Genomic DNA, 70979 nt, shown 5'->3' with positions numbered 1-70979 from the left:
TCAGAACATGACATAGACAGTGTTGACACTCTGAGAAGTGATTGTCACTTTCTTCTGTTGGCCTATTTCCTCGTCTCTATGGTTCAACGCTCCCACTAACAATTTGAAGTCAGGCGACGGTCCCGACCAGCCTTGATTTAGACTAAACATAGACGTCTATAGGCCATAGGCTATGTTTCACAAGTTTGGACAGCACAATACAGTAGAGCACAGCAGAGTACAGTACACAGTACAGTAAAGAAAAGTAGAGTATAGTACAGAACAATACAGTAGTGCACACTAGAGTACAGTAAAGAAAAGTATAGTGTACTGTATTGTACCCTACTTTACTCTACTGAATTAAACTCTAATGTATTGTACTGTACTGAATTATACTGTACTGTACTTGACTCTATTGTACTCTAATCTACAAAATTGAACTCTACTTTACTGTACTGTACTCTACTGAAGCTAATTAGAGTAGAACCCAGCATTCTTTTTTTTCAACTAAGGTAATCAACAACATGTCACAGTCATAGCATGAAAATAAAAAAATCTGTAACCATTACTCAAAATGTTATTGGTGTTGAAATGGTCTGTTGGTTTATTCTGTACGTTGGTGTAAGGACCGTCGCTAGAGTAGAGAAGCAGGTATGGGGAGTTGAACATTTAATGTGGAACGGACATGTAACAGGACAGGAACAGCGTCAGCACACGGGTAACACAACGACATACGAACATTAATGCAGCAGCGGGGAACAGAGCTGGGGAACTGACAAATATAGGGGAGGTAATAAACAGGTGATTGAGTCCAGGTGAGTCCAATAATTTGCATGACGAGGGAAGGCAGGTGTGCATAATGATGGTGGCAGGAGTGCGCAATGCTGGGGAGGGGGTACGGGAGCAGGCGGGACAGTACCCCCCACCCGGGCGAGCGCGACGGGCCGGTGAGGCCTGGGCGCTGGACCAGCCGGTTGGGGCGTAGGAGCCCAGCAAACCGGCTGAGGTGTGGGAGCATGACGATCCGGTTGAGGTGTGGCAGCCTGACGATCCGGCTTAGGCCTGGCGATCCGGCTGAGGCTTGACTTGGGATGGGTGCCTGCCGAGCCGACCGGTTAACCTCTCGAGCCAGTTAGGGAGGGGGAGCGGGAGCAGGCGTGACAGTTGGACTATTTTGAAAATCAGCGCTGGCAGTTTTAAAGCTCACGTGCTAGATGGGAGCAATAATAAATATTTTGTTGCGATCTTAAGTTGGCTTATCTTTCCTATTAAGAGGTGTGAACAAAATATGATGTCGATATAATGCTTACTTAATTGAGAATGTATAGCAGTGGAAATTTGCCCATATTTGCCCAAAAAATATGTATTTTCAATGTCTGTAAATTACATGTTTTCAACTTCCAGAAGATACACATTTTTTATGTCCGGAAAATAGGTATTTTTACCTTTCATTCATCACCTATAATGCACCTGATTTAAATGTCCGGAAAATAAGTATTTTCAATGTCCGGACAGTTACCAGGCCTCTCTCTCCCACAGAGGTGAGAGGGGGAGCTGCTGGATGGTCGACCGTTCACACATTTCACACTGAAACCCTATCCACAGTCAAATGTGGATAATGGAACAATAATTCTTACATAAAGAATGTTGGGAATGGACGGTGGGGCGATGTAAACAACAAATGTCATATTGTTTAAATACTGTAACTTGGAAAGGATAGCCCCTTTATCTGTAAAGTTTCCATCCAATACGATATTAAAATGATGAAAGTATTTATGTTAAGATATGAATGTCATTTTAGTAGTCATAAGAGAACTTCTAATCATATCCTTTGCACATTAAGTAGCCACGCCCTGATTGAAGTCAGAAGAGCATGTCAGAGTCCTTTTCGAACCAGAGTGCTTAAAAGAACTGGCTAAGAATGAACTTATCAGACCAGAACATTGGCAGGTTGCTGCTGTGTGTGTAAAGTGGTCTGAATCCTGAATAATCAACATGAGGTGTAGGCTAGAAGCTCACTTCCCAGACAATCACTGGTACGGCTGATTAGCTGTCCTAAGTCAGATTTCGAGGAAAGCGAATCGAAGAGGGACCTTCATACTACACTGCAAACCTCCCCATCCTACTACGATTCTCAAATCACTGTATTCTCCGACTATCATCACCCATGGGAATCGTTGACACAGCTGTAGAAGAGCCGTAGAAGAACAACAGCAGAAGAGACGGGTCCTGACCCTTACAAGCGTGCTGCTGAAAGGCCAAACCATCTCCTTCCTAAGAAGGCCTGGTTCTGACAGATATAGACGGCGAACAAGGTCACTCAATGTAAATACATTCATGATTTCTTATTCCAAACAGGCGGCGGTTCGTGTGCAAAGCATATGATTAATGTGAGGAATAGTCCTAAAATGTATCCACGATAAGTGTCCCTTTTCTCTATCTCTCACTTTTTCCCCCTCTCCATCTCTGTGTAATAAGCCGTCATATTGTCAGTCCGCTAGGGACTTTCTTCTCATGTATTAAGTGTGTATGTTATCCTGTTTTCTCATTTTAGTTAGCTAGTAAATAAATAATTAAACCAATTGGTGTAGTCCTGAATCACGAGTAAGGTTTTTGCAGATGCAAGGAGTAGACGACGTTCAGAATTATGATATAAGAGGTAATGATTAATAAGAAGACGGTTTATTGATGAAATGGATATATATCTTATAGAGTTTAATTCGGGAGATGATAACTCTTTAAACAAACTCTTCTGTGGCGCCCAAATTCCTAATGGGTTAATTGTTACATGATTAATTTAATCGGGTAACAATTAAACATAGTTAGTGGATTAAATAAATAACAGTCATCAGATTAATGAAAGTAAAGTCACGACACAGCCTTATTCTAAAATGGTTTAAATTGTTTTTTCCTCCTCGTCAATCTACACACAATACCCCATAATGACAAGTGAAACAGTTTAAAAAAATAAAAAACAGAAATACCTTATTTACATAAGTATTCAGAACCTTTGCAATGAGACTCGAAATTGAGCTCCGGTGCTACCTGTTTCCATTGATCATCCTTGAGATGTTTCTACAACTTCATTGGAGTCCACCTGTGGTAAATTCAATTGATTGGATATGATTTGGAAAGGCACACACCTGTCTATATAAAGATCCCACAGCTGACAGTGCATGTCAGAGCAAAAACCAAGCCATGAGGTTGAAGGAATTGTCCGTAGAGCTCCGATACAGGATTGTGTCAAGGCACAGATCTGGGCAAGGGTACCAAAAATGTCTGCAGCATTGAAGGTCCCCAAGAGCGCAGTGGCCCCCATCATTCTTAAATGGAAGAAGTTTAGAACCACCAAGGCTCTTCCTAGAGCTGGCCGCCCGGCAAAACTGAGCAATCGTGGGAGAAGGGACTTGGTAAGGGTCACTCTGACAGAGCACCAGAGTTCTTCTGTGGAGTTGGGAGAACCTCCATAAGGACAACCACAGCACTCCACCAATCAGGCCTTTATGGTAGAGCAGCCAGACAGAAGCCGCTGCTCAGTAAAAGGCACATGACAGCCTGTTTGGAGTTTGCCAAAAGGCACTTAAACTCTTTGATCTGAATGCCAAGCGAGGAAACCTGGCACCATCCCTACAGTGAAGCATGGTGGTGGCAGCATCATGCTGTGGGGATGTTTTTCAGCGGGAGAAACTGGGAGACGAGTCAGGATCAAGGGAAATATGAACAGAGCAAAGTACAGAGAGATCCTTGATGAAAACCTGCTCCAGAGCGCCCAGGACAACAGACTGGGGTGAAGTTTCACCTTCCAACAGGACAACGACCATAAGCACACAGCCAAGACAACGCAGGAGTGCTTCGGGACAACTCTCTGAATGTCCTTGAGTGGCTCAGCCAGAACCCGGACTTGAACCCGATCGAACATCTCTGGAGAGACCTGAAAATAACTGTGCAGCGACGCTCCCCATCCAACCTGACAGAGCTTGAGAGGATCTGCAAAGAAGAATGGGAGAAACTCCCCAAATACAGGTCTACCAAGTTTGTAGCGTCATACTCAAGAAGATTTGAGGCTGTAATCGCTTCCAAAGGTACTTAAATAAAGTACTGAGTAAAGGGTCTGAACACTTTTGTAAATGTAATATTTCAGTTGTTTCTTTTTAAATAAAATTTCTTAAAACCTGTTTTTGCTTTGTCATTGTGGGGTATTGTGTGTCGATTGTTGAGGGAAAAAACGATTTAATCAATTTTAGAATAAGGCTGTAACGTATCAAAATATGGGAAAAGTCAAGGGGTCGGAATACTTTCCGAATGCACTGTATTTTCAACATAATTTTGCTTACTGGGAAGGCATAACAGAAACATGGACAGAATATTGACAGAATCATAAAATGTCTTGAATAGGCCAGTCAAGGAGATTGACATGAAATTAGTGTAAATTATCTGATGATAGACAGCATAGGCCTATAGAAGTTCAATATCATCAGATACATTTTTTGTCAATCTTCTGTACTGTCATTTAATCCATAGCTTCTAACTGTAACTTAATTTGAGAGTGATTATTCGCCAGCCCCATCCAACCATCAATTCACTACACAAAGTGGCAGGGTCAGTTTGTCGAAATTACAGATTGTGCCATGCCTTCAAAGGGAATATTTTTTTGATTAGCCTGCCCTATGCAAATTCATTAGTCTCAAAAGTGGGCGGGTATTTCTGACGTAGCGAAACAGAAACAACTCGAGCTGACTTCCTGCTTTGAGACTGCTCGATAGTCTTCCACATATTTTCCAAAAATTACTCTGAGGTATGTCTGAAATAATGTTTTTAATGGCAAATAATTTGTTATTCATAAAGGTTAATAACCGATCAAAATACTTGTTGATATTTACACTTTAAAATTAAAGAGGGGACTAGACTATAGCTAACGTTAGCATGGACGGAAACAACAAGAGGACTAACGTTAGCTAGCTAGCTCGAACTAGAGTTGAACGTCGCTACCAAGCTAGCCAGTTAATCGTTCACGTATTGTAGTGTTATAACAAATTTTCGGACCTAGCGAACTGTAGATATAATAACGTTATCTAGTTAATCGAATTCAATAGGGGGGAAAAGTATATTCAAAAACATGTTTTGTCGAATGCAAACACATAGCTAGCTAACTAACATTAGTATTATCATGACTCAATTGGGTTCTCGAGAGCTAACACATAAGTAGCTAGCCATGTTGTTAGCTTAGCATGCTAACTTTATTTAGCGAGCTGACTTGTTTCTGACTGTGTGTACTTGTAACTGCCAGACCTTGCCTGCATTCCAAACACTTAAGACACACCCTATTCCCTCAGCCCTCAAAGTAAGTGGACACTTCTGATGACGTCTGACGAGTATACACTTGCAGGGTGAGGGGGGAAGGAATTATTTTTAAATGGACCGCCCTTGCCCGGAAATTCGTCAGTCATTCATGCCGCGAAGATTGTGTTTTCAGCCACCGGTAGCGTGTGGGTACTTTATATACGCTACGGTAATTTATTATTGCATGTCTATTTACTATATAATTATTATTATACGCCTACTGTATGACAGCTAGCAAATTAATTAGCTATCTAACGTTAGCCTGCCTAGCTACTTCTGAAGAAGGAAAATGTTTATTTCTACAATTTCCTAAAGCTAACCAAACAAAAGCATCGTTACTTTTATGAGACGTGTGGGCATTAGTAGCACAATTTATATCTTATTTACATTCGCTTTTACTTACACTTGTATGTTGTCTCCATATTGACGTTGAGGTTTTAAGGTTTGGCAGACTTTTCTTAGCGGATGTATAATCATTGGACATTTTATTATGGGGCGTGTCAGGCCCCGAAGTGAACATAATTGTACACTCGCAAACTCCATTAAAAACGAGGGCTGAGGGGCTTACGTTGCAAATTTCCCTTGCTAGACCGCGGGGATTCACCCAAGGGTTTAGGGCCGAGGGCTGTCTACTTTGAGTTTGAAACGCAGTCTTTCTTTAGATTTTGCCTTCTAGTAAGCTAACTGTAGCTCGCCTCTTTTTGCTACATAACCTATCGAAGTGGTTTGTTATGATATGTCACATTGAAGGAAGGTCAGTAGTACCAGAAATACATTAAATGTCTTAAAGAAAGTATTTCTGGTAGTACTAGCTAGTTAGCCACTAACTAGTGCATGTTCAAAATACTTCTGCTAGATAATAGTCCAAGGCATTCATCAGCATTATCCTGTGTTCTAAAGCTTTCAGACTGGTCCAAGGTGCTGTGCCGATTATATTGAACTCAACATGTACTACTCCTGCTCCACAAAGATTCTAGATTTTTCCAAATTAAAACATTAGAAGAGGACGGATTTGGATTAGGATACGGATTCTAGAATTTTTTTTATTTATTTAAAGCATTAGAAGAGGATGGACTAGGATTGGGACTAGGATTAGGATACGGATAATCTCCACCATTGTTCTTGGAATCGATCAGTGAGTTTGAAGCCTGCAGGTGCCTTCGGTTTATTTTAGCAGGGCCTAACCAATACCAACAATGACTGATGGAAGGATCTACGTGGGAAATCTTCCAATGGACGTCCAGGAGAAGGACATAGAGGATCTCTTCTTCAAATATGGAAAAATCCGGGATATCGAACTAAAGAATAACAGGGGAACCATCCCTTTTGCTTTTGTTCGCTTCGATGATCCACGGTGAGTTCCAGGGATGATCTAGTGCGTGTACAAGTCCAATCACAATTCCTGGCTGTTTGGCAAGCTGTTCTCCTCTGATTTAGTAACATCACCAGGGACTGACCTCAGGGAACGGATGGAGAAGGCGTTGCCAAGTGTATTTCCCTTAGGCAAGTAAGTAAGGAGTTCTGTGCTCTCTTCTCTTAGGGATGCGGAAGACGCGGTCTATGGAAGGAATGGATATGGATTCGGAGACTCCAAGCTGCGTGTAGAATACCCTCGCTCCTCTGGCGCCAAATTTAGTGGCCCTATGGGAGGAGGAGAAGGAGGGGGTCCTAGGGGGAGGTTTGGGCCCCCAACTCGGAGATCTGAGTTCCGGGTGATAGTGACTGGTAGGTGGACGTTCTGAGTCGTAGGAAGTGTTATTTTTGTCTCTATCTCTTGGCGGACTGGAAGTCAAGGGGACTAAGTGGAGGTCAAGTCAGCTGCCCAAAACAAACACGAGCAAAACAATAAAAACTCAAACTGATCATGTTGACTGCATAAACCCAAACACCCGGCCATAGTGACTGGTAGGTGTATGTTTTATAAATCTTTGTTTTAGCCATTGCTTGGAGGTATTTTGCTATTGTACCTAGGGCCCGGGACGATACCAGTATCGCGGTACTCATTAGTGTCGTGGCAAGGAAACAACACGAAGCGGATCTTCTTTAGGAAAACAGCCCGAATGTTGAAAACAAACATCATCATCTTGTCATCCAGAGTCACATTTATTTTCCTAGCTATGGCACACTATTTTCTATACAGAAGTTTTTGTAAAGGACTAAAGAGTTATCTGGATACTGGTATCGTCCTGGCCCTAACTGTATCAGTGTTGTATATCCTCTAGTATAGCTAGAAGAGCTTATTTCTTAGGTTTCAACACAACTGGCAGTCAGTCAGTACTTTTCTTTCAAATCAAGGGAAAATATTAGTAGTGACTGACTATTTGCATACTTATACTATCCCTCAACTTTGGCTGAAATGTAAATACAAATGTGAATTGGGTACATGCCACCTGAAACAGGTCTATAGAAACTTTACTTGAAAACTCATATTTGATGGCATCAAAAATATCACTCTTCCACTCCAACAAGCAGAGCTTTTGGTAAAATGACAATGTGCTGTATCCCCATCCAGGCTTGCCCCAAACCGGGAGCTGGCAGGATCTGAAAGACCACATGCGTGAGGCGGGGGATGTTTGTTTTGCCGACGTGCAGCGAGAAGGTGAAGGAGTGGTGGAGTTTGTTCGTCGGGAGGACATGGAATACGCCCTGCGCAGACTGGACAGGACTGAGTTCCGTTCCCATCAGGTGAGTACACCTCTCCGCGGTAAAACAAGACAAATGAGTCCATTATCGAGTCAAATCAAGCTTATTCAAGCTCATGAACGAAAACGGGTCGTCTTTCATTTGCTCTCTCAGGGGGAGACGGCGAACATTCGTGTCCACGGAGAACGTGGTGCCAGTTACGGTCGCTCGCGGTCTCGCTCCAGATCCCCCCGAGGGCGTGGCTACTCACCACCTCCTTACCAAAGCAGAGGGTCCACTCCACAGCGCTACCAGTCACCCCCACGCCGCCTTGTGTCCCGCCATAGCCCCCCAGCGAGGCGACACCCAGTACCGTACCATAGCCCGCCCCCACGCCACTATCGATAGACCAGCCGGCCATTGCACAAGAGGGCACTGATGATTAGGGGCAGTTTAATTATTATTTTTATCCCAGATCTCAAATAATTGTCCCCCTTTTGCTTGCTATGTACATTCCTTCATCAGTCACCCCTGCCCTCCTGTTGGCCTTAATATTGTTGATTTCCTTAAGCTTCAGCTCCCCATGTCAGGTCACTAGTCAGCTCAGTTCTGATGTCTGGTGAGACCATTTGTTAACATGCCAATTAACTGGTCTTGCTGCTCAAGTACATGTATGAACATTATCAGTTTGATGAACACTGCCCTGAGAAGTGTGACACCCAACAAAAACTAAATGTGAACATCTGCCTGCATCGTCTATTCCTTTTAAATGAATTGTAAGTGTGTGTGTATGTGTGAACCTCTAAGAATGAATGAATACATTTGGAAATTGATTGTAATCTGGTAAACCTCTGTGAAAATCCCATGTTTTATTTTAAAGAAATATTGAACTTTAGCCAGTTCATTCCTCTGTTTTTGTAACCTGTGGTGTCTATATGCAAGCATTTTGTTTTCAATTAAAACACAAACAAACCCAACACCTGTACTCAATGGTTTGTCACATTGCAGATTAGGTTTCCTGTGACAGTGATGTCCATCCAGAGCTAAAAATATTACTTGGCAGTAATGGAACATGATTCTCCTATTTATTGTTTTGTCAATGTACATGTCAATCACAGCATTACATTGCATCATACACAGAGAGAGAAAAATCATACACTGAAAACTCTGAAGTGCAATGGAGCAAGATAGAAACAACATCTGCTCTTGCACAGTGTAAACCAAATAAATGTCCTTGTTTGAGCTTTCTCTTCTAGCCCAATGCTTCCATATTAATGCCTTCATTTGTCTTGAGGGACATTCTTATAGTAGGTGTCAATAATTCTATAACTGAAAAAAATGAAACTCCCTTTGCAAAGCATCATAGTCCTTTACAATGAATGAGTATCTGATGTGACATTTATTGGCCTGACTCAAATGTCTGGATTCATAGCTTCCACTTGTAATCCATGCCCAACATACAAATTACAAAACCCATCGTCATGTAATTTAGCATGTTGGAGCCTTCATATGAATGCTCATTAGTCTCCACATTAGAAGGACAGTGACCTTAAACAAAACCCAATCCAAGATAAAAGGGTGGAAACCCTGTCCATGGCAAGCCCAGTGAGCATTGCAAGTGAGTCACAGAGCATAACGTTGTTGGGGAGATCATCCATCGCATCTGTCAGCTGTCTGGTTTCTCTTTATTGGGGCCCATGAATTCTACACCATCAATGGGAATGTTCTTTTCTTTGATGGCCTTCTGCAAATACAAGCACAACATATGTAGTTGTATCATTAGATTAGACACTTGCATCCAACATTTAAAAATACTAAATAATAATGGATTCTGAGAAGACAATAGGCCTATATCATGAATTGAGGATATTTATTTCCAATACATAGATGTCCATAAGTCAAAGATGTTTTATAACAAAGTAGCTAAGTTTCCCCTTGCATCTGTGCTTCAGTCCTTTGAATAATATACTGGGGCCTAATATGACAGCTGACACAATGCTGTTGCATCATGGCTGTTTTGGTTACCTAGAAGTAAGGTACAGCATCAATGAGTGGTGATTATGAGCAGACAGCTAGCTAACAACATTTGTCCGTGTTTGATCAAATCTATTTACCTGGACACAGTGCTGATATTTCTTGAACATTTCGGTACAGGGATCACCGCTTCGATCTTCCTTCAAGAATTTCTCAGCAAACCAACGGTTAAAACACTGGTCATATTCCCGTTTTAGATCAGTGCAGCCCTCTCCAACACTATTCATCTTCAAGACAGAATAACCATAGAACATATGAGAATAAGAAATAAAGTTTACGGTCAGTTATTTCAGCTTAAGTGTCTCTTCCGCACAGCTCGCTTGACTTTCCTTGAACCATGTGGTCTGATTGGCCAGACAGCACGGCGTATATTGATGACGCAATTGAATAAGCGACACATCGTAAATCTACACAACACCTTGCGAAGCAAATGCTCCAACTTCAATCTTCGACATACTTATTATTATTATTAATTAGCACGATACTCCTCTTACACAGTTCAAATTAGAAACGCCGTTCAAACTTTCAAACGTGCAGGATGGCCATGCTTGAGTTTCTTGTATACTGTTTTTAAAAATATATTTTTTTAAATGTTAAACATTTGTTTTTTGTTTTTCATCCCCTTGTATGGGTCTTCCTCAAGATTCTAAAAGGCCACATTGTGACATCAATTACAATTTACATTCACTGTAAATGCAATAATGCAACTTTTGACACAAATCAGCTACTTTGACCACTTTGCAACAAAAGTTAGAGCGTTTACAGCTTTGTCTACTTCTCTGCTACTCAAATCTGGCGGTTGAAAGTAAAATGATATTCTGATAAAAAAAAGTTATAGCTGTTTTAGTAACCACATCAACATTATCTCTAACTTTTGTAAACTGCTGTTTCGACCACTACCCCAACAAGTTAACTTTTTGTCTAGAGGGTGTGAAATCTTCGTCTACTTCTGTTGTTCATATCTGTTCTCGGAACCATAATATTCACTACGGACTTATGGTACAGCTGTTTTAGTAACTATATTACCACATTTTCTCCCAAACAACTGCCGTTTTGACCACTCCCCCAACAAGTCAGACAAAAACATTGAGTGTATGAAATCTTCCCCTACTTCTCTGCTTTTCAAATCTGAAAACGGATTAGGAATAGTGTCTACCAATCTGTAGATAGAGCTTTTTTTAAACCCATCAACTGCTCTCTAGGTTTCTTCCTAGGTTCTGGCCTTTCTTGGGAGTTTTTCCTAGCCACCTTGCTTCTACACCTGCATTGGTTGCTGTTGTGATTTTAGGCTGGGTTTCTGTACAGCACTTTGAGATATCAGCTGATGTAAGAAGGGCTTTATAAATAAATTTGATTTGATCACCACTACCTTGGTTTATTGTAGTCCAGTTCTTTCTCTAAGCTCAGGTTTCCATACTAGCTACCTAGCATACTAGTTCAAATAGTTAACAAGTTATTCATATCACGACTCTATTTGTTTTATTGTTATTTTATTTTTTTCAATTTATGCAACATTTTGAATTCAATGCACTAAATATTGTATCCCTAAATGCCAGGGTTTTACGAAACATAACTACAAGAAAAACACTTTCTTTAATGTTGTAAATACTCCAATGCATATCTTATTCTATTCCAGGAAACTCAACAACAAAAAACGAATAGTTTTTGGTAATCACAATGTGGAAATAATGTTAGTTAGTCATGGGTCTAATCACTCAGCTGGTACTATGATATTGCTTCATAAGCTTAGAGGCAATATTTTAGAGTCATGTGTGTCCAAAGATGGGAGATGGGTTATTTTGATCTCCAAACTAGATGCTTGTTTTATTATATGCAATGTGTATGGGTACAATTCTCACACCTCAAATAACAGTTTATTTTTGGATCTTGCTGATAAGCTTACTGAGCTGCAAAACAAGTATACAAATGCATGGCTTATAATAGCTGGAGACTTTAATTAAACTCCTGATAACTTTTTAGATAGATTTCCACCTAGAATAGCTCAAAGATAACAGAATAGTGACATTATCATTTTGCAGTAAACTGACAGTGGTTGATACATGCCATTTCTTTAATTCAAACTTAAACAAATACATCTGGTGTAATAGGTCAATGATGATCAGATCCAAAATTGATCTGTTTCTCATTTCTCCCCTACTTTTACAGTATGTACAGGAAGTAAGTCATAAATATTCTCCTTCGACATAAAAATATATTATTGAAGTTAGAATGTTCTGAAAAATCCAGTGGCATTTGAGCATACTGGAAACTTAATAATTCACTCCTAAATGATCCAGCCTTTAAAAAGAGCATAAATAACTTGATCATAGACTCGTTTAATTCAAATGATTTCGAATCAAAGCATGGAAGTAACTGGGAAATATTTAAATTCAAAGTAAGCTCTATTGCCATTACACACTGTAAGGAACTAAAGAGGCAAAACTGTTTGAAAGAAGATGAGCCTATGAATAAATTGAATGTTCTTTTAGAAAATGATACCCTTAAAGCAGAGAAAGAAACAGATAAGAACTAGTTCAAATGTACATTGATTTAGCTAAAGGGGCCTTTATTAGATCTGGAGCAAAATGGGTTGAGGAGGGTGAGAAAAACACTAGTTATTTTTTTGCACTTGAAAAATGAAACTATAAGAGAAAATATCTTTCTGCCTTAAATATTGACAATAGATTGTGTAAATACCAAGATCATCTCTAGCTATGTGTATTCTTTCTATGAACATCTATATAAATCTAATTTGAATGGGATTGAATATGAACGTTTTATGAAACATGTCCATGGTCATGTTCCAATTATTTCTGATGAGTTCAAGTCCATATGTGAAGATTAGTTTTCTATAGAACAGATTAGAGATGCGCTTCAATCTATGAAGGGCAAAAACCTGGAACAGACGGTCTTTCTGTGGAATTGTATTTACACTTTTGGGAACATTTAGAGGGACCAGTATTCAACATGTTCCAAGAATGTCTAGCTAATGGTGAGATGATTACTTCCATGAAACAAGGGGTTATTTCCTTAATACCAAAACCTGATAAAGATTCCCTTTTCATAGATAATTGGATACCTTTTAAATGATTATATACATTATAAATGTATCACTTTTGCACATTCTAATAAACTTTAAATGGGCCTAAACCACCTTATTAATGAAACCCAAACTGGTTTTGTGAAAAGATCTCCAAATTAGCTGTAACAGGTTAGTTTTAGATTTGATTGATTATGCAGATTCAATTGACCCAGAGGCTATTATTTTATTCCTCGACTTTTGTAAAGCATTTGATACAATTGAACATAAATTCCTAATACATTCGTTGTACACTTTTGGTTTCGGGACTAGCTTTGTCTCGGTTATCAATACTTTTTATAGAGATATTAATAGTTCTATGATTAATCGTAACGCATTTAAAATATGTAATATTCACCGTAGTGTAAACCATGGTTTCCCTATTTCACCTTTCTTATTCCTTTTAGTTGTAGAATTACCATCTATTAGCATTTTAAACAACCCTGAATTAAAAGACAATTCAATATTTTGAAAATCAAAAATCTAAATTAGCAGACGATACAGCTCGGTTTCAAGGATCAAGTTGCTATTGCACTTAATATTATCAAATCATTCTCTTCTGCTTCTGGTCTGGAACTTAACTTCAATAAATGCGAGATATTGTCCATACATAACTCCAATTACCAATCTGTTGAGAATATTCCAGTGTAAAATCATGTGAAATATTTAGGGGTGCACATGGCATAAAAAACATATTGTCCATCAACAGCTCAATATCTCTCAGAGATTAATGAAAACAAAATCCAACTTTAATAACTGGCTCCAGCGTGACCTCTCTCTGAAATGCAATAAAAATAAAAAAATAAAAATAGTAGTGGACACTCCTTGCTTTTAGGGCACATAATGCAATTCTTCAGAAAATGGGCGTGGCTTTAACATTTTCCGATTTGAAGAAAATGGCGGAAAATATGCAGCCGAAGTCCAACAAGAGCGGATACAAATTCATTGCTTTAACTAATTATGACAAATGTTAACAAAATGTTGAGCAATGTAATAAATTAATGACTTTTCAAATAAGTGACATTACACATTATGTTGGCTGACAATTTGTTAGCTATGCTGTCCTTACGAACTGCGTAGCATTACAGCAGTATGTACCGTTATGTTAACTAGTTAACGTTACCTTTATTTTATCATAAGTGCCTGATTGGGGGAGTGCTGCAGAGATTGGTTTCCCTTCTGGAAGGTTCTCCCATCTACACAGAGGAACTCTGAAGCTCTGTCAGAGTGACCATTGGGTTCTTGGTCACCTCTCTGACCAAGGCCCTTCTCCCCCGATTGCTCAGTTTGGCGGCCAGCTCTAGGAAGAGTCATGGTGGTTCCAAACTTTTTCCAATTAAGAATGATGGAGGCCACTGTTCTTGGGGACCTTCAATGCCGCAGAAATGTTTTGGTGCCCTTCCTCAGATATGTGCCTCGACATAATCCTGTCTCGGAGCGTTACGAACAATTATTTCACCTCATGGCTTGGTTTTTGCTCTGACATGCACTGTCAACTGTGTGACCTTTATATAAACAGATGTGTGCCTTTCCAAACCATGTCCAATCTATTGAATTTACCACAGGTGAACTCCAATCAAGTTCTAAAAACATCTCAAGGATGATAAATGGAAACAGGATGCACCTGAATTCAATATCGAGTCTCATAGCAAAGGTTCTGAATACTTATGTAAATAAGGTATTTCTGTTTTTTTATTTTTAATACATTTGCAAACATTTCCAAAAACCTGTTTTCGCTTTGTCATTATGGGGTATTGAGTGTTGATTGATGAAGAACATTTTTTATTTAATCAATTTTAGAATAAGGCTGAAACTTAACAAAATGTGGAAAAAGGGAAGGGGTCTGAATACTTTCCGAATGCACTGTAGTTGAACAGTTTTGAACAAAATAATTTCTTCCAAAATGAAGAAGTAGCAAGAGAGAGATTTCACTTTCATTTTCACTTAGCTAGCAAATGCAGCTAGCTAGTTTTGCCTACTGAAATACCCTGCTCAAACAGAGGGATGCTATGTTAGCTAGCTGGGTATGACTATATCCAAGAAAGATAACACTGGAACTCTTCCAAGTCAAGGTAAGCTTTAGGTTTTACTAATTTATTGCCACCGGGGACCACCGATGTAACTGCTTACTGGCTGTACACCGTAACTTTACTGCATGATTGTAGCGGGTTTAATAACACATTAGTTCTATTAGCTAAGTTGACTATGACTTTACTTTAGCTAATATAGTGACAACATGTAGGCTATGTGTAGCAGTTATGATATGGTTTGGCTTGGAAAGGTTTTTCGCCTGGTCACATACAGCTGATGTGTTGTGCATTGAAGTCCACAAGCGAAGGGACAATGTGAGGGGAGGAGAGTGCATAGATGCAAGAATGAATACAACATGGCTGCAATGAAAGTGAACTGTGTTTACTCGTGATCATGGGTGTATTCATTGCGCCGATTCTGTTGAAAAACATTTCTCAATTTGTCCAATAGAAACTCTCTTTTGCAACTGTTGGACTAATGATTACACCCCGTATCAGCTAGATGCAGGCAAGAGTCTGCAAGGCGGTATTGAATGTGTCAGCGTTTGTCCATGTCTCATTCTGTCACCTCAATTTTTTTCTCTCGACCTGTGTCTACCTACTTTGTAAACTTTCCTTCGTAGGCTAGGTTGTAGCAACCTCATGATGGGTAAATGGAAAATGTGGGTTCCATGTAGTAGCCTAAACCAATAGCTGTTACATTGAACTGGGTGAATGGAATATGAATGACAGTCATCCAACATGCTGTAAAAGGCCATGCTCATGAAGAAAAAAAAATCGCCCTCCCTCTTAAACGGCACTGACCCAGTGTTGCCAACTTAGCGCCTTTGTCACTATATTTAGTGAGTATTCAGACCCCTCTAGCGGCACATTTTCAAAATATCGACTAGCGACAAATCTAGCAACTTTTTATGGTGTTATTGGAGACTTTTGGAGACTGACATGAAAGCACGTATCGTTCTTACTCTTCTCAAGGAGCAGCAGGTGCTGCCGTGGGCCCCACCCGGGCCCCACCCCCGTCCCAAAGCACTCACAGACGGCCCGGGCCTCGCGCAGGAGATGTTCACCCCTCCGTGTCCAGACCTCAGCCGCTAGCTGATTCCGCCCTGGCTTACATTCAGGGCGGGATGTAAATGTAAAATGTTCTTTGTCTGAAATAAATCACTGCACAAAAATAAATCACTGCATTTGACTCACACAGCCTCAGTCACTTACTCACATTGTCCACTGTGTGTGGGCCTCTCTGTGACATAAGCTAAACATCTAGCTGGCTAGCTCATCATGTCTCAGTCTAAACTGTACACTCAAAAATACAGAAAGGAGTGGGAATCAACCCCTGAATTCAAAGGCTGGTTAAAGCCGTTTATTGGAGATGATACACGGGCATACTGCCTGTATTGTAAGGCTGATTTCTACACCAAACTTAGTGATGTAAAAAAACACATGGCAACTCAAAAACATGCTCAAAAGGCAAAGCCTTTCCACTCAAAACAAGCTGCCATTTATGTTTTTTTTTAAATTACTCCGCAAAAAAGGCTGAGGCCACCATGGCATTAGATATCGCTGAACACTGTTCCATGCTGGCATGTGATGTTACGGCTCTCGTCGAAAGGAGTGGACCAAAGCGCAGCGTGGAAAGTGTTCATGATTTTTTATTCAAAACCACTCAAACAAAGTAACGAAAGTCAAAAAACGAAAGCGAACAGTTCTGTCAGGCATCAAAAAACAGAATACAAGATCCCACAAAACCCAAAAGGAAAATGACAACTTATATATGATCCCCAATCAGAGACAACGATAGACAGCTGCCTCTGATTGGGAACCATACTCAGCCAAAAACACAAAGAAATAGAAAACATAGATTTTCCCACCCGAGTCACACCCTGACCTAACCAAACAGAGAATAATAAGGATCTCTAAGGTCAGGGCGTGACATGTGATCACATTGGAGAAGCATGTAGAGCTGCTTTCTCAGACTCCTCTGCTGCTACCCACTTCAAAATGCACAGGACAAAGTGCACAGAAATGATTAATGGTGTTCTAGCACCATACTTTCTGAAAAAGTTGGTTGCAGATGTGGGTGACCAGCGTTTCAGCCTCCTCCTCGATGATTCCACGGATGTAAGTGTTTCTAAGTACCTGGGGGTTGTGATAAGGTACTTTAGTTACACCAAGCAGCCAATTGTATCAACATTTCTGGGGCTTGTTGAGTTGGAGGGAGGAGATGCCAAATCTATAGCCCGTGCTGTTGTGGCTTTCCTCGAGAAGTGTTATCTTCAAAAAGAGAAACTCCTGGGGATAGGGACTGACAATGCCTCTGTTATGACGGGGATTAACAATGGGGTCCATAACGTACTGATGGAGGAGTATGGCCTCAAATATCTGGTTCCAATTCGCTGTGTGTGACACTCTCTGCAGCTTGCTCATTTGTAGTTCTAAACATATTTAGGGTGTTTTTGACTCACTTTTTGTCTCTCCCACGACGTTATTCCTCTCTCCTACAGCATCCATCACAATTACATGCACATGGCCAATTATGCAAATTAGGCGATGATGTCATTTAGCAACTTCTAGTGACTTTTAGGACAGCCAATAGCTACTTTCCTTACTGAGGAGTTGGCAACACTGCACTGGCCTACAAGGCCTATGCTTTTCCATTGCAGAGCGATTAGTCAATGTTGCATTACGCGAGCATCATAAAGTACTATGTTTTTGGTCACTTTACTTTTTCTGCCATGGTATTTTTCTGCCATAGTAGTGCAATGTAAAAACTACCATTTTCCTGCCATGGTAGTGACCAAAAAACATGGTATTTTTTTCATTGTACTACCATGGTACATTTTTGTAAGAGTGAAAAGCGTGACCATAATTACGAACAACAACCTACAAATATTTTGCATTTGTATTTATTAAGGAACCCCAGCAACATTAAGGCAGTTTTATACAATTTAAAATATTACATGACATGATATTTCAAATCACTTTTCACAACACATTAAGTGTGTTCCCTCAGGCCACTACTCTACTATTACATACCTACGATACAAAATCCATGTGTACGTGTGCATAGTGCGTGTCTTATCATGTGTATGTGTGTCTGAGCCTGTGTGTGTGTCTCTTCACAGTCCCTGTTGTTCCATGAGGTGTATTTGTATCTGTTTTTAAAATCTGATTCTACTGCTTGCATCAATTACCTGATGTGAAATAGAGTTCCATATAGCCATGGCTCTATGTAGTACTGTGCGCCTCCTATAGTTTATTCTTGACTTTGATTGTGAAGAGACCTCTGGTGGCATGTCTTGTGGGGAATGCATGGGTGTCTGAGCTGTGTGCTAGTAGTTTAAACAGACACCTCAGTGCATTCAGCATGTTAACACTTCTTACAAAAACAAATAGTGATGAAGTCAATCTCTCCTCCACTTTAAGCCATGAGAGATTGACATATTATTATACATTTTGTATTTGTATTTATTATGGAACCCCATTAGCTGCTGCCAAGGCAGCAACTTCTCTTCCTGGAGTCCAGCAAAATTAAGGCAGTTTATCAATTTTAAAAACATTACAATACATTCACAGACTGTGTGCCCTCAGGCCCCTACTCCACCACTACCACATAGGTATATACAGTACACAATCCATGTGTGTGTGTGTGTGTGTGTGTGTGTGTGTGTGTGTGTGTGTGTGTGTGTGTGTGTGTGTGTGTGTGTGTGTGTGTGTGTGTGTGTGTGTGTGTGTGTGTGTGTGTGTGTGTGTGTGTGTGTGTGTGTATGCATGCGTCTGTGCCTATGTTTGTGTTGCTTCACAGTCCCCGCTGTTCCATAAGGTGTTTTTAAAACTGTTTTTTAAATCTAATTTTACTGCTTGCATGAGTTACTTGATGTGGAATAAAGTTCCATGTAGTCATGGCTCTATTTTAGTACTGTGCGTCTTCCATTCTCTGTTCTGGACTTGGGGACTGTGAAGAGACCTCTTGTGGCATGTCCTGTGGGATATCCATGGGTGTCCGAGCTGTGCGCCAGTAGTTCAAACAGACAGCTCGGTGCATTCAACATGTCAATACCTCTCATAAATACAAGCAGTGATGAAGTCAATCTCTCCTCCACTTTGAGCCAGGAGAGATTGACATGCATATTATTAATATTAGCTCTCTGTGTACATCCAAGGTCCAGCCGTGCTGCCCTGTTCTGAACCAATTGCAATTTTCCTAAGTCCTTTTTTTGTGGCACCTGACCACACGACTGAACAGTAGTGCAGGTGCGACAAAACTAGGGCCTGTAGGACCTGCCTTGTTGACAGTGCTGTCAAGAAGGTAGAGTAGCGCCTTATCATGGACATACTTCTTCCCATCTTAGCTACTGTTGTATCAATATGTTTTGACCATGACAGTTTACAATCCAGGGTAACTCCAAGCAGTTTACTCACCTCAACTTGCTCAATTTCCACATTATTTATTACAAGATTTAATTAAGGTTTAGGGTTTAGTGAATGATTTGACCCAAATACAATGCTTTTAGTTTTGAAATATTTAGGGCTAACTTATTCCTTGCCACCCACTCTGAAACTAACTGCAACTCTTTGTTAAGTGTTGCAGTCATTTCAGTTGCTGTAGTAGCTGACAGGTATAGTGTTGAGTCATCCGCATATTGCTTTCCTCAAAGCCAGTGGCAATTCATTTGTAAAGATTGAAAAAAGTAATGGGCCTAGACAGCTGCCTTGGGGAATTCCTGATTATACCTGGATTATGTTGGAGAGGCTTCCATTAAAGAACTCCCTCTGTGTTCTGTTAGACAGGTAACTCTTTATCCACAAAATAGCAGGGGTGTAAAGCCATAACACATATAGTGCCTTCGGAAACTATTCAGACCCCTTGAATTTTTCTACATTTTGTTACATTACAGCCTTATTATAAAATAGATTTGAAAAACAATCTAAACATAATACCCCATAATGATGAAGCAAAAACTGTTTTTTAGAAATGTTTGCAAATGTATTAGAAATACCTTATTTACATAGGTATTCAGACCCTTCGCTATGAGACTCAAAATTGAGCTCAGGTGCATCCTGTTTCCATTAATCAAGTTGTAGAAACATCTGAAGGATTATCAGAGTCCACCTATGGTAAATTCAATTGATTGGAAATTATTTGGAAAGGCACACATCTGTCAATATAAGGTCCCACAGTTGACAGTGCATATCAGAGCAAAAACCAAGCCATGAGGTCGAAAATATTGTCCGTAGAGCTCCGAGACAGGATTGTGTCGAGACACAGATCTGGGGAAGGGTACCCAAAAAATTCTGAGGCATTGAAGGTCCCCAAGAAGACAATGGGAGAAGTTTGGAACCATCAAGACTCTTCCTAGAGCTGAAACTGAGCAATCGGGGGAGAAGGGCCTTGATCAGGGAGGTGACCAAAAACCCGATGGTCACTCTGACAGAGCTCCAGAGTTCCTCTGTGGAGATGGGAGAACCTTCCAGAAGGACAACCATCTCTGCAGCACTCCACCAATCAGTCCTTTATGGTAGAGTGGCAGATGGAAGCCACTTCTCAGTAAAAGGCACATGAGAGCCTGCTTGGAGTTTGCCAAAAGGCACCTAAAGACTCTCAGACGATGAGAAACAATATTCTCTGGTCTGAACTCTTTGGCCTGAATGCCTTTACACTTGTAAGGTAGTTGTTGTGAAATTGTTAGATTACTTGTTAGATATTACTGCATGGTCGGAACTAGAAGCACAAGCATTTAGCTACGCTCGCATTAACATCTGCTAACCATGTGTATGTGACAAATCAAATTTGATTTGATTTGAAGCGTCACGCCTGGAGGAAAGCTGGCACCATCCCTACAGTTAAGCATGGTGGTGGCAGCATCATGCTGTGAGGATGTTTTTCAGCGGCAAGGACTAGGAGACTAGTCAGGATTGAGGGAATGATGAACAGAGGAAAGTACAGAGAGATCCTTGATGAAAACCTGCTCCAGAGCACTCAGGACCTCAGACTTGGGCGAAGGTTAACCATCCGGAGTGTCTGAATACTTAACAAAATGTGGAAAAAGGGCTGGCTGGCTGGCGGATCCTGGCTGGCTGGCTCTGGCGGGTCCTGGCTGGACGGCTCTGGCTGGTCCTGGCTGGACGGCTCTGGCTGGTCCTGGCTGGACGGCTCATAACAGACGGACAGCGCTGGGAAGGCAGGCAGCTCAAACAGCGCTGAGCAGGCAGGCAGTTCAGGCGCCGCTGGGCAGACGGCAGACTCTGGCCGGCTGAGACGCACTGTAGACCTGGTGCGTGGTATAGGCAGTGGCTGCGCTGGAGAGGAGGAAAGCTCTGACAGCGCTGGACAGGTGGGAGCAGCTGGAGAGAGAACCCAGAGAGACAGCCTGGTGCGGGGGGCTGCCACCGGTGGACTGGTACTTGGAGGTGGCACCGGGTATACCGGACCGTGAAGGAGGACACGTGCTCTTGAGCACCGAGCCTCCCCAACCCTACCAGGTTGAATGGTCCCCGTAGCCTTGCCAGTGCGGCGAGGTGGAATATCCCGCACTGGGCTATGCTGGCGAACCGGGGACACCCTCTGTAAGGCTGGTGCCATGTATGCCGGCCCGAGGAGACGCACTGGAGGCCAGATGCGTTGGGCCGGCTTCATGACATCCGGCTCGATGCCCAACTTAGCACTACCAGTGCGGCGAGGTGGAATAGCCCGCACTGGGCTAACCACGCGTACTGGGGACACCGTGCGCTTTACCGCATAACACGGTGTCTGACCAGTACGACGCCCTCTCACTCCACGGTAAGCACGGGGAGTTAGCTCAGGTCTCCTACCCGGCTTTGCCACACTCCTCGTGTGCCCCCCCCCCCCCCAAGAAATTTTTGGGTCTGACTCTCGGGCTCCCAACCGCGTCGCCGCGCTGCCTCCTCATACCAGCGCCTCTCTGCCTTCGCTGCCTCCAGCTCCGCCTTGGGACGGCGATATTCCCCTGGCTGAGCCCAGGGTCCTTTCCCATCCAGGATCTCCTCCCAAGTCCAGGAGTCCTGGGTTTTCTCCCACTGCTGTCGCCTCCCTTCTCCACTCCGCTTGGTCCTAGAATGGTGGGTGGTTCTGTAACGAAACTCTAGCTCTTCCTCCTCCTCGGACGAGGAGAGGAGAGAGGGATCGGAAGACCAATGTGCAGCGAGGTATGATGACATAATGATTTAATTTATTAAACAAGACGAAAAAACGAACTACACTTGATAATTAACAAAATAACAAAATGACGTAGACAGACCTGGACATGAGAACTTACATACAACGAAGAACGCACGAACAGGTACAGTCCCATGTGGTACCAACATACAAACACAGGAGACACCCCGGCTGCCTTAGTATGATTCTCAATCAGGGACAAACGATCTACAGCTGCCTCTGACTGAGAATCATACCAGGCCGAACACAAAAACCCCAACATAGAAAAACACACATGGACCAACCCACCCAACTCACGCCCTGACCAACTAAATAAATACAAGAAAAAAGGAAAACAGGTCAGGAACGTGACATTAACTGTAAGGTCTACACCTGTTGTATTCGGCACACGTGACAAATAAACTTTGATTTGATGATTTCATTCCTGTGATGTTTGTAAATACCCTGGTAGGTTGACAGATAACCTGAACCAGGTTGCAGGCACTAGTTACAGTTTGAAGCTTTTTCTTGAGTGGGCAACTTGATGAAAGCCAATTAATATTTAAATCACCCAGAAAATATACCTTTCTATTGATATCACATACATTATCAAGCATTTCACACATGTTATCCAGATACTGACTGTTAGCAGTTGGTGGTCTATAGCAGCCTCTATAAAACTTGCCGCCATTGGACTCTGGAGCAGTGGAAACGCATTCTCTGGAGTGATGAATCATGCTTCACCATCTGGCAGTCCGACGGATGAATCTGGGTTTGGTGGATGGCAAAGGAATACTACCTGCCTGAATGCATAGTGCCAACTGTAAAGTTAGGTGGATCAGAAATAATGGTCTGGGGCAGTTTTTCATGGTTCGGGCTATGCCCCTTAGCTCCAGTGAAGGGAAATCTTAACGCTACAGCATAAAATGACATTCTAGACGATTCTGTGCTTCCAACTTTGTGGCAACAGTTTGGGGAAGGCCCTTTCCTGTTTCAGCATGACACTGCCCCTGTGCACAAAGCGAGGTCCATACAGAAATGGTTTGTCGAGATCGTTCTGGAAGAACTTGTCTGGTCTGCACATAGCCCTGATCTCAACCCCATCAAACATCTTTGGGATGAATTGGAACGCCGACTGCGAACCAGGGCTAATCACCCAACACCAGTGTCCGACCTCACTAATGCTCTTGTGGCTGAGTAGAAGCAAGTCAAAACAGCAATGTTGCAACATCTAGTGGAAAGCCTTCCCAGAAGAGTGGAGGCTGTTCTAGCAGCAAAGGGCAGACCAACTTAATGCCCATGATTTTGGAATGAGATGTTCGACGAGCAGATGTTCACGTACTTTTGATCCTGTAGTGCATCTTTATCTACACCAGCACGGTTCCCACTAGATAACACAGTCACAAAGTCAGATTCCACATTCACATTGTCAAAATAGGTGCTTGTTGTTCTAAATTTAAGGTTTGGGTTAGGCATAAGGTTAGCAGTGTGGTTATAGTTAGGGTTAGGTTTGAAATCAGATTTTAAGAAGAGAAATTATAGAAATGGGCAGGGTTTAGACATAATTATGACTTTATGGCTGTGATAACTAGTGACAACCCTACAGCACACTTTGGCTACAGGCAAACGTGGCTTTACCAAAGACAACACGGAGTGAAGTGCAATGAATTAAACTAAAGTTGACACAATGCTGAATCCAAAATATACGGATTGTTTAATACACAGCAAAGTAATAACAACAATAAACAGTTCAAGAATACATAGAAAAAATATTCTTATTTTTCTCCTTTGCTCATATATGTTTGACGGTTTATTTATTTTTATTGTCAAGCGACAAATCACATGTACAGTAGCTGATGTGTGTACATATCTGATCACATGTACAGTAGCTGACGTGTGTACATATCAGATCACATGTACAGTAGCTGACGTGTGTACATATCTGATCACATGTACAGTAGCTGACGTGTGTACATATCTGATCACATGTACAGTAGCTGACGTGTGTACATATCTGATCACATGTACAGTAGCTGACGTGTGTACATATCTGATCACATGTACAGTAGCTGACGTGTGTACATATCTGATCACATGTACAGCAGCTGACGTGTGTACATATCTGATCACATGTACAATAGCTGATGTGTGTACATATCTGATCACATGTACAGTAGCTGACGTGTGTACATATCTGATCACATGTACAATAGCTGATGTGTGTACATATCTGATCACATGTACAGTAGCTGACGTGTGTACATATCTGATCACATGTACATTAGCTGATGTGTGTACATATCTGATCACATGTACAATAGCTGATGTGTGTACATATCTGATCACATGTACAATAGCTGATGTGTGTACATATCTGATCACATGTACAGTAGCTGACGTGTGTACATATCTGATCACATGTACAGTAGCTGACGTGTGTACATATCTGATCACATGTACAATAGCTGATGTGTGTACATATCTGATATGAAACAATTTAGCTCCATTGTTATGCTCACAGATACTTTTGAACATTAGCCTTTGTGTTACAAATACTTTTACAGTTAACATTACAGTACCACAGCAATACACACAGACATTTAGCCAGGAGAATATATAATGAAGAGACCGATTTAAGCACTAATACAAAAATACTGGCTGCCATGTTGGAGGGCTGCACCTCTACTCTGTGAATGGTTCTAACTGATGGGAAGTGCATGATGGCAATGTACAAACAAGATCTCATGTGGTAATCATATTGAGAATATCCCTGCACAAAATAGCTAAATTGAAGGCAAAACAAATACAAAAAAACATCCTGAAGCAATATGCTAAAGAGTGTTTGTTTTTAAAAGGGTACATTCACTAAGTGAACAATTAAATGTATTCAAACGTATTGATTATAATGTTAATTACCTGAACATAGGAAAGTGCTTTTAGAGACTGAGACACAGAAATACTGTGTTGTGCAATTATTGTAGTGTGAGTATATTTTCAGTATGAGTCACCTGGTGATTTCAGGAATGGAAATAATGATTTAGAAGCATGATTTTGAAATACTGACTAATTGTTGGTTTAGCTTTCATACAAATACAAGTGAACATATTGTCAAAATGTTGCACACTGAGTGAAAGGGAAAGGAACAGACACATGGTGGATTACTTGTTTTCTATGAGAGTCTGCACTTTGAGGACCAAGTCTCGAGCCATCGTTAGGACCTGCGGGACGTTGTGATGCTCGGCCATTTCTGAAGAGGGAAATCAAATCAAACACACTGTGTTACAAGAACCTAAATGGTTGTGTTGATTTACATATGAGTGCAGCCTATGGAGTTGTGCTTTTTGATGTTGTTAGCAAGCAGAATAAAAGCAGTTGCTACATTCAAAACATACATTCAGCAAGCAAAAAGAAAGTGGCAATGAAATTAAATAAATGAATTGTCAAGTATTCCATTCCATAACAACATCTAATGTCATCGTTTAGCCTCACCGTTGAAGAACTTGATGATGTCAGTGAAGTCCATGTTGTTCTCCAGGATGATGTCTCGGTACATCTCCACCAGTGCCAGAGCGATGAAGAGGACAAAATGAGTGGAGGAGGTATACGTGGCCGCCCAGATGGTCTCCCACACGGAGAACACATCATCATACACCATCTCTGGAGGGAAGAATGGCAAAGCAGGTTATACACCAAAGAAGACTGTGATATGACCTGCCTGCAGAACAGTCATGTTACGGAAATAAAATGTTAGAAAAAACTAGCAAAAAATCTGTCTAGGTCCTTCATATTGTATAACTTGAACAAAATTAATTTAGGTTTAAACATCACCAGCATGGCCCTTTCATAGTGTGTGCGATGTAACACATGCCCATGCAGATGTCAGCACCTCGTTTGAAGTCTAGCAGGAACCAGCGGTAGCAGAAGTAGAAGTGAGTGTAGTCTCCATTCATCTGCATCACTTCAAAGAGCTCTGCATCAAGGATCTAGCAGAAAAGATGACGAGAGTGCCTATCTGGTACTACAAAGTAATATCACTGTACTTATAATAATGTGCATGTGTGACTGTGTATATATGTGCGTGTGTGTGTGAGCATACGTGTTTATGGTACCTGGATGAGGGAGCGCATGTTGGCAAAGTGTGAGTCCATGGCCCCTCCATGGGGGAAGTTGTGATTCATCCTTTTCATCAACTCAGAGAAGCAGCTGAAAGCTATGACCTCTGAGTAACACACAGACACAAATAAACAGCAAATGATTCATGTTATCTTACTCATGTGTGTAAATGATGCAGTAATATGATGCAGTATAAGAGAGCTGTTGTTCATGCAGACTGACCGTCATCCAGAATGACCAGTAAAGGAGCCAGCAGATCACACATGCCCTGGACATAGCCAATCTCCAGATGCTGCCACACATAACTGCACATTATGTTGCGTACTTTCTCCAGGTTAGCAGGAGTGAAGTACCAGTAGGATCTGTCACAGCGTCTCACGTCCTTATCAATGCGATGCAGGTTGATCAAGTACAAATCCAGCTGCTCTTGCTGCACAGAGTGACAAAAGTGACTAAGATTAGTTACATTTGTTCAACTACAAATGGCTATTGTTTCGTCATTCATACCAGCATTGTGTCAGCTCTGTAGCCAGTTGGTTACTGTATGTTAAACCAACAATTAGCCAATCAACCTCAAAAGCTGTGACATTCATTACAGTACACATACAGTAGGTAACTCATTTGGAGTACTTACAGAATAGGTAGTCCCTGCTGGGGACACTGCCACTGGTGAGACCTCAGGTTTGAGTTCCTCTGTCTCAACCACAGAGTCAGACTGAGTGTAGAGACTCTCCATCTCAGGCTCCTCCTCAGACAGGGCTGGCTCTGTTCCATCAGGACTGGTGTTGGAGGGTGCATCCAGGACAGGCCCCCCTGAGCCAACTCTCCCCAGGGCCAAGGGGGCAGGTGGGGGAGCCATCAGGCCAGACAAAGGTCTAGCCCAGGCCGTGGGAATATCCTCCATCTCTAAGGCGGAGGGCGAGTCATCAGAATCTAGTGTATCAGGAGATCGCCTAGAGTGGGATGAAACTGTAACACTGGCCCTGGCCTCAGGCAGGGGTGGATTCAGTACTGGCAATGCAGGTGCATGTTTCTCTGAATCTATGGCAACTGTCATTTCTGCAGCTTTGTTATTGTAATTCTCAGGGAAATTGGCCTCCACAGAGTCTAATGGTTTGGTTACAAATACATCTGCAACCTTTTCTTTAGTACTATCCATGTCTTTCTCACAAACACAAGCCTTGCTGGTTTGAGGGGTTTGCATTTTTTGAAATTCAGATTCTGTGATTTCTTCCATTTCAGAGGAGGTTGTGTCCTCTTTTTCAGCAATACCAGCCTCCCTTATCGTTGTTGAATCTTTGTTTCCTTCTGTTACAGATGGCTCTCTGGGACAGAAGGGCCCTATCGCTGGGGCTTTGCTCTCTTGTGTTTTAGTAACTGTGGCCTCGCCTAGTGGCGGAGCTGGAATATATACATTAGAAACCTCAATTTCTAGTTTGAGAATATCAGTATTCTCAGTTGCAAACGCTGCTCTCACAAGGAGCTTTGTGTCTTCTGTGGTGGAAACTTCAGACAACCCATCTCCTATAATGTTGTTTTCTTCCATTTCAACATTTCCTAAGGACTTTGCATATTTTTTGTCAGAACGCTCTTTAACTTTCTCTGAGGTTTTCATGATTTCTACCAATCTAGAGCTTTCAACCACTTCACGCTCTGGGGCCTTGAACTCTCCGGCTGATGCAGCCTTGTCGTCAACTGTTATCGGCAGCTTTAGTTCTTCAGATCCAACTTCAGTTCCCAAGACAGTGAAAGGACTCTCTATTAGGGCTGGCTCAGCCTTGGCCACTGGGCTAGATGCAGCTCCTTGGACTGCTGATGGCTCTGGTGATGGCTTAGTGGCTGCTGGTCTGACTGGTGAGTCAGATACAGGACTGTTGTTGTTGTTTGTGCTTTGAGGCTGTTCTGGAAGACCTGAGTCAATAGACAAGCTGTAGAAGGATCGGTCCCCAGTGTCTGAGGTACCATTTGGGATGGCTACATCTCGGAGGTCTTTCAGTGGGGTTTTGGACTGCTCTTTGCTTTTCTCTCGCTTCGTCTCAGATTCAATCAGTTCCACTTCCTCGACAAACCAAAATGCCTGCAACAGCAGACCATAGGAGAGTGAATACCAAGTATTATCAAGATATTCTATTAAAATCCTTCCGTATAAACATACTGTACCTGTGTGCTACTTCTGGAGTCACTCTGTGAGTGGGCAATCTGTTTGTCTGAACCAATGCTCTGTGAGGACTGGTGTAGGAGGATGAGACAAATGCCAACCAGGAAGAGACCAGAACAGCATGGGGAGAGACATATGTAAGTGGGTTAACCATATGAGTCACAAATTCTGTCATGTGTTGCCCTCATCAAATGGGACTGGTATGGCCCACTTACATCAGTGCTGATGGTGGAGTCTCTCTGCACTGGTCCTGGTCTGTCCACACTGGCCACAGAGTTGCACTTGGCTATGGCTTCAGCATGCTTCTCCCCCTCATTCTGCTTTACGATGGCCTCACAGCCCAGCCACTCTTTCATAGTCTGCTCATAGCAGGCTCGCACCTGCTCATCCACCTATACACAGATTATAAACACACAGGGTCACTAGTGTGTAATGGTATTACATTTGACCCTCCTTCCTACTTTGATTCCTGAGTTCTGTAATTTTACCACATGACAATATAACAATACCCACCTCCATCCTACATTTCTGGGTCATATCGAAGTGGTAGTGTCCCAGCAGGAATGGCCAGACCTTCTTGCGTATTGTAGGAGCCACACCACCATAGTACACCAGACGCAGAAGCTCATGCTCATCATATGCCTGCAGGAGAAAAGATTGTGAATGTGATTACATACAGACTCAATACAGTACTGTCATCAGTTGCTGTGTGATTCTGTACGCCTCTCAGTGGGATGTTGATGAAGCAGATACATTCACACTGTGAGCAGTTATCTAAGCCTTGAAGAACATACACAATCACTGCATGTTGTAGTTGTGTGTACAGTGTGTTGAGAATGATGAGCAGATGGTACAGTAGATCTTACAGAGCGGTCCTGGAGGAAGCTGCTCCAGACATCCACAGTGAGTCCTTCCTGGGCATCATGAGGCACGTCAGGGTCGACGATGGTGGGGTTGACCAGGGCAGAGAGGTGGATACGAACAGTGGACAGATGACGGCAATAGGCAAGCCCTTCAATGAAGAAGTGAAGAAACGTGCATAGTTATCAATCCAACCATAACATGAAGACACTGGCCTACAACACATTCCCGCAAGACGCCCCCGCCTCGAAGCTGCAGTATGTCACTGCATGAAGATTATAGCATTTGAATTGGTCTTTCCTAAATTAATTTATGATGCATGTACTGACAGCCATAGAAAGCACGGGAAATGATCTGGTACTTCATGGTGTCACAGAGGAGTTTCAGGGGAGCCCTATCCTGGTTGCAGCCGTTGGGTAGTGAGCCAACACGGGATCCGTTGAGAGCGCAGGAGAAACAGGAGGACTTCCTGGGGGTGGGGTGCCACATGTTCAACGCCTGGTCCATCAGCTCTGGAGCAACTGGACAGCAAACAACAGGCTCAATGTTATCATCAGCATGAACATCGTCGTTATTGTTATTGTCATTAGCAACAGCTACAAGATCTTCTAGAACTGATGGAGGATTTGGGTGACTTTCTTTCATAATAAACATGGAAACAATGACAAACCAATACAGAAGATGGAGGTGTGACAAAGACAACTTGATGCCCATGTATGGTCTCAAATCCAGGGTAACTAATTGAGGGTGTTCGCAGGTTCACAGGACTACAGATACAGGCAGAGACACATGGTCTGGACAGAGAGGGGCTGAGGGAAGGCACACGGGACAATGGTCAACAAATCAATGAGAGAGAACGAAAAGAATGAATGAAAAAGTTTATTCTGAACATATTTGAACAGAAAATCGATACAGAATAAGAAGATCACAAGTGACATACCAAAGTCTGACGGAGTACCAGGAAGCAGGATCCGAAAGACATAGTCAGTGGCCTCGTCCTCTTCTTTATCCGACACAGACTCCACAGAGCCCTGCGGACTCCTCTTCCGCAATTTAGGGAAAACCTTTCCCTGTAGGCAAAGGAATGTACTGCACTCAGTATAAGACAAATGGATGTACTGCACTCATTATAAGACAAATGGATGTACTGCACTCATTATAAGACAAAGGAATGTACTGCACTCAGTATAAGACAAATGGATGTACTGCACTCATTATAAGACAAAGGAATGTACTGCACTCAGTATAAGACAAATGGATGTACTGCACTCATTATAAGACAAATGGATGTACTGCACTCATTATAAGACAAAGGAATGTACTGCACTCAGTATAAGACAAATGGATGTACTGCACTCATTATAAGACAAAGGAATGTACTGCACTCAGTATAAGACAAATGGATGTACTGCACTCATTATAAGACAAAGGAATGTACTGCACTCAGTATAAGACAAAGGAATGTACTGCACTCAGTATAAGACAAAGGAATGTACTGCACTCAGTATAAGACAAATGGATGTACTGCACTCATTATAAGACAAAGGAATGTACTGCACTCAGTATAAGACAAATGGATGTACTGCACTCATTATAAGACAAAGGAATGTACTGCACTCATTATAAGACAAAGGAATGTACTGCACTCAGTATAAGACAAATGGATGTACTGCACTCATTATAAGACAAAGGAATGTACTGCACTCAGTATAAGACAAAGGAATGTACTGCACTCAGTATAAGACAAAGGAATGTACTGCACTCAGTATAAGACAAAGGAATGTTATGATGATGATTTGCGAGAGTGATTAAAGTTTTATTTTATCTTACTCTCAAACTCAGATCCCCATCGTTTAATTGTGACGCACGACTAGGCTAGATACAATTAATGATCCAGCCTGAGAAGGCCAGTCTCAGTCCTTGTCCTTGGTCTCGCAAATGTCCTTTATGTTATCCAGAGGATGTATTAAGACCCCACTCACACTTAAATTCCTAGGTTTTATATTCTTTCACTGCCCCGCTGGTAATATACCACAACCCTTACAAAGCTTCTTCTATTGCAGCCTGTGAATTATATTCCCAGCTCTGCTATCACTACCACTTTCATCACAACCCATATAAAAAACCTTCACATGGTGTTCCCTTTGCTTTGGCAGGTCAATGTTATTTTCTACTTGGAGGCTAAATTGGTGGATAAGATCAATATCGTGTAAAAGTATTCCTCTGGCAGCAGTGTACTAACACAGAGATCAGAGTTATCCTCAGTCAAACAACATAAATTATGCTATAGATGACCCTGTTTTAATGTTACAAGAAACAACTAGCTAAATCATACCATCAGGCTTAATTTAGTGGATGTGGACATAATGGCTACAGTAAACATGAATTGAGATCGGAATAATGCAGACCTTTCCCCTCTGGGACCAGAGCGGGGGATCCAGTTGTCCGTGTGGCAGCAGGCCCGTCTCCAGGCAGGTCAGGAACTGGAGCAGGTGTCCTCCCCGGGGGAACCGCAGTGGAGGCCTCTGGATCCCATCCTGACTCACCAGAACCACTGTCCCACCACTGTCCACTGGGAAAAACATGATCACAAGGTCAATAACACAGAAACAAACAAATGTATACAAAGCTATAGGCCTACATAATTAAGAGAGGTTCCTGTACCTTGCTGATGGCAGTGCAGATAAACAATCTCCGCCAGGCGAATAGTCATGGCAAAGTCCCAGTAAACACTGTAGGAAAATAAATGTTTGAACAAATCATATATAATTTGGCATGCTCAGTTGACAAATATGAATGTCAGAATATGTTTCTATTACTGTGATTTGATATTACATTACCTTTTTTCAGTATCATCTGCCACAGTGCCATTCATGAGCTGGTTGGGGGTCCATTTCAGGGTCATGAGATCTGCAGTCTGGTGGAGAGACAGGTACCCTGGAATAGCCTCCATGTCATCCCTCTGTTGACCAAGACACGATATTTGTTACAAAGCATTCTCTGCATTCTCTGTTTAAACAGTGATAAAAAGCTATGTCAGATCCTTTAAATCCCACACATGCACACACATACACACACCGGCTGCACCAGGACGTTGTTCTTGCCAAACAGCAGTGTAGCCCTGTTGTTCTGATGGAGGGACTCAACATAGTCCCTAGCCCACAGGATGGGCCGGTCCTCCATACTGCCACTCGACTGCCTCTTCTGGATCTAATAGAAAAGACCATTTGACCATTTTTGATACATCATATACTTCACATACATCATTCATTTACAAACACATCATCCACCCACTGACCAGGGCAGGTCGCCTAGAGGGGGAATCCTGGCGACAGTGGCCACTGTGGATGCGGTGTCTCTGGACTAGCTCATCAGCAGATGGGTCTGTCCAGAAGTGGTCGGCTGTCTTCACCTTAGTGTACTCCAGAGCACAGGGGCCGACTGCAAGAGTAAAAGCAACAAAACACTGAGATCCACACCAGTTTGGGCGTGGAAAAGTGAAATCACTATTTCTAGCCCCTAAAGAACTGTACTAAACCATCATCATACAGAGTGAAATAATGAGGTACCAGCAATGTCATTGTTACGCTCACAGGAAGAGGTAAATGCACTTGTCTGTTATTAGTGTGAGTGTAAAGTCAATTTGGAGTTAGTAACCAGTATATTTATCTTCTAAACCACAGAGCTATGTCCTTATCTGAAATAAGGTAATATCCACTGTTAAGCACTAGTCTCCAACGGTTGAAGTCGGAAGTTTAAATACACTTATGTTGGAGTCATTAAAACTTGTTTTTCAACCACTCCATAAATTTCTTGTTAAAAAACTATAGTTTTGGCAAGTCGGTTAGGACATCTACTTTGTGCATGACACAAGTAATTTTCCAACAATTGCTAACAGACATATTATTTCACTTATAATTCACTGTATCACAATTCCAATGGGTCAGAAGTTTACATACACTAAGTTGACTGTGACTTTAAACAGCTAGGAAAATTTGAGAAAAGGATGTCATGGCTTTAGAAGCTTCTGATAGGCTAATTGACATCATTTGAGTCAATTGGAGGTGTACCTATGTATGTATTTCAAGGCCTGCCTTCAAACTCAGTGCCTCTTTGCTTGACATCATGGGAAAATCAAAAGAAATAAGCCAAGACCTCAGGAAAAAAAATGGTAGACCTCCACAAGTCTGGTTCATCCTTGGGAGCAATTTCCAAATGCCTGAAGGTACCACATTCATCTGTACAAACAATAGTACGCAAGTATAAACACCATGGGTCCACGCAGCCATCATACCGCTCAGGAAGGAGACGCGTTCTGTCTCCTAGCGATGAACGTACTTCGGTGCAAAAAGTGCAAATCAATCCCAGAACAGCAGCATAGGACCTTGTGAAGATGCTGGAGGAAACGGGTGCAAAAGTATCTAAATCCACAGTAAAACGAGTCCTATATCGACATAACCTGAAAGGCCGCTCAGCAAGGAAGAAGCCACTGCTCCAAAACCACCATAAAAAAGGCCAGACTATGGTTTGCAACTGCACATGGGGACAAAGATCGTACTTTTTGGAGAAATGTCCTCTGGTCAGATGAAACAAAAATAGAACTGTTTGGCCATAATGATCATCGTTATGTTTGGAGGAAAAAGGGGGAGGCTTGCAAGCCGAAGAACACCATCCCAACCGTGAAGCATGGGGGTGGCAGCATCATGTTGTGGGGTTGCCTTGCTGCAGGAGGGAGTGGTGCACTTCACAAAATAGATGGTATCATGAGGCAGGAAAATTATGTGGATATATTGAAGCAACATCTGAAGACATCAGTCAGGAAGTTAAAACTTGGTCGCAAATGGGTCTTCCAAATAGACAATGACCCCAAGCATACTTCCAAAGTTGTGGCAAAATGGCTTAAAGACAACAAAGTCAAGATATTGGAGTGTCCATCACAAAGCCCTGACCTCAATCCCATAGAAAATGTGTGGACAGAACTGAAAAGGTGTGTGCGAGCAAGGAGGCCTACAATCCTGACTCAGTTACACCAGCCCTGTCAGGACGAATGGGCCAAAATTCACCCAACTTATTGTGGGAAGCTTGTGGAAGGCTACCCAAAACATTTGACTCAAGTTAAACAATTTAAAGGCAATACTACCAAATACTAATTTAGTGTATGTAAACTTCTGACCCACTGGGAATGTGATGAAAGAAATAAAAGCTGAAATAAATCATTCTCTTGTAACGCACGTCGTCGGGAGAAGGAGAAGAGGACCAAGGTGCAGCGTGGTAAATGTTCATTTTTTTTTAATAAAATACGCAACACTTGACAAAACAAACACGACAAACGAACAGTCCTGAAAGGTGAAACAAACACTAAACAGGAAACAACCACCCACAAACACAGGTGGGAACAGGCTACCTAAGTATGATTCTCAATCAGAGACAGCTGTCTATCATTGTCTCTGATTGAGAATCATACTTAGGTAGCCTGTTCCCACCTGTGTTTGTGGGTGGTTGTTGTCTGTTTAGTGTATGTCACCTTGCAGAACTGTTTCGTTTATCGTTTTTGTTGTTTAGTTCTAGTATTCGTATTCATTAAAAGGAATTATGAATACTTACCACGCTGCAGCTTGGTCTTTTCCTTCTCCTCAATATGACGATAGTCACATCTCTTTAATATAATTCTGACATTTCACATTCTTAAAATAAAGTGGTGATCCTAACTGACCTAAGACAGGGAATTTTTACTAGGATTACATTTCAGGAATTGTGAAACACTGAATTTAAATGTATTTGGCTAAGGTGTATGTAAACTTCCGACTTCAACTGTATGTCATGTTGTATCTATAGGTTATCTTAGAGGGAGTCACAGTCACTGTAATGGGCCATTCACTGTGCTATTTCTTATCTTATCAGATCTGTCTGGCCACATCCTGGCAATAGAAGCTATAAGAAGAGGTCCATTAATACCTAACAGAGAGGCAAGGATTGGTCCATCCACAGCATCCATTAGAATGGCCTCCCTGTCATAGAAAGTACTGGAAGAGAGAATTCTGGCAGGTCAGTGACAAGTGGTAATAGTAATGTGCAGATGTGGGTGGGCGTTTATTTGAATAAATCCATTGAATATACACCATCAAAAATAAATATATTATTCAATTGTTTAGGCAAGTCCTACGAAACATAAGACTAATAAGAGTAATTTTCAAAACAATAAAATTACATATTTTGAGTTTAATTATGTTACGTCCAAATGAATGAAATCTATTTTGTTCATTAAACAGTCAAGACACACCTACTCCGATCACAGTCCACACCCATATATTTTGTAGTAAGAATATAATAGAATATAAACAGAGTAAAATACTAATAATATTGTTCCCACACAACTTGTGTCAAGGGAGTGTGTGGAACAGCTGTCATATAAAAAAAGTGATAGCCTATTATTGCTAAATGTTTCTGATCAGCGATACTGTAGATAACCAAACGAACAGATGAGCTATACCACCTCCATTTGCCCAGCCTGAAACCAATTAACCAAATAGTCCATACAGATAGAGATCCAATTAAACAAAATCACATTGATTGAGACAAGTCAGTGAAGTCACTGGGTTTTAGTCGGGAGTAGTCCTAGGCTACTAAGCGTCTGCGAGTGAAGAGCAAAATAATATACTATTTAAACTACATAACATGCTGGCAAAATGTTCTAAATAATGAGGCAACTAGACAAGATGATCATGAGCAGCACTCACCTCAACTTAGCTAACATTTCCCTAGCCAAATTGTAGAACTGGCAGGAGGATGGTTTACTGCCGCTGCCTAGCAACCATCAAGAGTTTACGAGAGTAGTGCGTGCCAATGCCGGCTCAGCATTACGGCTACGTTTCATACCGAGCCGTAGGCAGAACTTTACCGAAATAATTACTAGGTCGTTAGGCGGAAATAAAAGTTTTGGCTTTGATTCCGGCAATAGTTGGTGGTATGGTAGTTAGTAGAAAAATGACTTGGTGTGAAAGGAATATGAGTCGTAGGCTATACATTGAACAGCAACTGTTGGTATTTGTAAGATCAAACACAATATCAGCCAGAAGCTGATCAGTTGATTGATTGCTACCTGCTGTTCTCCACTAGGTACATGACAATCTTGTCCAGAAGCTTCTCCATGAGAGCAGTGCGGATCCACAGGTTCCTCAAGCCCTGGGGGGGGAGGTTGGTCACCCTGGGTTGTTTCGGAACACTGACATTATTTAGTTGAGCCTGTCTGCTGGAGGAGAGGAGAGGAGGGGAGAGTTTGATACAAATGCTGTATACTTTTGACATCTCTGTGTGTGTGGAGGGGGGGGGGGGGGGTGATGGGAATTACTATCCAAGATCATTGTCTTACTTGGTCTCGATGAGCTGCTCTAGTTCTTGGACCTTTTGACACAGTTCCTCCACCGGGGTGAAGCTCTTCCCCACCTTCATGAAGAGTGCTGCTACCTTATTACTGCACAGGAGGCCCGCTGCTCGCCTCTTCAACCCATGGAGCACACATGCCTCCACTACAGCTGTAGACACACATAGTACAGAATATACAGACACAAACAGTAAACACAGAGTTTGGTTTTCCCCAAAGCGATATTCACTAAGCTATGATTGCATACACTGTAAACAACAAGTAAACCACATACTGTTTATGGATTTCCCTAGCAGAGTTTGATATTTTTCAGGAGCACCCGGTGAAAATGAAGTGAGAAACCCTTGGACATTGAGTGCTACTGCAGAGAGGCAGGGATGGGTTGGAGGGCAGGTGCAGGTGGCTCTCAGCAGGACCAGAAATAGACTGAAAACCGACAAATGCTGTTTACTGTTGCCACACTCTTAGAAAAAAGGTGCCAATTAGAACCATACAGGGTTCTTTGGTTTGTCCCCATAGGGGAACCCTTTTTGGTGCAGGGTAGAACCCTTTACAGAGGGTTTTATCTAGAACCCTCTATGTAGGATTCTTCAAAGAACCCCCTGTATATGGTTCTTCCTAGAACCTCTATGAAGGGTTCTACTAGGCTTATTAGCCTTTAAAATTGTATTATTTATGAAATACATATACATCAAGCCTTTCTTTGAGGGCCTAGCTATACCCTAACACAGTGGTGTTAGGAGTTTCCTGGTGTACAGGCCACATCCGGCCTGCAAGTCACATTATGCTGGCTAAGTGATTTGTAATTCCTATTGGAATCCAGACAGAGTTAGGATATCCAACAAGTAGAATTGTTAATCACCCGCAACCTGCATCCAAAATGACTGCCAGGGTAGGGAAGAATACTGAGACTACCTCAATCATCTAAACTGGAACAAATATCTCAGTAACAGGAGCAATAAATCCAACAGATTGGATTAGTTTAGATGTATGTTATTTATCTTTGTGTAGCATAAAATGTATCAACCAATCAATGTACATGCAAAAACACAGATATTACAGTCAAACTGGGAAATATTATATATGTTTCTACTTATAAACCCTTCTTGCCTTCCAAAGAATCGATCTTGCCTTACAAAGAGTTATCAAAGAACCCTTTCTTCCAAAAAATGGTTCTTAAAATGTTAACGGTTCTTCTAGGTAGAACCCTTTGTCTTACAAAGAACCCTTGTCTTACAAAAATAGTTATTCTGATCAAAAGGTTGTTGGTAGAACCTTATCTTTCCCCAAAGAACCCTTTTGGAAACATTTTTTCAAAGAGTGTAGGGTATCCATGGATGTGTGGAGGTGTAGTATCAACACCTTTGAGTAGTGTAACGAATTCCTGCTGTTGGGGTGGCGAAAAAGGGTGGCTTGACCTGCCCTACCTGCTGACTCTTTACAAATAGTGTCTGCTGACAGTTCAATTGAACACAGATAGACCTACATTTGCAGAGCAAAGTGACATCAGGCATCATCCCTGTGGGAGTGGAAATGTCAAGCCCTGTCAAGCCCTGCCACCTCCTACTACCCCAATCTGTGTACGGTCACATTCTCAACCAACACAGCTTGACTTTAGGCGGGCACTGGCCACAGCCATAGTAAAGAATAAGAGACAGCCTAAAATCAAGCTGTGTTGGTTGAGAATGTGACCGAACACAGATTGGGGTAGTAGGAGGTGGCAGGACTTGACATGGCTTGACATTTCAACTCCATAGGATGATGCCTGATGTCACTTTGCTCTGTAAATGTCAATGTAGTCATGAGTAAATGTCTGACCATGCAATCAGTTCAGATTTTTTATGTGAAATGAACTGTATGTCTTTGGCAGGAGTCATCAACTAGATCCAGCCGCGGGACGTTTTTGTCTTGAGCGGATGGTCAGGGGGCCGGAACATAATTACAAGTCATTTATTGACTGACAATAAGCCCAAACAGATATAATATTTGACTTAACATAATAATTTCAAACATTGCTTACATTTGTATACGATCACATATACAGTATCTCTCTATTATGCATGGGAATAGTTTGGAACAGATTTACAAAATTAAAATCACTTGGAGCTGACATGTCCAACAACAAAAAAATGTTGTTGAAAAGAACATAAATAAATATATAAATACAATTTTTGCTTATAGAATTTGGGGGACCAAATAATAATCCCCATGCTTTGCTCTCCAGAATCTTACTACTGAGCTGTTAATGAAACAATAATCCTATGTGTCATATCACAAGTGTGTGAGGCTGTGTCACCAGAGGGATGGAGGTGGAGGTTACAAAGCACTAGTTCAAACCAACAGTGATTCTTCAGTTTATAGAGAATAGCAGCACTGCATGGGTCTTTGATAAGAGAAAAAAAGGTGCTCTTTGGAGATAAAGTTACTCATCTCAAGGAACATGTGAGTTTCTTACTTACCACAACCTCTTGCTTCTATCCACTCCTCTCTTGCTCTCATTACAATCGTAATGGTGTTTGGACCAAGATGATAAACCAAGCACTTGTGCATCTGTTACAAATAAGCTAAGCAGTCATTGAATCGACACTTAGATGCACCCAAACCAGCTATGCAGCTAGGCCTGCCCATCAACCACGGCACCCTCCCTCCCATCAAATTACTGGAGCACTGCCATATGGCACTGAAGTCCTTCAGTGGGCTTGTAGATTTTTCTCCCTCCCTAATGATTTTGTGTACAACACCAAAAAAAAACATTTAATAAACAGTTACTGTAGATCAGTTTAATGAATCCATCTCTAATCTATCTGCATAAACTTTAACTGGGGGATAGCAAACCAGCAAAAAAGATATAGGCAAGTCAAAACTCCAATGAGCAATACGAACTGTCAGTACTTCTGTTCACAAACAAATTGGCCTTGACAAACGGTAAAATCTGCAACACTGATTAAATAAGTAATACACTACTTCATGAACACACTCACCACAGAAGGATATTATATGGCTGCTGTCTGCATGCACAAACTTCCGAGTCACTGCCTCTTCCATGATCTGTTTCACCTGGGAAGAAAAGAGCCAGATAAATGTGACGTTGGCTTTAATTTAAAAGGCAGATAAAGAGATAGGTTCTGACATGAGGAAACAGAAAGAAAACCAAAGTGTAGAAGGAGAGAAGGTTGGGGAGTGATTACGCAACAATAGATAATCACAGGGAGGCAGAGGGAGGGTTGCGAGGGAATGCAAGCGAGCATGCAGATATATCACTTCAGACAAGACAGATCTTGACCAGTGTAAAAAACACGCATATAATGTGACCAATTCCCAGATTATGGAATTATACAGTACAGAGAAATTGTGAACATTGCGAGATAGAAATCCAATCAAATCTACTTGAAAAACTGGGAAAAACCTGTCAGAGTTTGAGATACAGTATATTTAGTATCACCAACTAAGACCCTCTTCCTTGCTTCACGACCTGGTGCCAGTCATGTCCCCAGTGTGATGAGGCCTCCACAGGCATGGTGAAGCTAAACGTGGAAGTCTCCAACCCACACACTACTGAATAAAACATCCTGTTTACCCCCCAGCGGGCACCAGAGCCAATGATTGCCTTCACAAGACTCACAATAAGAATTACTGCCATGAATAACTTGTCAGAATAAGGGTATTTTGTCTTTTGTGTGTGTGTGTGTGTGTGTGTGTGTGTGTGTGTGTGTGTGTGTGTGTGTGTGTGTGTGTGTGTGTGTGTGCGTGCGTGCGTGCGTGCGTGCGTGCGTGCGTGCGTGCGTGCGTGCGTGCGTGCGTGCGTGCGTGATGGTGCATGTTGTGTGTGTAGTAAGTTATCTATAGATATCATTCTAAGATGTATCACCAATGAAAGTCATCCATTTATTTATTCAGCTCTGTCAAAGATCAAGCTCTCATAATTACAAACAATGAAAGTGAATAGCCAATCGTCTGTTGTCCAGACCATTATTTTCCTCTTCTAAAAATGGCACAAAGATGAACAGTGCCAGTGATTTAGTGATAAAAAACTTGTGTAAACTTTGAAAGCTGGTTGTGGGGAAAAAAGGCAGCTTTCCTATACTTTCCATGCATTTTTCTGCAAAATCGGAGTAAACTGTGTTCACTTACGTTTCCCCTACACCACATCACTGGTCAGTGCTATCCATACAAATGAGTACACTATACAGTCTGCTGCTAATAATGTACTTTTTTTTCTAAAACAACAAAGTACAACTCTTAAATGGACAGAGGACACACCAGCATGCAGCTACAAAGAAAATGAGCCAGACAGGGAGGTAGTCTTCTCTCTCCCTTTCAGGTTCCCCAAATCTGCAGCCGAACTATACCATCAGACAATTTTCCTTTGAATAAGTATGATATGGCTGTAGTTAACAGATGGGGGTCTCTTGCAGAGGTGGTGGGGTCAGATAACGGTGAGGAGTCTGTCAGGTTTTGGCCAGGACTGTTCAGGTTTTGGTCACTAGATGTCCCCATTGCACCTTTTTTGTACCTTTTGTTTTTCCTTGCTCTAATTATTGTTTGCACCTGTGTGTCGTTCCCTTGTTAGTATTTAAACCCTGTGTGTTCCTCAGTTTCTTGCTCAGTGTTTGTATGTTAGCACCCAGCCCCAGCCCAAGCCTTGTTCTGAACATATGATTCTCTTATTGGATTTTCCAGAGGTTCTCTGGTTTAGTTCTTATGTATTTTTGAGTAGTCTTTTGAGGTTTGTTTTTCCCTGCTGTTTTTACCACTTTGGAGTTTCTTTGTATTTTGGAGGATATCCATTTTGTGCTTCTTGGCTTTATGTTTGGACATTGTGGATTTAGATTCTTTGCCTGAAGATTTTGTTCTTTAATTAAACCACCATCTCTAGTACTGCTGTGTCTGCCTCATCTTCTGGGTTCCGATGATTATTAGTGACTGTTTCTCGCACCGGGTCCTGACAGAGTCGCCAAATAATAAACTGTAACATCATGGAACAACAGCAACATCCTAAGAATTTATGAAAATGACCATATCTAAGTGCTTGTATGTCAAAAATGTTTCAAAAAAGTGTAATATTCTTTCTGGGGGTGTATATGAACAGATTTGAATAAGATGTAATGTTGCTAAAATGCTGTTAGTTACACTTTAACTTTCTAAACACTGGATGAAGCAAGACAATCTTATCAATTTATTGTGTTTTATATAAAAGAGAGAGGGGCACTAGGCTATCTGAGATATTAGCGCCCAGTGAATTGAATTGCCCTCCATTACAGCACGAGCATTAACATGAAAGACATCTCAGTAAAAGCAGTTATCAATAATCCTAGAAATGATTATGCTCATTGGCTCTGCCCTGTGACATACACACGTATTCACATGCAGATAACGGATCCATACCTTAACTAACCGTTACATTGATCTTGGCGTTATTGCCTAGGCTACCTACTGAGACCAAATTATGATTATGATTTCTCTGCATAGGCTAGAATCCAAGTATTTCAATCCAAGTCGTCACTGAATGCATGAGCGCACCGTTTATAATTAAATAACGATCCAAAAAAGCATATTAGGCTATATTCTCACAAGTAGGCAACATTTTATTGAAACATATCAATTCGATTAGACCTCCCTATTTTACAATCTCATTTTGGCAATCCCAATAAAAAAGAACTGCTGCCAGCGATCCATGACCAAGGTTGGTTCTAATAATTAGTTGTTAAAAACATTGCAAATACAGTATATAGGTACCCACCTCTTTCTTCACATTGCGCAGCAATTTTTGGCGCGTCTCGGCCTCTGGAATAAGAAAATAACAGTATCATTCGAAAGCTGCCGAGGCATTCAAGCCTATGTCGATTTGTCCTCCTTATTAAAATAGAAAAACGAAATGATTGAAACATCTTACCTCCCATTGCGCCCCACTGTTTCTGTTGGTTCAATTACACAAATACAGCTATTTGCTTCAAATGAGCCTCTCTTCAGTTTACACTCTGACCGATTGTGAATATGCGGCCGAACGCCCCCTTTAAAGCAACACACGCCACACGGTGCAATACACAGTCAATCTTGATGATATGGCCTGTATTTACAGTCTATGGTTGATAAAGGATGCAAGGAAGCACGCAGGTAGGCTACACACGAAGGCAGGTACAAGCGCGCGCCCTCTCTCTCTCTCGCTCTCGCTCACTCACTGTATATACACACACACGCGCACACACAATAAGGGGTTAAATGCGTGGGTTGAAAGGTATTCCACTGTCTTATTTAGCTAGGCAATCTGTGATGATCTCCACCTCATACAGACTATATATGATTATTGACAGTAATAATAACTAATTTGCAGTAGTCAGCTAACCAATATTGTCTAGATAACAGCTAATAAATAAGATCGCCATAGCAGTCAATGTGAAAAGCAGGCTATCACGTCCCGTATCAAAATTAATTAGTATTAGGCCTAACACAATTTCATGTAAATATGTATAGAATTTTGAGTATGCGTTTTCAATGGCACAACTCCAGATGCTTCTCGCTTTCCGTCGCTGATGTCAGACATAGCTGGGAGGGAGGGCTCTTTGGGGAGGGAATCTTGATGATAGTGATGTACAGCGGCGGTTTTAGCATGTACATCTTGGTGAGGCAAACTCAAAAAATATTTTGGGATGCATGCCAGCAAAGTCACTACACAACACAACACTAAACAATACATTAATTGCACTTTAACGGTGACAAACGGTTCCCACAAACTGTTAGGGCCTACATAACGCTGTCCGAGCAGCAGAGCTTTCTTTCCGCACCATGGAGTGAATCCTTACCACTGCTCCACCTGTCTATCAGCGGAGCCTTGTCTGGCAGCAAAACAGTTAATTCAGCCTCATTTACTGCCTTTAAAAAAAACATAACTGATATGGTTGACTTGCCTAAACAAATGTGGTTTCTACTGACAATTGAGATGTACAAACTGTGGCATAGGGGAAGACTCGTGGATAAGAGGCAATCTGTAATTTCGACGAGCAGATAAAATGCAATCCATGATTTCGATTAAAACATTAATGAGCAAGATAGGACGAAGTAGTCAAGGTAACAACTGTGTGTCAGCACTTTTAAAATGTACAGTGACAGAATTCAGAACATGGGCCGTTCTTAGAGTATTCTCCCTGTACACCAAGTCAGAACTGCAGGATAAATAAAGGGGGCATATAAGCAATGAAAGTTCTTACAATATTCAATGATTACATTTCTCCAAAACAGGCTATAGGCTACATGTGCACCACCAAGTCAGAACAGTAGGCTAAGTTAAGAGAAGGAAAGGGACCAAATTATTAGAGTGAGGCACATGGGCAACTAACAGCTTACTATACAACATACACTTGGTATCACTTTCTTAGCTAAAGTATACATATCTCCCTGACATATTACATAATTTATGCAGCAGCATACAATACATTTATGCAAATGCTGTAATCAAAGTCTTGTATTCTCTGAATATATGGTGCTTTCAAGACAACTGGGGACTTGGAAAAAACAAGGTTGAATCATGACGTCAGTGATCTTCAGGTCGGAGATCTAGAAAGAGGCCAGAGAAGGATGACTGTTCAAAACGTATTTTCCCAGTTGGAGCTTGTTTTTTTCAGAGTGCCCAGTTGTCTTGAACTCACTGAAGTTAGAGATTTCCCAGTTCCAAGTTTCCAGTTGTTTTGAACATGGCAGATTGATAGCATGGCCAATGTATTCAACCTTTTCTGGCCCATGCTATTGAATGTTTATCCTTTAAAGGTTGGAAAAGAGACCCTTGAACCCAGACTTGGACCACACACCCACTCCACTGAATAGCAGGTTAGTTATTGCTTTGCAACGCTTGCAGTTAGCCACTGATTCCTACCAAACCACCCATTGTTGAATTTGCATTTTCTAACTTGTTGTGTAATGTATATGGCCAATGGCCGAAGAGCACCATATGACATATGACATGGTTTGAAAAGGATTTGCCAGTAGATTGTCGACGTGATTCATGATGATGACTGCTTGTCTAGCTTGCTAGCTAAGATGTCGACATGATCAGTCCAATCAAAGCTATGGTAGATATAATGTGATTTGACATAATTTTATCTGTGGCCAATGACCTTGAGCCTTATTGGATGGGCACTTCTAATGTAACTCTATGGCAACACCTAAGGGGCTAGAATTTTCAAGCTCTCCCCATAGATTTTGCGGTGATGTAGTGTCCCCATGAGTGACAGAAAACTGAGCCAATCATAGCACAACTAGAGAACATTACCAACCCCTATGTGGCGTATGTTCCAGTGGCTGCCACAGAAAGCACTGAGCTAAGCTGAAACACCCGCATTTTGGAGTTGCCTTACTCAAGAAAGCAAAAAAGAGACCATGTTTGTATGCAGCTTTATTAACTCAATTATATTTATATATTTTTACAATGTTTTCTAACTGATTAATGTCAAAATAACCTGCAAAACAGGCAACAACAACAAAACCTATATATATACTCTACATATTATTATTTGTTATTTATTTTTACCTAAACAGGTGGGGCTCAATGCCCTGAATGACAGGTCACCACATGCCCTGAATGAGGTAGCTAACGTTAGTAACATGCCAGGAGTGGTAGATGCATGTCACTTGAATCGAATGATAAATGGAAAGAAGGAGCTAAGCCTATCGATGTTGCTGTCGTTTGATGAAGTGGTTCTCCTAACTTATATAAAACTTTGGCATTTGAGATATGCGGTGAGACCGTATGTACAGAAGCCGTTGCAGTCTTGCAATTGTAAAAAGTTTGGACACGTGGCAAGTGTTTGTCAAAGCAATAAATATGTTGTAGTTGAAGAGTCAGATGAGGCATGATGTTGTAATTGGGATGGGAATCACGTTCCCGAGATCCCGGAGTGCCCTGTACGGATGAAGGTCACAGTAGCTAGGTTAAGGGCAATTCAGCAGGTCTCCTATGTGTAAGGCAGTGAAAATAGCTGAAGGAGTCAGTAGAAAGGAGATGGTAGTGGTTGTCCCACAGTCTACAGTGAATGCCATGCAGGAGAAGGTTCCCGACAAACTAATAGTGAAGAAGGTGGACTTTGTTGCGTTTATAGCGCAAGTGCCAAATTGCACTAGTCAAACTAATAACAAATCAAAGAAGCTAGACATCATTGTGAAGGCGGCAAATAAATGTCTGGATCCCCAGGACTTTACAGACAAAATGTTACAGGGAGTACTGAATGAAGAGGTTCCCCCCTCCCAGGTTCCTGAGCCTATGTAGGGATCTGAATAGACATTTAAATTGACTGAAGGAGTACAGTTTTTTGTTTTTGTTTGAAATTCAGGGTAGTACAGTAGCATGAATTTGGTTAGTGTTTTTATTTTTGGTAATTAGTATGAATTTACTCATCCAAAATATATTTAGTTTTTTGGGGTATTTTTTACTATCCCGTACAGTAGGTGGCGGCAATACACCTTATGAGTGTAGTCTGCCAATAAACCTCAAAGAAGAAGAAGCTAAATAAGCTAACGTTAGACAGTTAGCATTTTCCTCATCAAATTTTCTGACTTCGTCGTTGTACAGTAGTATAAACTGTCTCATGAGTGCCTGTCTAAAACGGAGTGTTTAAAGGACTTTCTGTATACAAACAACTAGTTTGCTACCTAAAGTAAAAAGGGATGTCAAAGCGGCTGCGGAGCAGAGAGGTCTGCGCTGATTGTAGCTCCCAGGGTAAGCTAAACGATTGCTGGCTAGCCTTATGCATTTAGGTAGCATGATAGCTAGTTTATGTTAGCAGTTGTATGTAATGGTAACCCAAGCTATTTTAATATTTGCTTGCTTGATTTTCACTTTCAAAGGGATTCATATTCTGTTTGATTGCTTGTAGTTCCAGCAACGCATAGCTTTGCTTGCAAGCTAAACTAGCTGCTAGTATGACAATGTCCAAGAAGAATGGGGAAGTCAGCTAACCTTAGCTGTCTGTTGCTAGTTAGCAGCTGGTAGCCCTCAACTTTGTTATTGTTGCTAGTTAGTTAGTTTATGGCCAACTAGACTTTACAATAGTCTTTGTTTTATAACTTTAGCTTGCAAACTAGTTGGGGTATATCTCGTTTGTAGCTGTGTGAAAGTAAAATTATGGCATTTGTGGTTAGGGAGCTGCCTGAAATCATGAAAAAGAATGCATGCAGAATGAAGAAGTGCCTCTTAGTCTAAATGGTTTGTGTGGACTCGGAGCCTTTGTGGTAATATTGAGTCTAAAGGTTGCGTGTGTGTGTCCCAGGCCCGTGCTGGGCCTCAGTGAACAGGGGTGTGCTGATCTGTGATGAGTGCTGCAGCGTCCACCGGGGTCTGGGCCGACACAGTTCCCAAGTCCGACACCTGACCCATACACCATGGCCACCCTCCCAGCTGCAGGTGAGCACCTCACACAAGCAACTATACTGACGCTCAAGAACAGTCAACTTCTTCAGTTGTTGTTTTCCCTTACCAATTGGTTGTGTTGTTTGCTTCCTTTGTAGATGGTTCAGAAATTGTACAGCAATGGGGCCAACTCCATCTGGGAGCACAGCCTTCTGGACCCCTCGTCTATCACGAGTGGGAAACGCAAGGCCAACCCCCAGGACAGAGTCCAGTGAGTGGGGCACATTTCTTTTTCTTTTTTTTTTCTTTTTCTTTTTTTTAAAAGAAAATTAAATGTTATCCCCTTTTCTCCCCAATTTTCGTGGTATCCAATCGCTAGTAATTACTATCTTGTCTCATCGCTACAACTCCCGTACGGGCTCGGAAGAGACGAAGGTCGAAAGCCATGCGTCCTCCGAAGAACAACCCAACCAAGCCGCACTCTTTAACACAGCGCGCCTCCAACCCGGAAGCCAGCCGCACCAATGTGTCTGAGGAAACACCGTGCACCCGCCCCCCTCGGTTAGCGCGCACTGTGCCCGGCCCGCCACAGGAGTCGCTGGAGCGCGATGAGACAAGGATATCCCTACCGGCCAAACCCTCCCTATCCCGGACGACGCTAAGCCAATTGTGCGTCGCCCGACGGACCTCCCGGTCGTGGCCGGCTGCGACAGAGCCTGGGCGCGAACCCAGAGACTCTGGTGGCGCAGCTAGCACTGCGCTGCAGTGCCATAGACCACTGCGCCACCCGGGAGGCCCCTAGTGGGGCACATTTCAAACTTTTAGTTGAAGGTTAAACAATATAATTTTAAACCAATGTGATGACAAATCTGGGCATCTCATCTCACCATGATCTATCACTCTCACATTGTTGGACTCTGTTGTATTAAAGTGCCATTGGGGTCAGGTTTGCCTGGACAGTCTGAGGTTTTTAAGTGTGATTTTCTGTTCCCTTCAGTCCCCATAAAACTGAATTCATCAAGGCCAAATATCAGATGCTGGCGTATGTCCATCGAATGCCCTGTCGAGAGGATGACAGTGTCACCACAAAGGACCTCAGTAAGGTGAGAGATTGCAGCCAGACCACGCCCTGAATTGCAGGCTTCATTGCCATTGAGCTCATTAATTTACCAATTTATCAACTGTTTTTTATTATCTGTTAGCTAACCAAACCTCCTTTGGCCTACACTCTAGCAACTCCACTCCAGTGTTCGGACTGGGAACCTGGAGACGTGCCTGAGACTGTTGTCTTTGGGAGCCCAGGCCAACTTTTTCCACCCGGTATGTAAAAAATATAAAATTGTCTGTAAATCAAATCAAATTTTATTGGTCACATACACATGGTTAGCAGATGTTAATGCGAGAGTAGCGAAATGCTTGTGCTTCTAGTTCCGACCGTGCAGTAATATCTAACAAGTAATCTAACAATTTCACAACACTACCTTATACACACAAGTGTAAAGGAATGAATAAGAATATGTGCATACAAACACGTATGCATACAAATATGGATGAGCGAAGGCCGTGCAGCATAGGCAAGATGCAGTAGATGGTGTAGAGTACAGTATATACATATGAGATGAGTAATGTAGGGTATGTAAACATATAAAGTGGCATTGTTTAAAGTGACTAGTGATACATTTATTACATCCAATTTTTAATTATTAAAGTGGCTAGAGATTTGAGTTAGTATGTTGGCAGCAGCCACTCAATGTTAGTGATGGCTGTTTAACAGTCTGATGGCCTTGAGATCGAAGCTGTCCCAGCTTTGATGCACCTGTACTGACCTCGCCTTCTGGATGATAGCGGGGTGAACAGGCAGTGGCTCGGGTGGTTGTTGTTCTTGATGATCTTTTTGGCCTTCCTGTGACATCGGGTGGTATACCTGGAGGGCAGGTAGTTTGCCCCCGGTGATGCATTGTGCAGACCTCACTACCCTTTGGAGAGCCTTACGGTTGTGGGCGGAGCAGTTGCTGTACCAGGCGGTGATACAGCCCGACAGGATGCTCTCGATTGTGCATCTGTAAAAGTTTGAGTGTTTTCGGTGACAAGCCAAATTTCTTCAGCCTCCTGAGGTTGAAGAGGCATTGTTGCGCCTTCTTCACCACACTGTCTGTGTGGGTGAACCATTTCAGTTAGTTCGTGATGTGTATGCCGAGGAACTTAAAACTTTCCACCTTCTCCACTACTGTCCCTTCGATGTGGTTAGGGTGGTGCTCTCTCTGCTGTTTCCTGAAGTCTACAATTATCTCCTTTGTTTTGTTGACGTTGAGTGTGAGGTTATTTTCCTGACACCACACTCTGAGGGCGCTGTAGGCCGTCTCGTCGTTGTTGGTAATCACTGTTGTGTCGTCTGCAAACTTGATGATTGAGTTGGAGGCGTGCATGGCCATGCAGTCATGGGTGAACAAGGAGTACAGGAGAGGGCTGAGAACGCACCCTTGTGGGGCCCCAATGTTGAGGTTCAGCGGGGTGGAGATGTTGTTTCCTACCCTCACCACCTGCGGGCGGCCCGTCAAAGTCCAGGACCCAGTTGCACAGGGTGGGGTCGGGACCCAGGTTCTCGAGCTTAATGACGAGTTTGGAGGGTACTATGGTGTTAAATGCTGAGCTGTAATCGATGAACAGCATTCTTACAGAGGTATTCCTCTTGTCCAGTTGGGTTAGGGCAGTGTGATTGCGATTGCATCGTCTGTGGACCTATTGGGGCGGTAAGCAAATTGGAGTGGGTCTAGTGTCAGGTAGGGTGGAGGTGATATGATCCTTGACTAGTTTCTCAAAGCACTTCATGATGACGAAAGTGAGTGCTATGGGGCGATAGTCGTTTAGCTCCGTTACCTTAGCTTTCTTGGTTAGCAGGTACAATGGTGGCCCTCTTGAAGCATGTGGGAACAGCAGACTGGGATAGGGATTGATTGAATATGTCCGTAAACACACCAGCCAGCTGGTCTGTGCATGCTCTGAGGATGCAGCTAGGGATTCCGGCAGCCTTGTGAGAGTTAACACGTTCAAATGTTTTACTCACTTTGGCTGTGGTGAAGAAAGTGGCACTGTATTGTCCTCAAAGCGAATAAAGAAGTTGTTCAGTTTGTCTGGGAGCAAGACGTCAGTGTCCGCAACGGGGCTGGTTTTCTTTTTGTAATCCGTGATTGACTGTTTACCCTGCCACATACGTCTTGTGTCTGAGCCGTTGAATTGCGACTCTACTTTGTCTCTATACTGACACTTAGCTTGTTTGATTGCCTTGCGGAGGGAATAGCTACACTGTTTGTATTCGGTCATGTTTCCGGTCGCCTTGCCATGATTAAAAGCAGTGGTTCACGCTTTCAGTTTTGCGCGAATGCTGCCGTCAATCCACGGTTTCTGGTTGGGGAAGGTTTTAATAGTCACCATGGGTACAACATCACCAATGCACTTGTTAATACTAACTCGCTCACCGAATCAGCGTATATATTAGCGTATATATCAATGTTGTTGTCTGAGGCTATCCGGAACATATCCCAGTCCACGTGATCAAAGCAATCTTGAAGCGTGGAATCAGATTTGTCGGACCAGCGTTGAACAGACCTGAGCACGGGCGTTTCCTGTTTTAGTTTGTCTATAGGCTGGGAGCAACAAAATGGAGTCATATTTGCCGAAAGGACGACGAGGGAGGGCTTTGTATGCGTCGCGGAAGTTAGAGTAGCAATGATCGAGAATGCTGCCAGCCCCGGTTGCGCATTCGAAATGCTGATAAAATTTAGGGAGCCTTGTTTTCAGATTAGCTTTGATAAAATCCCCAGCTACAATAAATGCAGCCTCAGGATATGTGGTTTCCAGTTTACATAGAGTCCAATGAAGTTCTTCAGGGCCGTCGAGGTGTCTGCTTAGGGGGATATACACGGCTGTGATTATAATCAAAGAAAATGATCTTGGTAGATAATGCGGTTGGCATTTGGTTGTTAAGGAATTCTAGTTCAGGTGAACAAAAGGACTTGAATTCCTGTATGTTGTTATGATCACACCACGACTCGTTAATCATAAGGCATACACCCCCGCCCTTCTTCTTACCAGAGAGATGTTTGTTTCTGACGGCGCGATGCCTGAAGAAATCAGGTGGCTTTACTGACTGATAACGTATCCCGAGTGAGCCATGTCTCCGTGAAACAGAGAATGTTACGATCTCTGATGTCTCTCTGGAAGGCAACCCTTGCTCGAATTTCATCTACCTTGTTGTCAAGAGACTGGACATTGGCGAGTAGTATACTCGGGAGCGGTGAGTGATGTGCCCATCTACGGAGCCTGACCAGAAGACCACTCCGTCTGCGCCGCTGTTGTTTTGGGTCGCCTACTGGGATCCGATCCATTGTCCTGGTTGGTGGACCAAACAGAGGATCCGCTTTGGGAAAGTCGTATTACTGGTCGTAATGTTGGTAAGTTGACGTTGCTCTTATATCCAATAGTTCCTCCCGACTGTATGTAATAAGACTTAAGATTTCCTGGGGTAACAATGTAAGAAATAATACATTAAAAAAATAAAAATACTGCAGTTTCCTAAGAACACGAAGTGAGGCGACCATCTCTGTCGGCGCCATCATGGAATCCACTCAGTTGTCTGAAATGTATCAATACATAAAAGCCTGCACGCTACTGCACCAGTGCCCACACAGTGTCCAGTATCTCATTGTATTGAGGTGGTGTGGCCTGTTCAGTGTCTCATTGTATTGGGGGTGGTGTGGCCTGTCCAGTGTCTCATTGGATTGAGGTGGTGTGGCCTGTCCAGTGTCTCATTGGATTGAGGTGGTGTGGCCTGTCCAGTGTCTCATTGGATTGAGGTGGTGTGGCCTGTCCAGTGTCTCATTGGATTGAGGTGGTGTGGCCTGTCCAGTGTCTCATTGGATTGAGGTGGTGTGGCCTGTCCAGTGTCTCATTGTATTGGGGGTGGTGTGGCCTGTCCAGTGTCTCATTGTATTGGGGGTGGTGTGGCCTGTCCAGTGTCTCATTGTATTGGGGGTGGTGTGGCCTGTCCAGTGTCTCATTGTATTGAGGTGGTGTGGCCTGTCCAGTGTCTCATTGTATTGGGGTGGTGTGGCCTGTCCAGTGTCTCATTGGATTGAGGTGGTGTGGCCTGTCCAGTGTCTCATTGTATTGGGGGTGGTGTGGCCTGTCCAGTGTCTCATTGGATTGAGGTGGTGTGGCCTGTCCAGTGTCTCATTGTATTGGGGGTGGTGTGGCCTGTCCAGTGTCTCATTGGATTGAGGTGGTGTGGCCTGTCCAGTGTCTCATTGTATTGGGGATGGTGTGGCCTGTCCAGTGTCTCATTGTATTGGGGTGGTGTGGCCTGTCCAGTGTCTCATTGTATTGGGGGTGGTGTGGCCTGTCCAGTGTCTCATTGTATTGGGGGTGGTGTGGCCTGTCCAGTGTCTCATTGTATTGGGGTGGTGTGGCCTGTCCAGTGTCTCATTGTATTGGGGTGGTGTGGCCTGTCCAGTGTCTCATTGTATTGGGGGTGGTGTGGCCTGTCCAGTGTCTCATTGTATTGGGGTGGTGTGGCCTGTCCAGTGTCTCATTGTATTGGGGGTGGTGTGGCCTGTCCAGTGTCTCATTGTATTGGGGGTGGTGTGGCCTGTCCAGTGTCTCATTGTATTGGGCTGGTGTGTCCTGTTTGTCCTTCAGGAAAAAGGAAACAGTCCACTGCATGTAGCAGCTAAGGCATGCCAGGTGTCACAGGCAGAGCTGCTGGCTGTGTATGGGGCGGATCCTGGTGCCCTAGACACAGGGGGTAAGACCCCTGTTGACTACGCAAGGTAAAGCAGTCTTCATACTATTTTGTACTGCACTAGAGCAATCCATTACCGCTGATGGTGTGACAACTCTTTCCCAGAAAACGGTTTATGAGACTGCCTAGTACTTACATTTATTAGAAGAATGATGTAAATGATTACAGATACTGAATAAACTGCAACTTTACCACCTTTGGGTTTTATTGTAAAGAGGTATAAAAATACAGTGCTATGGTTGGCATTTACAGTAAACATAAAGAGACCTCACCGTCACTTATATTGATGTGGAAAAGACTCATGACCTTTTATTCATGTTCCAATCAGACAAGCGGGCCACCAGGAGCTGGCAGACAGACTGGTAGAGATCCAGTATGAACTCACAGACCACCTGGCATTTTACCTCTGTGGGAGAAGGCCAGGTAAGAGTGGAGAAGACGCATTGACGTGGACATAGTGAATAATTTAACCCTGATATGGGCTGCAGGTAGCCTAGCGGTTAAGAGTGTTGGGCCAGTAACTGAAAGGGCGCTGGTTTGAATCCCTGAGCCAACTAGGTGAAAAAAATCTGATGTTTTCCCCATGAGCAAGGCACTTAACTGTAATTCCTCCAGTAAGTCACTCTGGATAAGAGTGTCTGCTAAATCAGGGTTTCCCAAACTCGGTCCTGGGGCCCCCCCTGGGTGCACGTTTTGGTTTTTGCCCTAACACTACACAGCTGATTCAAATAATCAAAGCCTGTTGATGAGTTGGTTATTTGAATAAGCTGTGTAGTGCTAGGCCAAAAAAAAAAAAATGTGCACCGGGGGGGGGGGGGGGGGGGGGGCTCTGCTAAATTATTAAAATGTCCTTTGTTTTAATCTGACTGTGTTTGTCTACTAGATCATAGGAATGGACAACACTTCATAATCCCACAAATGGCTGACAGGTAAGAACTGAGCCCAACATGATGGCATGCTTATGGGGAATGGGAATGGAATGCTGTTCAGACATGTTGGTGTTTCAGTGGCATTTTACAAAAACCTCTTCTCAAAGTCCTGATAAGCCAGCTGTGTGTATCTATCCTATGGTTTAGTAACTGACGTTAAAACGTAATGCATTTATCAAACCATCCTTGTTTATCTCTTTCCTACCATATCTTGATGGAAAAGAAATTTGTAAGTATGTCAACTGTTGTCTATAGTTATTTGTCTTGAATGTACTATATAAACTGACATCAAACTGGCCTCACAACTGCAGAATGCATGTAACCACGCCAGCCCAGGACCTTCTTCACCTGCGGGATTGTCTGAGAGGGGAGGGGTGCTGAGGAGTATCTCTTTCTGTAATAAAACCCCTTTGGTGGGGAAAAACACATTCTGATTGGCTGGGCCTGACTCCCTAGTGTGCGTGTGTGTGTGTGTCAAAAGTACCAGTCAAAGGTTTGGACACACCTACTCATTCCAGGGTTTTTCTTTTCTTTTTACTATTTTCTACATTTGTAGAATAATATTGAAAACATAACTATGAAATAACACATGTAGTAACCAAAAGGTGTTAAACAAATCAAAATATATTTGACATTCTTCAAAGTAATCACCCTTTGCCTTAACAGCTTTGCACACTTGTCGTTCTCTCAACCAGCTTCATGAGGAACTACCTGGAATTCATTTCAATGAACATATGTACGTTGTTAATTTGTGGAATGTCTTTCCTCAATGTATTTGAGCTAATCAGTTGTGTTGTGACAAGGTAGGGGTGGTATACAGCAGATAGACCTATTTGGTTAAAAAAAAACAAGTCCATATTATGGCAAGAACAGTTCATATAAGCAGAGAAACTAGAGTCTATCATTACTTTAAGACATGAAGGTCAAGTCAATCCGGAAAATTTGAAGAACTTTGAAAGTTCCTTCAAGTGCAGTCACAAAAACCATCAAGCGCTATGATGAAACTGGTTCTCACGAGGACCGTCACAGGAAAGGAAGACCCAGAGTTACCTCTGCTGCAAAGGATAAGTTTATTAGAGTTACCAGCCTCATAAATTGGCAATTACTCACCTCAGATTGCAGCCCAAATAAAATCTTTATTTCAAGAGTTCAAGTAACAGACTCATCTCAACATCAACTGTTCAGAGGAGACAGCATGAATCAGGCCTTCATGGTCAAATTGCTGCAAAGAAACCACTACAAAATGACACCAATAAGAAGAGACTTGGCCAAGAAACACGAGCAATGGACATTAGACCGGTGGAAATCTGTCCTTTGGTCTGATGAGTCCAAATTTGAGATTTTTGGTTCCAACCGCCGTGTCTTTGTGAGACGCAGAGTAGGTGAACAAATGATCTCCGCATGTGTGGTTCCCACCGTGAAGCATGGAGGAGGTGGTGTGGGGGTGCTTTGCTGGTGACCCTGTCTGTGATTTATTTAGAATTCATGGCACACTTAACCAGCATGGCTACCACAGCATTCTGCAGTGATACGCCATCCCATCAGGTTTGCGCTTAGTGGGACTATCATTTGTTTTTCAACAGGGCAATGACCCAAAACACACCTCCAGGCTGTGTAAGGGCTATTTGACCAAGAATTAGAGTGATGGAAAAGTGCTCAGCATATGTGGTAACTCCTTCAAGCATTCCAGGTGACTACCTCATGAAGTTGGTTGAGAGAATGCCAAGAGTATGCAAAGCTGTCATCAAGGCAAAGTGTGGCTACTTTGAAGAATGTAAAATATGAAAGATATTTTATTTGAGTTAAAATAAAGAAAAAACGTTGGATGAGTAGGTGTGTCCAAACCTTTGACTAGGGGTGTATGTAATTGTGATTTCTTATTTTTTTTATATACTGTATATAAATTAGCAATTTCTAAAAACCTGTTTTTGCTTTGTCATTATGGGATATTGTGTGTAGATTGAGGGGGAAAACACACATTTTAGGATAAGGCTGTAACCTAACAGAATGTAGTTAAAGTCAAGGGGTCTGAATACTTTCTGCAGGCACTGTATATATTTGTATTTTATTTTTATGTCTACAGCAGTCTGGATTTGTCAGAATTTGCGAAAGCTGCAAAGAAAAAACTCCAGTCTGTGAGTGACCATATATATTTTTTCCAAACATGGTTTTATTATGGTCCTTTTAGACATACCAGTGATGTGATTTTACTGTGGCTTGTGATTTCAGCTCACTAACCATCAGTTTGAAGAGCTTGCCATGGACGTTTATGATGAAGTGGACAGAAGAGAAACTGATGCAGGTTGATCTGACATTTGACGTGTTTGTAGTGTTTGATAAAGGTATCATTAGGTGTTTTAATAGATTATTAGTGTGATTTTAACAAAACTTTTTTTTTTTCTGTCTTTGCTGTATCAGTGTGGCTCGTGACTCAGAACCACAGCACTCTGGTAACAGATACAACTTTGGTGCCTTTCCTCCCTGTCAACCCTGAATACTCATCCACCAGGAACCAGGCAAGTCACCTAAAAATGTCTTTCAACGTTATATCAAATTTGGTTGGTCTCTTTCCCAAGCCTTTAGTTAAATGTTATGCATTTGATTGAAGACCCTACACTTTCAGCACTGCGGCTTCATAATGTTGTGTCTTGTGGTCGTTTGTTTTGCAGGGCAGACAGAAGCTAGCAAGGTTCAATGCACATGAATTTGCAACACTCGTCATTGATATTTTAACTGATGCCAAACGTCGGCAACGGGGGAACTCCTGTGAAAGTCCCAGAGGTATAGTACAGTAATCTGAAGCTACATTTATTCAAATGGGGGTATTTATGATTTGATCCAGCACCTGATTAGAACAAAGCTCGATACTGTACCCACTAGGGCATGGTTGTTGCGTCGTCCACTCACCTGACTATTGCTCTCTCTCCTCAGAGGACATAGAGCTCATCCTGAAGGGAATCGGCAGCCGTCATGGGAGTGATAACCAGGATAATGAAGACCAACCAGATTATGACAGTGTGGCGTCAGATGAAGATCCAGAGCGGGAACCCGCCTCTGGGAAGAATGGGAAAGATGACAGGACCAAGGTAACACCGTATTTGTAGTTTCTTAATATAGTTTTTCATTACCTTTTAACATTGGATCGGCATAGCCATTCAACTCTCCGTTCCATCCTGCTTTCCCATGCTTCAGAGCTCAGAGTCGTCTGACCTGTCTGATGGACCCATCACAGTACAGGAGTTCATGGAGGTGAAGAGCGCCCTCACAGCCTCCGAGGCCAAGATACAGCAGCTGCTCAAGGTCAACTGTCACCTGAGTGAGGAGATCCGGATGATGCAGAGCAAGGTATGTTTATGACTTGAGCATTATAACAACTAACTGTTCCCACAGTAAGTCTAGTGGCTTCACTATTATTCTACAATATAGAAAATAGTCAAAATAAAGAAAAACCCTGGAATGAGTAGGTGTCCAAACTTTTGGCTGGTACTTATATATATATAATATGCGATTGCTCGACTAAAAAAAATCTTGGTCGACGAACAGCCTATCAACCAACCAATCGGCCAGTCTACTAAATGGAGTCGGTACTAACTTCCACTGTGTTTTCACCTTTCTGTTAATAGCCCTGATCTGGTCATGAAGGACACCCCCAGACTATTGTTCTCAACTTCTCATGAGAAAACAACAAACCAGCTGCTTCCTTGAATGAGCTAAATGTTCACGTCATGTATGGATTACAATCTGAATTTGTCCCCACCCAAGCAAATCCAGTTCCAAAATCCTGTAAAACAGGTTGCCCTTTTTTGCACTGACAACATGAGAAACATGAGCAGGACCAACACAACAAGGGAGCAGTTCTTCCTCGCTCTCTCTCTATGCTCTTCCTCGCTCTCTCTCTATGCTCTTCCTCGCGAGAGAGCATAGAGAGAAAGAGCGAGGAAGAGCATAGAGAAAGAGGGCGACCGGTTTTACAGGATTTTGGAACTAGATTTGCTTGGGTGGGGACATTCAGATTGTAATCCATACATGATGTGAACATATAGCTCATTCAAGGAAGCAGCTGGTTTGTTGATTTCTCATGAGAAGTTGAGAACAATAGTCTGGGGGTGTCCTTCATGACCAGATCAGGGCTATTAACAGAAAGGTGAAAACACAGTGGAAGTTAGTACCGACTCCATTTAGTAGACTGGTCGATTGGTTGGTTGATAGGCTGTTCGTTGAGCAATCGTGCATGTATACAGTTGAAGTCGGAAGTTTACATACACCTTAGCCAAATACATTGAAACTCTGTTTTTCACAATTCCTGACATTTAATCTAAGTACAAATTCCCTGTCTTAGGTCAGTTAGGATCACCACTTTATTTTAAGAATGTGAAATGTCAGAATAATAGTAGAGAGAATTATTTATTTCAGCTTTTATTTCTTTCATCACATTCCCAGTGGGTCAGAAGTTTACATACACTCAATTAGTATTTGGTAGCATTGCCATTCAGTTGTTTAACTTGGGTCAAATGTTTCGGGTAGCTTCCCACAATAAGTTGGGTGAATTTTGGCCCATTCCTCCTGACAGAGCTGGTGTAACTGAGTCAAGTTTGTAGGCCTCCTTGCTCGCACATGTTTTTTCAGTTCTGCCCACACATTTTCTATGGGATTGAGGTCAGGGCTTTGTGATGGCCACTCCAATACCTTGACCTTGTTGTCCTTAAGCCATTTTGCCACAATTTTGGAAGTATGCTTGGGGTCATTGTCCATTTGGAAGAGCCATTTGCAACCAAGCTTTAACTTCCTGACTGATGTCTTGAGATGTTGCTTCAATAATTTTCCCTCCTGCAGCAAAGCACCCCCAGAACATGATGCTGCCACCCCCGTGCTTCACGTTTGGGATGGTGTTCTTCGGCTTGCAAGCCTCCCCCTTTTTCCTCCAAACATAACGATGGTCATTATGGCCAAACAGTTCTATTTTTGTTTCATCAGACCAGAGGACATTTCTCCAAAAAGTACGATCTTTGTCCCCATGTGCAGTTGCAAACCGTAGTCTGGCTTTTTTATGGCGGTTTTTGAGCAGTGGCTTCTTCCTTGCTGAGCGGCCTTTCAGGTTATGTCGATATAGGACTCGTTTTACTGTGGATAAAGATACTTTTGCACCTGTTTCCTCCAGCATCTTCACAAGGTCCTATGCTGCTATTCAGGGATTGATTTGCACTTTTTGAACCGAAGTACGTTCATCTCTAGGAGACAGAACGCGTCTCCTTCCTGAGCGGTATGACGGCTGCGTGGTCCCATGGTGTTTATGCTTGCGTACTATTGTTTGTACAGATGAACGTGGTACCTTCAGGCATTTGGAAATTGCTCCCAAAGATGAACCAAACTTGTGGAGGTCTACCATTTTTTTTCTGAGGTCTTGGCTGATTTCTTTTGATTTTCCCATGATGTCAAGCAAAGAGGCACTGAGTTTGAAGGCAGGCCTTGAGAAATACATCCACATGTACACCTCCAATTGACTCAAATTATGTCAATTAGCCTATCAGAAGCTTCTAAAGCCATTACATCATTTTCTGGAATTTTCCAAGCTGTTTAAAGGCACAGTCAACTTAGTGTATGTAAATTTCTGACCCACTGGAATTGTGATACAGTGAAATAGTCTGTCTAAACAATTGTTGGAGAAATTACTTGTGTCATGCACAAAGTAATGTCCTAACCGACTTGCCAAAACTATAGTTTATTAACAAGAAAGTTGTGGAGAGGTTGAAAAACAAGTTTTAATGACTACAACCTAAGTGTATGTAAACTTCCGACTTCAACTGTATATATACACACACTACCGTTCAAAAGTTTGGGGTCACTTAGAAATGTCCTTGTTTTTGAAAGAAAAGCAAATTTTTTGGTCCATTTAAACTTCTTATGGCTGCGGATCGATATGACAACAGCCAGTGAAAGTGCAGGGCGCCAAATTCAAACAACAGAAATCTCAGAATTAATATTCCTCAAACATACAAGTATCTAATACCATTTTAAAGGTAATCTTGTTGTTAATCCCACCACAGTGTCCGAATTCAAAAAGGCTTTACAGCGAAAGCACCACAAACGATTATGTTAGGTCACTGCCAAATCACAGAAAACACAGCCATTTTTCCAGCCAAAGACAGGAGTCACAAAAAGCAGAAAGAGATAAAATGAATCACTAACCTTTGATGATCTTCAACAGATGACACTCATAGGACTTCATGTTACACAATACATGTATGTTTTGTTCGGTAAAGTTCATATTTATATCAAAAAATCTCAGTATACGCGCGTTATGTTCAGTAGTTCCAAAAACATCCGGTGATTTTGCGGAGAGCCACATCAATTTCCAGAAATACTCATAATAAATGTTGATCAAAGACATAAGTGTTATACATGGAATTTTAGATCCACTTCTCCTTAATGCAACTGCTATGTCAGATTTCAAAAAAGCTTTCAGGGTGTTTTCTATCCAAATATACTAATAATATGCATATATTAGCAACTGGGACTGAGGAGCAGGCAGTTTACTCTGGGCACCTTATTCATCCAAGCTACTCAATACTGCCCCCAGCCATAAGAAGTAAAAATAACATCAAATTGATCAGAAATACAGTGTAGACATTGTTAATGTTGTAAATTACTATTGTAGCTGGGAATGTCTGTTTTTTAATGGAATATCTACATAGGCCCATTATCAGCAACCACAATGGCACGTTGTGTTAGCTAATCCAAGTTTATCATTTTAAAAGGCTAATTGATCATTAGAAAACCCTTTTGCAATTATGTTAGCACAGCTGAAAACTGTTGTGCTGATTTAAAGGAGCAATAAAACTGGCCGCCTTTAGACTAGTTGAGTATCTGGAGCATCAGTATTTGTGGGTTTGATTACAGGCTCAAAATGGCCAGAAGCATTTTTCTGAAACTTGTCAGTCTATTCTTGTTCTGAGAAATGAAGGCTATTCCATGCGAGAAATTGCCAAGAAACTGAAGATCTCGTACAACGCTGTGTACTGCTTCCTTCACAGAACAGCGCAAACTGGCTCTAACCAGAATAGCCCTTACACAGCCTGGTGGTGTGTGTTGGGTCATTGTCCTGTTGAAAAGGAGAGTGGTGGATTGCTGCATCACCCGACCTCAACCCAATTGAGATGATTTGGGATGAGTTGGACCGCAGAGTGAAGGAAAAGCAGCCAACAAGAATGCCAAGCTTGTGTGAAGCTGTCAAGGCAAAGGGTGGCTACTTTGAAGAATGTTAAATATATTTTGATTTGTTTAAAACCTTTTTGGTTACTACATGATTCCATATGAGTTATTTAATAGTTGTGATGTCTTCACTATTATTCTACAATGTAGAAAATAGTAAAAATAAAGGAAAACCCTTGAATGAGTAGGGTGTGTTAACTTTTAATATTTTTATTGAAGCTTTATTTAACTAGGCAAGTCAGTTAGGAACATTCTTATTTACAATGACGGCCAAACCTTAACCTGGACGACGCTGGGCCAATTGTGTGCCGCCCTATGTGCCTCCCAATCACGGCCGGTTGTGATACAGCCTGGAATCTGTAGTGACGCCTCTAGCACTGAGATGCAGTGCCTTAGACGGTGCGCCACTCTTGAGCCCCCTGACTTTTTACTGGCACTGTATATATATTATGGCACAAGAGACACCTGTCAGATTCACGCCTATCTCAGTGGACTAATCCATTGTGGAGGCCGTGGGGATGGCTCACCAGTAGTACATTTACCATTTAATTCCCATAATTTCTCATCTACAATGTTTGTTTGGTTACAGTATTTTTTTTTAATGCATTCAATATTATTATTATAACAGTCTTTTACCGTTCTCATTGTCGGAGTGAACACGTTGTTTGCGGACCGCTCAAGCTAGGCTACACTTGTGTGGAACAAGTTTTGGTTAATTTCATTCCATTTACGTGTTGTCAAGTTATTAATTGTCTTTTGTTTGTAGCGCTCTTGTCAATGTCAATGTTGAGTAACACGGAACCCAAACCGTCTGCGTGCGTGCGCCATCGTGAATAATTGTATTTCCCCCCCCCCCCCCAATATTATTATTATAACAGTCTTTTACCGTTCTCATTGTCGGAGTGAACACGTTGTTTTGCGGACCGCTCAAGCTAGGCTACACTTGTGTGGAACAAGTTTTGGTTAATTTCATTCCATTTACGTGTTGTCAAGTTATTAATTGTCTTTTGTTTGTAGCGCTCTTGTCAATGTTGAGTAACACGGAACCCAAACCGTCGGAACCTAAACAAGTCAATGACACAGTAGAGGGAAAAAAATCAAGTACAGTGTGTGCAAAAGGCATGAGGAGGTAGGCAATAAATAGGCCATAGGAGCAAATAATTACAATTTAGCGGATTAACACTGGAGTGATAAATGAGCAGATGATGATGTGCAAGTAGAGATACTGGTGTGCAAAAGAGCAGAAAGTAAATAAAATAAAAACAGTATGGGGATGAGGTAGGTAGATTGGGTGGGCTATTTACAGATGGACTATGTACAGCTGCAGCAATCGGTTAGCTGCTCAGATAGCTGATGTTTAAAGTTTGTGAGGGAAATAAAAGTCTCCAGCTTCAGCGATTTTTGCAATTCGTTCCAGTCACTGGCAGCAGAGAACTGGAAGGAAAGGCGGCCAAATGAGGTGTTGGCTTTGGGGATGATCAGTGAGATATACCTGCTGGAACGTGTGCTACGGGTGGGTGTTATCGTGACCAGTGAACTGAGATAAGGCGGAGCTTTACCTAGCATAGACTTATAGATGACCTGGAGCCAGTGGGTCTAGCGACGAATATGTAGCGAGGGCCAGCCGACTAGGGCATACAGATCGCAGTCGTGGGTGGTATAAGGCGATTTGGTAACAAAACGGATGGCACTGTGATAGACTGTATCCAGTTTGCTGAGTAGAATATTGGAAGCTAATTTGTAGATGACATCGCCGAAGTCGAGGATCCGTAGGATAGTCAGTTTTACTAGGGTAAGTTTGGCGGCGTGAGTGAAGGAGGCTTTGTTGCAAAATAGAAAGCCGATTCTAGATTTGATTTTAGATTGGAGATGTTTAAAACGAGTCTGGAAGGAGAGTTTACAGTCTAACCAGACACCTAGGTATTTATAGTTGTCCACATATTCTAGGTCGGAACCGTCCAGGGTGGTGATGCTAGTCGGGCGTGCGGGTGCGGGCAGCGAACGGTTGAAAAGCCTGCATTTGGTTTTACTAGCGTTTAAGAGCAGTTGGAGGCCATGGAAGGAGTGTTGTATGGCATTGAAGCTCATTTGGAGGTTAGTTAGCACAGTGTCCAAGGAAGGGCCAGAAGTATACAGAATGGTGTCGTCTGCGTAGAGGTGGGTCTGGGAATCGCCCTCAGCAAGAGCGACATCATTGATACAGTGGGGCAAAAAAGTATTTAGTCAGCCACCAATTGTGCAAGTTCTCCCACTTAAAAAGATGAGAGACTCCTGTAATTTTCATCATAGGTACACTTCAACAATGACAGACAAAATGAGAAAAAAAATCCAGAAGGGAATTGTAGGATTTGTAGGATTTTTTATGAATTTATTTGCAAATTATGGTGGAAAATAAGTATTTGGTCAATAACAAAAGTTTATCTCATACTTTGTTATATACCCAGACCTATACCCCGGATGGATGGGGTTGGAGTAGCCAGGAGGAAGGCATGGCCAGCCGTTGAGAAATGCTTATTGAAATTTTTGATTATCATGGATTTATCGGTGGTGACTGTGTTATCTAGCCTCAGTGCAGTGGGCAGCTGGGAGGAGGTGCTCTTATTCTCCATGGACTTTAGTGTCCCAAATCTTTTTGGCGTTAGAGCTACAGGATGCGAGTTTCTGCTTGAAAAAGCTAGCCTTTGCTTTCCTGACTGACTGCGTGTATTGGTTCCTGACTTCCCTGAACAGTTGCATATCGCGGGGACTATTCGATGCTATTGCAGTCCGCCACAGGATGTTTTTTTGCTGGTCGAGGGCAGTCAGGTCTGGAGTGAACCAAGGGCTATATCTGTTCTTAGTTCTGCATTTTTTTGAATAGGGCATTCTTATCCAAGATGGTGAGGAACTTACTTTTAAAGATTGACCAGGCATCCTCGACTGACTGGATGAGGTCAATATCCTTCCAGCATACCCGGGCCAGTAAAATAACAATAGCGAGACTATATACAGGGGGGTACCGTGACTTTTAGAATTTTGATTAACCACATAATGATTTTGAGATACGAAGACTTTATTATAAATTAAAATAAACTGTTCCATGAAAATGTGCATATGAAAATCGTTACTGGCATGCAGATTGGTAGAAACGGGAAGATAAATTGGCACTCCAAATGGACAACCTCTGGTGTAGCCTATTATCTACTGGCAACTTCAGGAGCTTAATGGCAGAATCTGCGAAGGCCAGCAGCAGCTGGAGGATGGTCTGGCTCTCTTTAGTCATTTGTGTCTTAATTATTTAATCACAGTGTGGTTAAAGCATTAGAAAAGCTCAGTAGCCTACATATAGTTGATTTTATTAAAACACGTGGTGGGTGTGTCTTTATAAGGAAAAGGTTAATCCAATCGATTGGTTGAAAGAACAGACAAATCTAGGTTGAGCAAGATTTTTTTCTAGCTGGGGGCAGCACTAGTGGAAGTGCAGCTGTGCTTTCTGGCCATGGGATCCGTTTTTCTACAGAGATGGGTTCCCTTTTTCTACAGAGATGGGTTCCGTTTTTTACAGTCTGGATGGAGAGATTTGTCTCTATCTAAACCTGCACTGATACTATCACATCCTCCATGTTATGGTCACCCTAGGTTTCACCCATAGGCCCTTAAGTTATTACACAGAAATAAAGCTGATGTTCTGAACTGTTGTCCCCTCCAGCTGAACTCCCTGCAGACTGAGAACTCATCCCTGCAATGGCAGGCCCCCAGGGGCTCGCAGCACCCTCCGGACCCCTCTGGCCACCCCCCTGTCCACGGAGGCCGCCCCATGTCCATGTACGAGACAGGCTCGGGCATGAGGCAGTACCCCCACAGAGATGACCCTCCTCGCCGTGATGACGGCCTCACCATACAGCCCCTCCCTACAAACGTAAGTGCAGAGACCACTGTCACCACTCCCTCCTGGACTGTTCTATGACAGTCACAGTGGACCGGTGCTGTCAGCAGTTTTGGTCTGCGGTAATTCAGTTTTTGTTTGTGAATTTATCTCCTCCCCCGTCCTCCTCTATAATATAGTCAACTCCCTTTATGTGTAAACTTGATTTGACCCCTTTCTAGATTGGGAGGGGTCCTCTGGGGACCGCCTCATCCTCCCTCCCTACATTCCCCTCCTCCCTGTCCTGGTCGCGGGATGAAAGAGCTCGAAGGGTTAAGTACTGCATCTCCCCTCAAGAGAGGGTGGGGGCAGCAGCCCCAGGGGAAGGGGTGGACTATCCCCTCTGCTTGTCCACTACTGTTCCTGTCCTCCTTTACCTCCTCCTTACCTCTGTCCTTTAACTGCTCCTGTACCTCACTGCATCTCCTCTCAGCATCGCCTGGCTGTCTGGCTGCATACACCACCGTGTTGCTGCTACTGTTCTTTATTGACCCTTGTTCCCCCAGCCAGCACTGCTGTGTAGAGTACCTGAAAAACGTAATTTTTTTATATGCCAGCACTCAACATGGGTGTTTGCCATCAGTGTGTTTTCAAAGGCCCCAAAGCACTACATGTACGGTATGATGTTTCCGAAACATGCATCCTGTCAGAAGGCTACAGTGCTGTTGAAACAGACAAGGAATACAAATTGATATATAGTTCATGGTAGTGTGAACAGTATTATTTACCAGCCATACTGGTAGAGAACCATCTGTACTGAAGCCTTTACCCATACAGCAGAATGTCTTGATCTTATGCTTGCACTAACAGCACCCACTGCTGTACCTACTGCTTAATGCCACACGGAGCTGGTCCCTGGTTTCAAACTTCCTACCTCTTTTTACTTTCTGCTTTGAAACCAATTGAGGTCTGTTTAATATGAAATGGCTTTTTAGGTTCAGAGAGCATGATTCTGACACGTATGCTTCATCAAGCACGTTCAGACCTCCGTACTGCTGTTCAGATGCTCTCTCCAGATTCAACGCTTGTCTGGAAGCTTACTGTATCATTCCTCCCATTGTAGGGTTGCAGCCTAGAGGGACAGAGCATGATGGAGAGTGACTATGACAACACACCAAACCACTCTGTACTGGAGGAGTCTGGGTAGGACTTTTGATTAAAATCTCTATAGTAGAAAAATATTGTATATTAGAGAAATATACTGTATGTGAAATGTAGGAACTTAATCATGTGGCAGTCAATCCTATACAAAGCGATCCACAAGTGAGAGAGATCCTAACCCTGTAACCTCTCCTCTCCCCATGCAGTCTGGGCAGGAACAGCAGTTGGCTGGGGGACGGCAGTACATCAGATCAAGGGGAGGATGAGACTGAGGCTGACTCCACCCTACCCTTCACCGAGAACGTCATCTGTAAGACAGAGCAGATCACCAAGAACATCCAGGAGCTGCTGAGGGCCGCACAGGAGAACAAACATGAGAGGTAAGGTCAGGGGTCATAAGAACACAGAAAACACCAATCAGCAGTTAGAGAAAAGGTTAGTTGACGAAAAGGTTGTGTGTTCATGTGGAACTTGCCCTTACAGTTCAAAATATAGGAAATGATGCTGTCTATATATTGATCCTTCATCCAACCTTCCAGCACCTGTCCTTCAACCTACTACAGTCATTGTTTTTTAGAGGATGTATCTTGTTTTTCTATCTTTCTGTTCTCCTGAGTTCTGTTTTCACTATCCTGTATTCCCACTCTGTCCTCCCCTCCCTGTGTTTTCCTGTCTGTCTGACTCCCTTCCTCACGGTGTGGGCTAGCTCCAGGCCAGGCAGTCTAGGTTGCTTCTCTGGCCTGCTGCCCTGCTGTGAGGGGGGTGGCCGCGGACGTGCCTGTCTCTACAGGCTGATGCCCTGCTCTGACAGGGCTGTCTCTCTACCCTGCTGCCCTGCTCTGAGAATGCTGAAGAGACCCCCCCTGGCTCCTGGTACTCTGGCCTCTGTCCCTGTCTCCCAGGCACTGTCACTGTTTCTTCTGTCTGTGTGCTGAGGGGCAGGGCTTGTGTCAAACGCAGCTGGCAGAAAACAAAGATTCCTCTATGGAATGCCAAATATAGCCCTACAGGGCTTTTCATGTCAACACACAGGCTATCCTTATCTATATTTGTCTGTGTTTGGTTAATATTTGTGCTCTCAATCTTGGATTTATTTTCTATGTTTAAAAAATAAATAAATACAGAGACATTTTCACACTGGTATTCATTCAGTGTTTATACAGTCCACTTGATTTTGTTGTCTTTAACACAAACCCTCACTATTGGCCCCCCTTTTGACTAAAGCTGTGTGGTATTTACTTAGCTTTTGTGCTTGTGTACCAAACCTCACTCCAGCTGGTGACTAAAGAACACCTGCCAATTTGTACACGTCCTCTGTCACTTAGCTACTGGGTTATAACGGAGGTATTGTTATTGATTTGAAACGGTGGAAAGCTATGATGTATTTCATGATCTGATTTTTAAGCCATGTGTTTTGTCATTCATTGTTGATATTGTCATGGCTTAACAGCATCCACTACATTATGTTGTCAATGGAATAATACAGGACGTGTTCAATTTACTCAAATGGAGCACATGGTTGCTATTAATGAACACACGTAGTATTCAGTATATTCTCTATTTTGTCTGCCATTAGCCAGGGCTTCTCATTCTCTCACTTGTCCACAAATAAACCTCCACCAGGATATCACTGGCTGACTTTGCTATTTTGAGAGGTGTTTCATATAGTAAGGGGGTCAAGGGCTTAGCAAGCTTCTGTAAACATTCCTAAGTATTCTACATATTTGTTTAACAATGTTATTGAAAAAAAACTGGGCCCAAGTTTTCTACTAACATCTGTTGTAAAAAGTATCACTCCCTTACTTGACGTTTTCTTTCTCCTCCCCCCTCAGCTTTGTACCATGCTCAGAAAGGATCCATGTGGCTGTGAGGGAGATGGCCACTCTGTTTCCTAAGGTAAGCTGGGATGACCTCAACAGAGACTCCTTTGTATGCAAGAGCCAGTGAGGGTTGTTTGTTTGGTAAACATGGATGGGAAATAAATGTCTTGCAGCTGTTGTTCTCTTAGATGTTGCACTCTTTTCTTCAGGGTGGAGATAATTTAACACACACACACACAACGGCAGTAAATCCGCCCATTACTCTAGTGTTGAGGGCCGTTTATTGCCTGTTTTGCCAACAGTATGTGACCCCTCCCTGCCTCCTCCTCAGAGGCCGTACTCTGACACAGTGAGAGGGTCCCTGCGGCTGCTCACCTGCAGTGCCAGCCGGCTCCAGGGGGAGTGCCAGAAGGCCACGCCCCATGACCCTTGCCCCTCCGACATGCAGCTGGTCACGCAGCAGGTCATCCAGTGCGCCTATGACATTGCCAAGGCTGCCAAACAACTCGTCACTGTGACAACCAAAGAAAACAGCAACTGATTTTTAACCCAAAGACTAACATCCCTTTTGGATATAAAAATGGATATTTGAAAATGTTATTATGGCCAATTTCAAGTTCAGTGTTATGTTATTATTTGTATGCCTACATTTTTATTTAAAATGCTTAATTGGTCATAGTAGATTTCTAGTGAAGAACGTTTACAGAAAATGTACCTTCTGAAACATGGGTCAACCCAGGGATTTGTCCATGGGTTTGTCTGTTAAATATACTAATACTGCTAGAGTGTGACGACCTGCCTCTGAGCTTACCTCATAGGAGACATGCTAGTTACATTGAAGTTACTAAACAGTTTTACAACGTTACACATTTAAACATTTCTCTGGTTGCTGGGGTGGTTGTCCTTGATGCTCTTCCCTATGCACCAATGACACGTGACTGTCCAAAGGTTTCAAACAGCATTTTAAGCAGTTAGCTTTTAACTTCTTATTCAATGCCAAACACATTGGGATTTTGAACATAGGTTAGTGGAATACTGCCTCATGAGTCATGATACGTCCATTACAAGGTTTTTGTCAAGGTATTTTCCATGAATGCCATTTCTATGTTTTATACTAAAGCCAAAACGGTGAGGACAACTGCCAAGCCAGTTTTCCAATGTTTCGTTTTTCTTTTTGTAGTTTGAGCAGAAGGTGAAGCCATACCTCTAATATACATGTACCTCACACACATGCTCAATATACATTTTGTTTTAGTGTTAGAATGAAAATGTACAAACATCTATCCTTAATTCATACAACCCTAATCTATATTTTTGAATACAATATCTCACACCTATCTAACAAAACATTTATTTTCATAAAATGTACTTTTTAACAGTTAAAGTTTCCTCATATATTCCATGCTGTTTGAAGACATGCAAGAAGTTTTCATCTTGGTGGTATGTGTTTCCATATATCCACCGGCAATCAGTTGTGCTCGTGAGCTCTCTCCCTCTGTGTGTGTGTGTGTGTGTGTGTGGGCTGGGTGCTAAACCCAGCCTATGCCTTTGTGTGTCCCATGTCTTGTATTGTCTTGATTATGCTGCTAGTGGTCAAACGTGCAACTAATAGGGTGTTAAGATGTGTTAAAAGCATTGGATCTGTATATGTAATATGGACTATTTTATATTAGTCATGTGTTGTCCAGGGATGTGGGAGTGATGATCAATTATGTGTGCCGTTGAGTGTTATTATGAGCCCGACACAAGTCATAGTTATTGCCTTTGTGGTTTAAATACCTGCCTTTTTAAAGTAATAAACTTTAATGTATAACTCAACTGTTACCGTTTGTGTTAAATGTATGAATACCTTGACTATTATGCTACAGTTTGTGTGCTGTGGTGTGGCCATGGTACCAGTCTGTTTACCTTCACACATTCCACTTGTACTCTGTGTCATATGCCAAAGATACGATAAGATGTTTAGCATGACAAGGAGTGGAATGATAGCTAAACAGACTGGTACCCTGACTAGCTGTGTTCGCCTACATCAGGGGACCCCAATTACATTCAGCCGAGGGACAATTATTATTTTTTATATATATATATATATATATATGTATCAAATTTTATTTGTCACATACACATGGTTAGCAGATGTTAATGCGAGTGTAGCGAAATGCTTGTGCTTCTAGTTCCGACAATGCAGTAATAACCAACAAGTAATCTAACCTAACAATTCCGCAACTACTACCTTATACACACAAGTGTAAAGGAATATGTACATAAAGATATATGAATGAGTGATGGTACAGAACGGCATAGGCAAGATGCAGTAGATGGTATAGAGTACAGTATATACATATGAGATGAGTAATGTAGGGTATGTAAACATAAAGTGGCATAGTTTAAAGTGGCTAGTGATACATGTATTACATAAAGATGGCAAGATGCAGTAGATGATATAGAGTACAGTATATACATATACATATGAGATGAGTAATGTAGGGTATGTAAACATTATATTAAGTGGCATTGTTTAAAGTGGCTAGTGGTACATTTTTACATAATTTCCATCAATTCACATTATTAAAGTGGCTGGAGTTGAGTCAGTATGTTGGCAGCGGCCACTAAATGTTAGTGGTGGCTGTTTAACAGTCTGATGGCCTTGAGATAGAAGCTGTTTTTCAGTCTCTCGGTCCCTGCTTTGATGCACCTGTACTGACCTCGCCTTCTGGATGATAGCGGGGTGAACAGGCAGTGGCTAGGGTGGTTGTTGTCCTTGATGATCTTTATGGCCTTCCTGTGACATCGGGTGGTGTAGGTGTCCTGGAGGGCGGGTAGTTTTCCCCCGGTGATGCGTTGTGCAGACCTCACTACCCTCTGGAGAGCCTTACGGTTGTGGGCGGAGCAGTTGCCGTACCAGGCGGTGATACAGCCCGACAGGATGCTCTCGATTGTGCATCTGTAGAAGTTTGTGAGTGCTTTTGGTGACAAGCTGAATTTCTTCAGCCTCCTGAGGTTGAAGAGGCGCTGCTGCGCCTTCTTCACAACGCTGTCTGTGTGGGTGGACCAATTCAGTTTGTCCGTGATGTGTACACCGAGGAACTTAAAACTTTCCACCTTCTCCACTACTGTCCCGTCGATGTGG

General features: G+C 42.4%; 4 protein-coding genes across 13 annotated transcripts; 2 read left to right on the top strand and 2 right to left on the bottom strand.

Annotated features, from left to right (window-relative positions):
* The first annotated feature begins 4680 nt into the window (after positions 1 to 4680).
* On the top strand, positions 4681 to 8918 carry LOC129814338 (serine/arginine-rich splicing factor 9-like). 6 transcript variants are annotated; one of them, XM_055867442.1, is made up of 5 exons: positions 4681 to 4774; positions 6497 to 6673; positions 6860 to 7044; positions 7832 to 8004; positions 8116 to 8918. In XM_055867442.1, exons 2-5 carry the CDS (start codon positions 6516 to 6518, stop codon positions 8347 to 8349), a joined length of 750 nt encoding a protein of 249 aa, XP_055723417.1. In that variant the 5' UTR covers positions 4681 to 4774; positions 6497 to 6515; the 3' UTR covers positions 8350 to 8918. The 6 variants fall into 6 exon arrangements, with proteins under 6 accessions (XP_055723417.1, XP_055723398.1, XP_055723391.1 ...); XM_055867423.1 differs by having other exon boundaries at positions 6494 to 6673; XM_055867416.1 differs by having other exon boundaries at positions 6220 to 6673.
* An 86-nt stretch (positions 8919 to 9004) lies between these two features.
* Positions 9005 to 10334, bottom strand: LOC129814370 (TP53-regulated inhibitor of apoptosis 1-like). Its single transcript, XM_055867469.1, has 2 exons — positions 10056 to 10334; positions 9005 to 9685 (listed from the first exon to the last, which is right to left on the bottom strand). Exons 1-2 carry the CDS (start codon positions 10227 to 10229, stop codon positions 9608 to 9610), a joined length of 252 nt encoding a protein of 83 aa, XP_055723444.1. The 5' UTR covers positions 10230 to 10334; the 3' UTR covers positions 9005 to 9607.
* Positions 10335 to 23931: 13597 nt separating this feature from the next.
* LOC129814309 (small G protein signaling modulator 1-like) lies at positions 23932 to 43198 on the bottom strand. Of its 4 annotated transcripts, none has more exons than XM_055867369.1 (23): positions 42647 to 43198; positions 42494 to 42537; positions 39735 to 39810; positions 36742 to 36904; positions 36472 to 36618; positions 35328 to 35395; positions 32671 to 32813; positions 32445 to 32582; positions 32213 to 32334; positions 32037 to 32104; positions 31781 to 31944; positions 30313 to 30442; positions 29702 to 29893; positions 29378 to 29523; positions 29025 to 29153; positions 28727 to 28903; positions 28514 to 28582; positions 26988 to 28430; positions 26576 to 26783; positions 26350 to 26459; positions 26127 to 26223; positions 25730 to 25897; positions 23932 to 25487 (listed from the first exon to the last, which is right to left on the bottom strand). In XM_055867369.1, the coding sequence occupies exons 1-23, from the start codon at positions 42651 to 42653 to the stop codon at positions 25399 to 25401; spliced, it is 4098 nt and encodes a 1365-aa protein (XP_055723344.1). In that variant the 5' UTR covers positions 42654 to 43198; the 3' UTR covers positions 23932 to 25398. The 4 variants fall into 4 exon arrangements, with proteins under 4 accessions (XP_055723344.1, XP_055723334.1, XP_055723362.1 ...); XM_055867359.1 differs by having other exon boundaries at positions 36472 to 36621; positions 42647 to 43197; XM_055867387.1 differs by having other exon boundaries at positions 32451 to 32582; positions 42647 to 43197.
* A 3007-nt stretch (positions 43199 to 46205) lies between these two features.
* On the top strand, positions 46206 to 69667 carry LOC129814326 (ARF GTPase-activating protein GIT2-like). 2 transcript variants are annotated; one of them, XM_055867397.1, is made up of 20 exons: positions 46206 to 46459; positions 47010 to 47143; positions 47248 to 47360; positions 48087 to 48192; positions 48323 to 48409; positions 52784 to 52914; positions 53215 to 53309; positions 53770 to 53815; positions 55899 to 55950; positions 56045 to 56117; positions 56234 to 56331; positions 56485 to 56596; positions 56747 to 56901; positions 57008 to 57160; positions 64713 to 64922; positions 65111 to 65200; positions 65992 to 66071; positions 66236 to 66409; positions 67862 to 67925; positions 68181 to 69667. In XM_055867397.1, exons 1-20 carry the CDS (start codon positions 46408 to 46410, stop codon positions 68388 to 68390), a joined length of 2235 nt encoding a protein of 744 aa, XP_055723372.1. In that variant the 5' UTR covers positions 46206 to 46407; the 3' UTR covers positions 68391 to 69667. The 2 variants fall into 2 exon arrangements, with proteins under 2 accessions (XP_055723372.1, XP_055723380.1); XM_055867405.1 differs by lacking the exon at positions 65111 to 65200.
* Positions 69668 to 70979: the final 1312 nt, after the last annotated feature.

Source organism: Salvelinus fontinalis, chromosome 2 (genome assembly GCF_029448725.1).
Source record: "Salvelinus fontinalis isolate EN_2023a chromosome 2, ASM2944872v1, whole genome shotgun sequence".
Taxonomy (NCBI): domain Eukaryota; kingdom Metazoa; phylum Chordata; class Actinopteri; order Salmoniformes; family Salmonidae; genus Salvelinus; species Salvelinus fontinalis.
The sequence above is the reverse complement of the archived record's forward strand: the minus strand, read 5'-3'. Positions and strand labels throughout refer to the sequence as shown.

Bases quoted from the DNA above. Each gene is read 5' to 3' on its own strand.
- LOC129814338 (XM_055867442.1), top strand. From the start codon at position 6,516: ATGACTGATGGAAGGATCTACGTGGGAAATCTTCCAATGGACGTCCAG. The intron at 7,045-7,831 runs GTAGGTGGACGT...ATCCCCATCCAG, and splicing joins GTTCCGGGTGATAGTGACTG to GCTTGCCCCAAACCGGGAGC. The intron at 8,005-8,115 runs GTGAGTACACCT...TTGCTCTCTCAG, and splicing joins CTGAGTTCCGTTCCCATCAG to GGGGAGACGGCGAACATTCG.
- LOC129814370 (XM_055867469.1), bottom strand. From the start codon at position 10,229: ATGTTCTATGGTTATTCTGTCTTGAAGATGAATAGTGTTGGAGAGGGC. The intron at 9,686-10,055 runs GTAAATAGATTT...TTGTATTTGCAG, and splicing joins AATATCAGCACTGTGTCCAG to AAGGCCATCAAAGAAAAGAA.
- LOC129814309 (XM_055867359.1), bottom strand. The intron at 30,443-31,780 runs GTCTGCATTATT...CTTTGCCTACAG, and splicing joins TCTGGTCCCAGAGGGGAAAG to GGAAAGGTTTTCCCTAAATT. The intron at 28,431-28,513 runs GTACAGTATGTT...CTGCTGTTGCAG, and splicing joins ACTCCAGAAGTAGCACACAG to GCATTTTGGTTTGTCGAGGA.
- LOC129814326 (XM_055867397.1), top strand. From the start codon at position 46,408: ATGTCAAAGCGGCTGCGGAGCAGAGAGGTCTGCGCTGATTGTAGCTCC. The intron at 56,332-56,484 runs GCAAGTCACCTA...TTTGTTTTGCAG, and splicing joins ACTCATCCACCAGGAACCAG to GGCAGACAGAAGCTAGCAAG. The intron at 56,597-56,746 runs GTATAGTACAGT...CTCTCTCCTCAG, and splicing joins CTCCTGTGAAAGTCCCAGAG to AGGACATAGAGCTCATCCTG.